Source organism: Coregonus lavaretus (genome assembly GCF_964263955.1).
Source record: "Coregonus lavaretus genome assembly, contig: HAP1_SCAFFOLD_4386, whole genome shotgun sequence".
Lineage (NCBI taxonomy): Eukaryota > Metazoa > Chordata > Actinopteri > Salmoniformes > Salmonidae > Coregonus > Coregonus lavaretus.
In genome coordinates this window covers 1-50936 of record NW_028166053.1, presented here as the reverse complement: position 1 = coordinate 50936, position 50936 = coordinate 1, and the positions used below count along the sequence as shown (strand labels likewise).

At 44.1% G+C, this 50936-nt stretch overlaps 1 protein-coding gene across 1 annotated transcript; it reads left to right on the top strand.

Annotated features, from left to right (window-relative positions):
* Positions 1-4125: 4125 nt before the first annotated feature.
* On the top strand, positions 4126-50829 carry LOC311115167 (arf-GAP with SH3 domain, ANK repeat and PH domain-containing protein 3-like). The gene is made up of 18 exons (XM_084190370.1): positions 4126-4421; positions 13428-13500; positions 18631-18776; positions 24721-24795; positions 25807-25856; positions 26601-26724; positions 32117-32202; positions 32708-32783; positions 34242-34328; positions 34629-34738; positions 35774-35843; positions 40470-40557; positions 40885-40933; positions 46911-47077; positions 47473-47606; positions 47958-48049; positions 48311-48506; positions 50368-50829. Exons 1-18 carry the CDS (start codon positions 4296-4298, stop codon positions 50455-50457), a joined length of 1839 nt encoding a protein of 612 aa, XP_084046496.1. The 5' UTR covers positions 4126-4295; the 3' UTR covers positions 50458-50829.
* Positions 50830-50936: the final 107 nt, after the last annotated feature.

Here is a 50936-nt window from a genome sequence, read left to right as displayed (position 1 = left end):
ACTTTAGCTACTCCATGCTGTCCTACTTTAGCTACTCCATGCTGTCCTACTTTAGCTACTCCATGCTGTCCCACTTTAGCTACTCCATGCTGTCCCACTTTAGCTACTCCATGCTGTCCTACTTTAGCTACTCCATGCTGTCCTACTTTAGCTACTCCATGCTGTCCTACTTTAGCTACTCCATGCTGTCCTACTTTAGCTACTCCATGCTGTCCTACTTTAGCTACTCCATGCTGTCCCACTTTAGCTACTCCATGCTGTCCTACTTTAGCTACTCCATGCTGTCCTACTTTAGCTACTCCATGCTGTCCTACTTTAGCTACTCCATGCTGTCCTACTTTAGCTACTCCATGCTGTCCTACTTTAGCTACTCCATGCTGTCCTACTTTAGCTACTCCATGCTGTCCTACTTTAGCTACTCCATGCTGTCCTACTTTAGCTACTCCATGCTGTCCCACTTTAGCTACTCCATGCTGTCCTACTTTAGCTACTCCATGCTGTCCTACTTTAGCTACTCCATGCTGTCCTACTTTAGCTACTCCATGCTGTCCCACTTTAGCTACTCCATGCTGTCCTACTTTAGCTACTCCATGCTGTCCTACTTTAGCTACTCCATGCTGTCCTACTTTAGCTACTCCATGCTGTCCTACTTTAGTTACTCCATGCTGTCCTACTTTAGCAATGGTTGGTAATACGGGACAACAACAAAACATGACATACATGTACATAACAGTGCTATGAAAAAGTATTTGCCCCCTTTCATAATGGGACCTATCTCGTCCAAAAAGTTGACTCAAGTTTGCCAAAAAGCACCTGGATGATCATCAAGACTCTTGGAAGAACGTTCTATGGACAGATGATTCAAAAGTATAACTTTTTGGACGACATGGTCCCAGTAATGCATGGCGAAAACCAAACTCTGCATTCCACAGTAAGAACATCATACCAAAGGTCAAGCATGGTGGTGGTGGTGTGATGGTTTGGGGATGCTTTGCTGCCTCAGGACCTGGACGACTTGCCTTAATAGAAGGAACCATGAATTCTGCTCAGTATTAGAGAATTCTACAGGACAATGTCAGACCATCCGTCTGTGAGCTGAAGCTGAAGCGCAGCTGGGTCATGCAGCAAGACAATGATCCAAAACGCACAATCAAGTCTACATGAAAATTGCTAAAAAGCAACAAATTGGAAGTTTTGGAATGGCCTAGTCAAAGTCCAGACCTAATCCCAATTAAGATGTTGGGCAGGACTTGAAACGAGCAGTTCATGCTTGAAAACCCACACGTCACTGAGTTAAAGCAGTTCTGCATGGAAGAGTGGGCCAAAATTCCTCCACAGCGACGTGAGAGACTGATCAACAACTACAGGAAGCATTTGGTTGGAGTCATTGCAGCTAAAGGTGGCACAACCAGTTATTGAGTGTAAGGGGGCAATTACTTTTTTACACAGGGGAATTGGGTGTTGCATAACTTTGTTTATGAAATAAATTAAATAAATATGTAATTGTTGTGTTATTTGTTCACTTATCTTCCCTTTATCTAATATTAGGTTTTGGTTGAAGATCTGATAACATTCAGTATCACAAATATGCAAAAGTAGAGAAAATTAGAAAGGGGGCAAATACTTTTTCATAGCACTGTAATATTGTCAACTTTGTTATTTATTTGGATGCACTAGTACATATTATGCACATATACATCACAATTTAGCACAGTGAATTATTTATGACAGTTTTATCATCTTTACATCAAAACAGAAAAATATCAATGTCACTGATCTTACGGTGTGCTTGGGGGATGAGCTTCCTGTTAGAAGCTTGCACTGACCCCCCTCTATGACGTCACACCAATGAAGTGATGTGATTTTGATCATGTGGTTTCTCTGCAATGGCTTAGTAACAATAGTTTTGATTTTCAATTGTCAGACCAAGAAATACTAACGTCAGGATTAAGCTGTCCCAGTTTATATGATGTCCCACTTTTTCTGAATTCACCCTACATGAAAGAGTTATCAAGTAAGGGTTGGAGTTAGAGATTGAGGCTGCTATTACAATAACACTGTACTACTACTGCAAAAGTCTGGCAGTGACTGTGGTATTCCTTCAGGACTGTTCAGGAAATAACCTTGAGTTTGTTTGCGTTTACTGTCACAATGACGCATGTAAAAGTTTCCCCATTTGACCTTTCGCTAAGAACCGCCCCCCTTGGTTACTGTAGCAACTTCTGACAACATTTTCCTGCGAAGCCCATTTCCCCAAATATACTACTGGCAAAATCCCCTCACAATGACCTCAAACTGTGTTTTTAATACAAAATTAAATTAAACACAGAAAACCCCTTGCTTATTAGGAAACTATCTATGCTGTAGTGTGACTAGCCACGATGGCTCTGAATACTCTGTCAGTCTGCAGTCAAAGTTACTAACCACTTTTGGAGCTAACTAGTGCTCTCAAATCGTATCCTGATGTCGACAGCAGATGGGAGTTGTATTCATAACATGGCTAACTTAGCTAGCTAACGTTTCTAAAAAAAAACATTTATATTAACTGGTTAACTAGCGTTAGCAACGTTGGGTGGTCAATAAGACTGAGAGTTAGCTAACCAGCTGAGCTAGCAAACTATGATAACAAAAGTATAATTTCAGATTCGAAAAAATACTCCATCGACAGGCTTTGCTTTTCAGGAATCAGAGTAACAAGTACCCCTGGTGCATTGTTCAATTATTTAGCCATTGAAACCATTTGTTTTTGGATGAAAACTCTCAGTTTTTTAAAATGGCTTCCATGCGTTTAAAACGTGAGCTTGTCCAAGGTGTTGGACGAATGGGGCCAGGGTTCCGTTCTAGAAGGACGGTTTCAACTGCTCCTACAATTTTGCTTCGGTACTGCAGTTTAACTGACGCCCGGCCCAGAAAAACAATTTCCATATACGGCCACACAGAGAAGTCAAATTTGAAAATTGCTAATAACAAACTTTAGTCATCACCTTTGTGAACAAAACATTCATTATTCAAATAATTGTCTCTGAGGCCGATTTTTTTCCTATTACTCACTGCCAAAGATATGAACATTTTATATGTATCCAATGTCTCCCATGTTTTTGGATGATGTGATGGCTTTGTCGCTGTTCCCTGTGCGCACTGAGTGCTAGTGCGCATTTGATGTTGATCAATATAAACCGGATATATCGGAGTATGCGACCATGAGTAGGTTACCTTGAAAACAACTGGCGGACATCTTGGACGCAGTCTCCAGTTCTTATTATACCTCAGTGTGTCAGACTTGACAACAGTTGCTATGCATTGGAGCGCTGCGATAGGTTGCACCTAATTCTGGGGCGGGGCTTAGTGAAGGGTCAATTGGTTATATCCTTTAAGCAGGTAAATATGTGGTTTTGTGGTCAGATCAAGAAGTCCCCCCCCCCCCATACTCAACATGGTTGCTTGGAAAACACAGTCAAACCTGGAGTACATTGCACCCAAAGCTTTTCAGTCTAAAACTTAACTTCCCTCAGGCAAAGTACTCTGATATCCTTCCTTTCATGTGTTGGCAGATTGTATAATAGCAGGAATGAGGAGTCGGGTATCCCAAAACACACCTGTAAGGTGAAACCGTAATGTCAAGGGCAGGTATATAGGGGTTTGCTACAAATGTGTTACCTGCACTGGAGCCCAACAGAGTCAGACTATCTATACCCTGCAGGGAATCAGAGGCTGAGATAAAGGTTTTTCAAGTGAAGAGACATGGTTTGCCATAGAATGACAGCTACATAATTTGGCTAAACTGGTGAAATACACCAATGGAAGGCATTGAGTGTTGGGTTAGTTTAGCCTAGTTTAAAATGTAGAATATTTCAGTGCTTTCACATGGTGGATCTTGCCCCATTTCCTCATAGCACCCTGACCCTTTTCATTGCATTCTAAAGGGATTTTTATGGTGTGTGACACCCTATTAATCTGTGTAGTTCACTGTTTCACTACACGCTAGTGTTTGAATGGAGGGGAAATTAGATGGCAAAAGACTGCGGGTCAATTCTTCACGCGCCCAATTCAGTATGCCAGAAAGCAGAAACATTCCACGTGATGATGGAATGACTCCCTCCCTAACCGCACGCACAGAGCCAGCATTGGAGCAGTAGCGCTCACTCATCAACCGCACCGCAGTGAGACATTTTACCTTTTGTTTTAGCCTTTTCCACAACAGCGAACAAGTGCACTTTCCGCGGAAACATGCGTGTTTGACACTTTTAATAACTTTTTTTATATCTTCATTTGGACCCTTTTACCTTGAGAGAAACATGCCGGAGCGTATCAGCATTTCGGAGTTTGTTGCTCTGACAAACGAGGACTTAGCTTCACCGGCTACCTCGAGTTTTCAGTCCAAAATGAGTGATTGTCGGAACACCGTTTCCGCAGTCGAAGAGGTAAGTTCGGCTAGTGCAGCGCGGCGAGAGAGTGGTGAACGCGCAGTACGTACTAATATTGTATACCTGTCCGCATCAGGTAGCCAAAGTTGTTATTGACAGTGGTGGGAGGTGAACTAATAGGTAAACCCCAAGTTTAGCCTTTTCACTGGCCAAGCGAAACAAGTTTGCCAAGGTCACTTTGATGTCATTTATAAACGTAGGCTATTTATAAATATTGCCGTGATATTTCACAAGTGTTTTATGACGTTGTTGTAGGACAGTGGATAGTGCAATGCTGAGGGTTGGGACTGTTGATAGATAGGCGAGGTGTGTATTTTAAGAATTATTACAAATAAGCATGTACAAATATGTAATTTGCCTGTATGAGGGTTAAGCTAAGTGACTGGGACACTGAAAACTTTCCCGGATAACCTAAGCTACAGTACAGTTATGACCTTTTTCATGCAGTAACAGGATATTGCATAGTTTCACCTGAATACAATTCCTCCCATAACAGAGAAAGTGCCCATGGGTTCAAGTTTAGCCTGTTAGGACTGAATTCCCGGCAAAGTGTTTTGACATTTCCAGCAGGTGAAAGTGGTCTCTACTGTCTACTTTGAATTACATCACCACACACAGAGAGTCCTGGACAGTTGGTCATGGACATCTGTTTTAGAGCTCTGACGAAAACAGTTTTGTACAGGATGAGACATAGCTGTCTCAGACTTACAGTTTGTAGAAACCAGTATCACTACTGGATGTTTGAAACCAGCAACATCAGAATACTGGTTGTTAGTTTTGTTCAAAATAATAGTGTAGGACTCATTGACCACTATCCCCACAGCCTGATTCCAACTCCCTCATCCCCACTGTATCCGTACCCATTGGATGCAGTGATCACAATATAGCAGCTATATCTAGGAGAACCAAGGTTCCAAAAGCTGGGCCTAAAATAGTGTATAAGTTTTGCTGTGACTCTTATGTGGATTATGTAAAATATATTTGTTGGTCTGATGAATTTCTGAAATTGCTTCTTACATTTATATTTACGTCATTTAGCAGACGCTCTTATCCAGAGCGACTTCCAATTATTGATAAACATGCACCTGTTAAGAAACTGACTGTCAGAACTGTTAAGGCTCCATGGATTGATGAGGAATTGAACAACTGTATGGTTGAAAGAGATGGGGCAAAAGGAGTGGCTAATAAGTCTGGCTGCACATCTGGCTGGCTGACTTACTGTAAATTGAGAAATTATGTGACTAAACTTAATGATTACGTCATTGGCAAAGTGGGAAAACTTAAGCAGGAAATGGCAACAACGAACAGTGAGCCATCGTATTCATGCATAAAAAAAAAAAATAACGAAGGAAAAGCATTTTAGTTAGAATTTTGGAAGTTTAGTGTGGGACAGGTGGAAAAAGTATTGTTAATGACAAACCTCCTGGCATTGACAACTTAGATGGAAGGCTATTGAGGATGGTAGCTGACTCTATGGCTACTCCTACAGTGCATTCGGAAAGTATTCAGACCCCTTGACTTTTTCCACATTTTGTTATGTTACAGCCTTATTCTGAAATTGATTAAATAGTTTTTTTCCATCATCAATCTACACACAATACCCCATAATGACACAGCAAAAACAGGTTTTTATAAATGTTTGCAATTTTTTTGCAAAAATATTGAAATATCACATTTACATAAGTATTCAGACCCTTTACTCAGTACTTTGTTGAAGCACCTTTGTCAGCGATTACAGCCTCAAGTCTTCTTGGGTATGTCACTACAAGCTTGGCACACCTGTATTTGGAGAGTTTCTCCCATTCTTCTCTGCAGATCCTCTCAAGCTCTGTCAGGTTGGATGGGGAGCGTCGCTGCACAGCTATTTTCAGGTCTCTCCAGAGACGTTAGATCGGGTTCAAGTCCGGGCTCTGGCTGGGCCACTCAAGGATATTCAGAGACTTGTCCCGAAGCCACTCCTGCATTGTCTTGGCTGTGTGCTTAGGGTCGTTGTCCTGTTGGAAGGTGAACCTTCACCCCAGTCTGAGGTCCTGAGCGCTCTGGAGCAAGTTTTCATCAATCTCTCTGTACTTTGCTCCGTTAATCTTTCCCTCGATCCTGACTAGTCTCCCAGTCCCTGCCGCTGACAAACATCCCCACAGCATGATGCTACCATCACCATGCTTCACATTAGGGATGGTGCCAGGTTTCCTCCAGACGTGACGCTTAGCATTCAGGCCAAAGAGTTCAATCTTGGTTTCATCAGACCAGAGAATCTTGTTTCTCATGGTCTGAGAATCCTTTAGGTGCCTTTTTAGCAAACTCCAAGCGGGCTCTCATGTGCCTTTTACTCAGGAATGGCTTCCGTCTGGCCACTCTACCATTAAGGCCTGATTGGTGGAGAGCTGCTGAGATGGTTTTCCTTCTGAAAGGTTCTCCCATCTCCACAGAGGAACTATGGAGCTCTGTCAGAGTGACCATCGGGTTCTTGGTCACCTCCCTGACCAAGGCCCTTCTCCCCCGATTGCTCAGTTTGGCTGGGCGGCCAGCTCTAGGAAGAGTCTTGCTGGTTCCAAACTTCTTCCATTTAAGAATGATGGACGCCAGTGTGTTCTTCGGGACCTTCAATGCTGCAGAAATGTTTTAGTACCCTTCCACAGATCGGTGCCTCGACACAATCCTGTCTCGGAGCTCTACGGACAATTCCTTCGACCTCATGGCTTGGTTTTTGCTCTGACATGCACTGTCAACCATGGGACCTTATATAGACAGGTGTGTGCCTTTCCAAATCATGTACAATCAATTGAATTTATCACAGGTGGACTCCAATCAAGTTGTAGAAACATCTCAAGGATGATCAATGGAAACAGGATTCACCTGAGCTCAATTTCGATTCTCATAGCAAAGGGTCTGAATACTTATGTAAATAAGGTTTTTTATTTTTTATTTCTAAAAAACAGTTTTTGCTTTGTCGTTATGGGTTATTGTGTGTAGATTGATGAGGGAAAACTTAATTTAATCAATTTTAGAACAAGGCTGTAACATAACAACATGTGGAAAAAGGGAAGAGGTCTGAATACTTTCCAAATGCACTGTATCTGTCATATATTTCATCTGAGTCTAGAGGAAGGTGTTTGTCCTCAGGCCTGGAGGGAAGCCAAAGTAATTCCGCTACCCAAGAGTGGTAAAGCGGCCTTTACTGGTTCTAACAGCAGACCAATCAGCTTGCTGCCAGCTCTTAGCAAACTGTTTGACCAAATACAATGCAATTTCTCTGTAAAACAAATTGACAACAGACTTTCAGGATGCTTATAGAGAAGGGCACTCAACATTTACTGCACTGACACAAATGACTGATGATTGGTTGAAAGAAATTGACTGTAAGAAGATTGTGGGAGCTGTACTGTTAGATTTCAGTGCAGCCTTTGATATTATTGACCATAAGCTGTTGTTGAGAAAACATATGTATTATGGCTTTTCAACCTCTGCCATATTGTGGATTCAGAGCTATATATCTACTATAACTCAGGGGGTTTTCTTTACCAATGACACGCCACTGGCATTAAACAAAACCTGTGTGTCCATGTATGCTGATGATTCAACCATATACATGTCAGCAACCACAGCTAATGAAGTCACTGAAACCCTTACCAAAGAGTTGCAGTCAGTTTTGGAATGGGTGGCCAGTAATAAACTGGTCCTGAACATCTCTAAAACTAAGAGCATTGGATTTGGTACAAATCATTCCCTAAGCACTAGACCTCAGCTGAATCTGGTAATGAATGGTGTGCCTGTTGAACAAGTTGAGGACACTAAATTACTTGGTGTTACCTTAGATTGTAAACTGTAATGGTCAAAATATATAGATTAAATGGTTGTGAAGATGGGGAGAGGTCTGTCCGTAATAAAGAGATGCTCTGCTTTTTTGACACCACACTCCACAAAGCAAGTCCTGCAGACTCTAGTTTAGTCTTATCTTGATTATTGTCCAGTCGTAGGTTGTCTTAGGTCAAGTGCTGCTAAGAAATACCTAGTTAAGCTGCAGCTAACCCAGAACAGAGCGGCACGTCTTGCTCTTCATTGTAATCAGAGGGCTGATATAAATACTATGCATGCCAGTCTCTCTTGGCTAAGAGTCGAGGAGAGACTGACTGCATCACTTCTTCTTTTTCTAAGAAACATTAATGTGTTGAAAATTCCAAACTGTTTGCATGGACAACTTACGCACAGCTCTGACCATCACACTTACCCCACCAGACATGCCACCAGAGGTCTTTTCACAGTCCCCAAATCCAGAACAAATTCAAGAAAGCGTACAGTATTATATAAAGCCATTATTGCATGGAACTCCCATCTCATATTGCTCAAATGAACAGCAAACCTGGTTTCAGAAAACAGATAAAGCAACACCTCACGGCACAACGCCGCTCCCCTATTTGACCTAGATATTTTGTGTGTATGTATTGATATGTAGGCTAAGTATGCTATTTTTAAATTGATGTAGTTCTGTCCTTGAGAAGTTCTTGTCTATTAATGTTCTGTATTATGTCATATTTCATGATCTGTGTGGACCCCAGGAAGAGTAGCTGCGGCTTTTGCAACAGCTAATGGGGATTCTAATAAAATACCAGTACCATACCCACTGAGACATTGACTACTGAGGAATAGTCTCTCATGGTCTCTGTCATGAACTGTTTGAGAGACCATTGTGGAACAGATGTTCAGATGGGCAATAATCGTCCGAGCCTTCGTCAAAATCTTGAGCTATGAATGGCAACAGCTGAAGATGCAAAGCTTTGATCTCTATTGGCTGGTCTTGATGACCGAATTTTACTGAACTTCGATGTCAACGTGAGATTAGGAGTGAGTAGGCTCTCCTCAAGGCAGTTCTTAGTTAGGGAGATCTTAGCTGTTATAGGAGAAGGGAGTGATTATGATGGTTAGGATCGTCTAGCAATGCATGGAACTGTGAAAAATGACACAGGGAAACGTCAGAGTTGACTCGCTATTGGAGAAAGCTGTAGCACAGAGGACACACAGCTCTTGAAATCTGGTTGTTATTGGAAACTTGTCAGCTAGAAGAGTTGATGGCCTCTATAATTGGATAGGCTGAACTGAAGGGTAGGGGATGAAATAAAATGTCTGTTTCTGCTTTCAGCCATTCACATGAAATGACATGAAATGTCTGTTCCTCATCAGTTACATAATCAGGATGGATAAAACTCCTGGCAATAGAAGCACAACGCAATCCTGGCTGCAACACGTTTGACTAATGCTCTTCAGACTTGGCATGGCAGACCTGCCAGACTGAATGAATCCAAAGCCAAACATTACCACAACTTTCTCACAACCTTCTCCAAACGTTGATTTTGTCACAGCAAGGCTAGGAGAATGACATTCTCCATAGACTGAATCCCAACCCCAAAACAACCTTTCCACAACCTTCCTCAAATGTTGACTCAGCATAATCCCATGGCTGGTTTCCTCACAGCAGGGCTAGGCTAAAAGTGCCAATCAGCCCCACTAGAAGCCCTTGGCTGCACAGCACATCTCTGGCAGGGCTTCCTGAAGGGATTATGGCAGAGCCTCTTTAATTAGCTCAGTTCCTGAGGGCTCTGACTGGGGCTCTATGGGGTTCTGGACTGGGATGACCCGGCTGAGCTTATAGCAGGACCACCGGAAAACAAACACAGCAGGCCAGCCAGACGGCACTCGTTTGGAGTGTGGACGGCTAGGAAGGATTGGTGTGTGTGTGTGTGTGTGTGTGTGGGTGGGGGGCGGGTGGGTGGGGGGTGAAGGACAGTGGGTTTGGTGGAAGGAACACAGCCTCAAGGCCTGTTTGGGTTAATGTGTGTGTTAATGTTTGTTTGAATCCAGTTATCCTCCGACTGTGGTTTCAAGGCTTCTCAAATTGTGGATGAATCAGCGAGAGAAGCTGGCTGCTGACTGTGACCACACACACACACACACACACACACACACACACACACACACACACACACACTCTAAGCTTTGTTCATGAATATATCTCTATGATCCAAATAAACCTCAGTGGTCTGAAATGCCCCAGTGAAAGTCCAAAGAAAGAAAATATGGGGGAAAAAAATAAACAACTATATATATATAACCTCACACACACTTCAGTTGTGTAGTCATGATATGATATATGACACATTTTAAATTGCCAATCCGCAGTTTAAATGATAACAAAGCAGTCACCCCGTCTCTGTTCAGATTTTCTTTAAGCTGGGGGATGGGCCTGGAGAAATGTAACCAGTCTCAAATTCATAGACAGAGCTATGGATGCAAGGACTGATCATCCATGATATCAACATGATAGTTTTAACCATGTTTTGAGGTTTACATTGTTTACAAACATTGGAGTAAAACAAGCTTATATTTTGGGTTCTGATGGGGTAGGACAGTTGAACTAAGCTCTTGAGGCATTATAAGTTAAATTCTTCAAGATTCTATGGGTTTATTGTTCATTTATAAGTCCAACAATGGATGTAACAACTACAGATTGCCCCTTTAAGATGATATGACACATCACTGGGCTCCTGGCCATCTCTCCAAACTGAACAGTACTGCTGGACGCTAAAGTCTGTTTGTGTATCTCTGTCAGTATGTTTAGGTTAAGGGCTGTTGGATGGACACACACACACATCACCACACACACACACGCACACATGCACACGCACTGTGTATGGCATTTCTCCCACTGCCTGATAACCATCACAAAAGAGAGGGAAGCCAGAGAGATACCCTGGGGTTAGACGCGCCAGTCCAACCATTTCTCTATATGACAAATGTCATTATTTATAGTTCCGACAGTCTGGAAACATAGCTGGGAGAGGCCGTTTTGGAATCCGACTCCCACACCAGACCTGGGTTCAAATACTATTTGAAATTATTTCAAATACTTTAGCTGGGCTTGATTGAGCTTGCCTGGTGCAATGGAATCAATAGGAAAGTCCCAAAAGTGCCCGCCACTCTATGCAGGCTAAAGCTAATTAATATTAGGATTTGAACCCATTGCAGGGCAGCTATGGAGAGAATCCATTTTAATGCAACGTGATCAGGGCCATTTACGAATATGTACTGTAGGCATAGTGTGTTCCCCATTGGCTGGGTATCAAGGGCGGAGTGATCCCACTATTAGGCCATGGTGTTTTGGAGGAGGCTGGGTGTTATGGCTATAGTGGTTGGGCTGGCTGTGGCATCCTACTGCTGCTTGTTACCCTTGATGTGAGTGTGAGTGAGAGAGAGAGAGAGAGAGAGAGACCAAGGGCTTGTGGTTCTTCAACAAATCTGTCCTCATGCCAGCAGCAGGTTAATAGGATCAGATATCCCTGAAGACAGGAATTCCTGCTGTGCTGCCTGACCATGGGTTGACAGTGACACACACACAATCAAGGACACACACACCAACATTCCCTAGACTCTTGAGAGAAGAGCAAAACAGTTACACCCATAAATAAATCTGTTACCATTGAGACAGACTGGGTGTATGCTCCACAGACAATGGCATCTTTCCTCTACTGTCTGTTTCTCTATTATTACAGCAGCTCTGGCTTCTGTGTGTGTAAGACAGAGTGTCAGCAGACAGGACACAGCAGGGATGAACCACAAGGTCCTCAGGATCTCAGACGGGACACAGCAGGGATGAACCACAAGGTCCTCAGGATCTCAGACGGGACACAGCTGGGGTGAACCACAACGTTTGGTCCTCAGGACCTTAGGTTTTATGCTAAATGCATGCTGGGGGGGGGGGGGGGGTTTAGAAACTGTTAGGAAATGTAACATACCTTTTGATTTACCGTAACAGGGTGTGTTGTAACTGTTCTACAGTCTACTGCACCATGGTGGTCTGGCCTGTACTTGGACTCTGTGTACAAGGAGAGGTTTTAAAAAGGTTATCCCTTTGTTAAATGGCGACATTACCTCTTTCAACCATAAATACGTATTGTCAATGTCTTTTGCTCATAGGAAACATCATATTGGACACATCACCTTCACCCAGACTGTCTCATAGACTTAAGTAAACACATTTATGACATTGAAGCATAAGAGTTTCAGACATTACCTTTTCCCTTTGACCACAATGTCTTGCCCTGACTCCTACATGGCCCAGCTCAGTGGTGGACTGTGAAACAGTGGAAAATAAGGCCATTTTCCAAGTCTTTCCATACAGTTTAAAGTCCCATGCCCTTTTAAATTTGACAAATAAAACATGGGAAGTCCCCCGCAAGGGCTGTTGTTATGCTACATGAACACTAACCACCACTGGTCGAGTAACTGTAACTTTAATAATCCTTATAAAAACTATTTTGTAGCTAGCAAATCTGGACCTCGAAGCCAGTTCCACTGCTTTTTTAATTTTCATTCTTCCTTCTAATCAGGGACTGATTTAGACCTGGCACACCAGCTTGGTGCAATTAATTATCAGGTAGAACAGAAAACCAGCAGTAGTCCGGACCTCGTGGGTAAGATTTGAATATCAATGTTCTAAAGCAAACAGAGCAGAGCAAAGTTTCAACATGTCAAAGCGAGGTGAACCTGAAATAACGACAGGTGAGGTCGGTGGTTGGTGTATGAGTGACATCATCAGCCCAATGATGGCAAATGTGACGGTGCTAGACGGACTAACTGCTGATTCACCTGTTCACTTAACATTAGTCATGGCGTGGGAACTTTACCGTCGTCATGACCGCTGCTAGAAAGTCAATGAAAGTGTGTTTTCCCTAGAGACTGTTCGACAGGTTACATTTTTTTTCACCGTTGCTGTTTCTCAGTCCTACTAGGTGAAATCCTAACTTGAGGTCTGTGGTGTAATATTAGATTTTCTCCCATTGACATCGTCAATACATGATTTACATCAAAGTCAGAGTTACATGGACAGACCGATCTGAAGTTAGGATTTACCTCATAGGGAAAGATCTGCCTTCCTGAAACCCTATACTGCTCAATACATGTGAAGTATATGTTTCCTTAAGTCTCTTCTCCTCTCTTTCTGTGTTGCAGTCCTTAGAGGTGGACCAGAGCACCTTACAGAGGATGAAGAAGATGGTCAAGGCCATCCACAGCTCTGGACTAAGTAAGTGGCCATACACACACTGCATTATAAGCCTTTTTATAATACATTATAAAGGCTCATACATCTTTATAAGAAGTTATAACGCATTATACCGACAGGCTTTAAGTAAAGTGTTGATCAGCAGTATTTTCAAAATGGCTGCCAATTCCCTTATAAATGACATCACGTGGCTTGTGTGGGCATTGTTTTTTTGTTAGGCTCCTTTGATAGTCATGTGACTAGGGCGTGGGATGAGGGCTCATTATGGCTAAGGTGTGTTTGTGGATGGTGTCGTTGTATTGGTTCTATGTGATGTGTTGGCTGAGCCGCTCCACCCTCTGTCTGTCTGTCTGTCTGTCTGTCTGTCTGTCTGTCTGTCTGTCTGGGGTGTAAAGGTTCATCAAACGCACGGTTCGGTATGTATTGCGGTTTTGGGGTCACGTTTCGGTAGAGTAGGAAAATTAATTGCCAACAGTTACTGTAGTTAATTTTGGTTTATTTAAGAAATCCAAAGTGTTGGTATTCCTGACTCCATATATGATCATGAGTCATATAATGTCTGATGAGAGCACCAACAGGAGTACCAACACTTGGTATTTTCTTAAATGAAAACACACGATTACTCAACAACACTAAAATAAAGTGCAATATGCATGTGAAATCAATATGTAAACACGGCTCAGACATTGTATAGGTCTATGCTATAATGTTTTCTTACAGAGAGAAAAATATGCGCACTGAGTCTCATAAAGGGGCGCGGTCTGTAGCGCGGTACTTCTCATTTCCCGCTCCGGGGTCATGTGATGGGCTGTCACTATTAAGTAGCGCTCTGTAGCCCTGGAGGGCCATCCGTCTGTAGTAAGCGCTACACTGGGTGCATCGGCCAATTCACTGACAACTTCGGCTTTAGCCTGCTTATATAGAGGGGGTACTACCCGTTTGCTGAAATGGGTGCGCGAGGGCGAAGTTCGTAACGTGGCTCGAGCACTTTCACGAGGTGCTGAAACCTGGGGAATACTGGGGTGATGTCGACGTAAATGTGTCAACATGTTTGAGGTGTTGGCAGCTGCATAGGCTATTCTCGTTGAGCAGTGGCGACATACTCTCTCTGTCCATCGCCGTTGTAATCTACTGGGAAGCCAAAATGTTCCCAAACTGGAGATTTAAACGATGGCTGCGCCTCACAAAAGGACAGTTTGAAATGCTCCAATTAAAGAGTTGAATTTTGATAACAAAGTTGTTTGTTTTACAACTAGTTGTTTTAACAGAATAGCCTGAAATGTTTTTTTTCAGCTCAGTTTTACTCAAGAGGCATAACCTATAGGTCTAGTGTTTTTATTTGTTATATATTTTTTAAACGTATTCTTTCAGGTTCACAGTGGTGACCGAACCGAGGTCTCCGTACTGAACGGCCTGTCTGACAGTGTATGTGTGTGTGTGTGTGACAATGTCCTCTCAGTGTTGGCTGTTTAGACTGGCGTGGTTCATTTCAGACACCAACGCACCAAACTTCAGTGGTCAAGGAGGCCGAAGGAAGGTGTGTGTGCGTGCGGAGGCGCGCGCGTGTGTGTGTGTGGCAGGTAGCTTAGTGGGTAAGAGCTTTGTGCCAGTAACCGAAAGGTTGCTGATTCTAATCCCCGAGCCGACTAGGTGAAAAATCTGTCGATGTGCCCTTAAGCAAGGCACTTAACCCTAATTGCGTCTGCTAAATGATTGAAATGTAAAATGAAATGTGTGTCTAGAATGTAGATGCATAGGAGCGTGTGCCCACTGTCCACCTACATACCACACACTGTGGCTTTGTTGGCAGGATGGTTGGAATGATCAACATGTTGATGTTGACTGAGTCCAACTGTAAAGTAGCTCATACAGTATTCTATCAGATTTTGGACAAACGAGGACAGTTGACTTTCTTTATTATGTAGATTCAGAATCTGGGGACTTTGAGTACTACTACTACTACTACTACTACATTTTAGTCATTTAGCAGACGCTCTTATCCAGAGCGACTTACAGTTAGTGAGTGCATACATTATTTTTTGTATTTTTCATACTGGCCCCCCGTGGGAATCAAACCCACAACCCTGGCGTTGCAAACGCCATGCTCTACCAACTGAGCTACATCCCTACAACCACTACTACTACCACCACTACTACTACTACCACTAGTACTATTACTACTACTACCACTAGTACTATTACTACTACCACTACTACTACTACTACCACTAGTTCTAATACTACTACTACTACTACCACTAGTACTATTACTACTACCACTACTACTACTACTACTACCACTAGTTCTACTACTACTACTACCACTAGTACTACTTCATACTGATGTGACCAAGCAACTACTCACCAGATTCACAATGCTAACAACATACAGCAAACATGGATGAACACATTCAAAAATAAGTTATTTTTCATCTTACTGAACTGTGAAATAGTCTGTTTTCTATTTGCGGGGTTTAACTGTCAGATTTAAGTCGGAGAGAAACAGAGTTAGGAAATTATGTTTGTGTCAGTCAGTACAGAGATACCCCAACCCCACTTCTCTCCACACAGCCCCCATCCCCCCTCTAAACCCCCACTTTCTCTATCCCTCTTAACTGGAATCATATGGGGCCGTTCCATTCCAGTAAGGCTAAGGGGGGCCCCTCTTTTCCTGTTCGTTGTTAGTGGCTGGCTGATTCAGAACCCCTCAATCAGCCGTGAGTGATACAGTATGTGGTTGGTTGGTTGGCTCACCATCCCTTTCTTTCTCTCTCTCTCTCTCTCTCTCTCTCTCTCTCTCTCTCTCTCTCTCTCTCTCTCTCTCTCTCTGTCTCTGTCTCTGTCTCTGTCTCTGTCTCTGTCTCTCTCTCTCTCTTTCTTTCTTTCTTTCTTTCGCTTCCTCTCTACAGGGGGACATTAATGATCTTCCTCAGAGATGTTAGTCAGCGTTGTGCTGCTCGTCAGGTTTTTGTTGCTGTGAACACAACTGCGGTTAGCATGCAGCCGCACACACACACACACACACACACACACAACATTAAAGACTGAGAGAGACCATTTTGAACAAAAGCAGACTATTATCTGAGGTAAGCCATCATGATGGCATAATGTACATTTTGTAACAGTTACTTGAAAAACTGTAGGCTTGGTGCCAGGCGGTTACTGCTCCCACTGTCGTTACCATGCTGTAGGCTAGGTGCCAGGCTGTTACTGCTCCCACTGTCGTTACCATGCTGTAGGCTAGGTGCCAGGCTGTTACTGCTCCCACTGTCGTTACCATGCTGTAGGCTAGGTGCCAGGCTGTTACTGCTCCCACTGTCGTTAACATGCTGTAGGCTAGGTGCCAGGCTGTTACTGCTCCCACTGTCGTTACCATGCTGTAGGCTAGGTGCCAGGCGGTTACTGCTCCCACTGTCGTTACCATGCTGTAGGCTAGGTGCCAGGCGGTTACTGCTCCCACTGTCGTTACCATGCTGTAGGCTAGGTGCCAGGCGGTTACTGCTCCCACTGTCGTTACCATGCTGTAGGCTAGGTGCCAGGCTGTTACTGCTCCCACTGTCGTTACCATGCTGTAGGCTAGGTGCCAGGCTGTTACTGCTCCCACTGTCGTTACCATGCTGTAGGCTAGGTGCTAGGCTGTTACTGCTCCCACTGTCGTTACCATGCTGTAGGCTAGGTGCTAGGCTGTTACTGCTCCCACTGTCGTTACCATGCTGTAGGCTAGGTGCCAGGCTGTTACTGCTCCCACTGTCGTTACCATGCTGTAGGCTAGGTGCCAGGCTGTTACTGCTCCCACTGTCGTTACCATGCTGTAGGCTAGGTGCCAGGCTGTTACTGCTCCCACTGTCGTTACCATGCTGTAGGCTAGGTGCCAGGCTGTTACTGCTCCCACTGTCGTTACCATGCTGTAGGCTAGGTGCTAGGCTGTTACTGCTCCCACTGTCGTTACCATGCTGTAGGCTAGGTGCCAGGCTGTTACTGCTCCCACTGTCGTTACCATGCTGTAGGCTAGGTGCCAGGCGGTTACTGCTCCCACTGTCGTTACCATGCTGTAGGCTAGGTGCCAGGCTGTTACTGCTCCCACTGTCGTTACCATGCTGTAGGCTAGGTGCCAGGCTGTTACTGCTCCCACTGTCGTTACCATGCTGTAGGCTAGGTGCCAGGCTGTTACTGCTCCCACTGTCGTTACCATGCTGTAGGCTAGGTGCCAGGCTGTTACTGCTCCCACTGTCGTTACCATGCTGTAGGCTAGGTGCCAGGCGGTTACTGCTCCCACTGTCGTTACCATGCTGTAGGCTAGGTGCCAGGCTGTTACTGCTCCCACTGTCGTTACCATGCTGTAGGCTAGGTGCCAGGCTGTTACTGCTCCCACTGTCGTTACCATGCTGTAGGCTAGGTGCCAGGCTGTTACTGCTCCCACTGTCGTTACCATGCTGTAGGCTAGGTGCCAGGCTGTTACTGCTCCCACTGTCGTTACCATGCTGTAGGCTAGGTGCCAGGCTGTTACTGCTCCCACTGTCGTTACCATGCTGTAGGCTAGGTGCCAGGCTGTTACTGCTCCCACTGTCGTTACCATGCTGTAGGCTAGGTGCCAGGCTGTTACTGCTCCCACTGTCGTTACCATGCTGTAGGCTAGGTGCCAGGCTGTTACTGCTCCCACTGTCGTTACCATGCTGTAGGCTAGGTGCCAGGCGGTTACTGCTCCCACTGTCGTTACCATGCTGTAGGCTAGGTGCCAGGCGGTTACTGCTCCCACTGTCGTTACCATGCTGTAGGCTAGGTGCTAGGCTGTTACTGCTCCCACTGTCGTTACCATGCCAGACCTTTGACAAAGGACCTGGCTAAAGCACAAACAGACTGGCACCCGTGCTAGAAAGATGGAGACGGGTACTCAAAAATACTTTAATCCCTAAACTATTACAGCTGGTAAAGCTCTGCTCAGTAGTGTGAAAAGGGTATATGAAAGGGTATATGAAAGGGTATATGAAAGGGTATATGTGGTCACTTTCTCTTGGGTCATGACCTAATAACCTCTTGTTTTGTTTATGTTGACAGGCTGTAGTCAAGAGAGCAGTGGCACCGCTGGGAGAGAGAGGGAGAGAGAGCTCTCAAAAGACGGCAACAACAATGAAGTGTGTTTTGTGGTTCTAGGTCACACGGAGAACAAGGAGCAGTACATTGAGGTGCTGGAGAATCTGGGGAACAGTCACCTGACCCAGGACAACAACGAGGTGTCCACAGGGTTCCTCAACATGGCCGTCTTCACCAGGGAGGTCACCGCACTCTTCAAGAACCTGGTGAGGGGAGGGGGAGACTTTGGAGGAGGCTGGGAGTCGGGTGAAGAAGGGGGAGGAGGGGTAATAGAGAGAAGTGGGAAGGTCCACACAATAGTTATTTCATTTTACAGGACAAACATTTCACTCATCTGGGCTTCATCAGTGTCATAGGGGTAGGAAGGGTAAGACACATTTGGAGAGGGGAGGGTGGGATCACTTTCAGGGGTTGGGGGAAGGGCGTAAGACTTCGTAGGGAGGGAGGGTGGAGGAAGAGCTTTGGGAAGTGGGGGAGAGGACAAGAGGCAATGGGGTGCAAGACCTGTTCTCAACTGGTTTACCTGGTTAAATAAAGGTGAAATAAAAAAATAAATTAAAAAAAAGACTTGGGGGAAGATTTGTGAATGAGGGGTGTTGATGTACTGCAGTGACGGTGATGAGAGGTGTTGAGATGGTGTTGATGTACTGCAGTAACAGTGATGAGGTGTTGAGATGGTGTTGATGTACTGCAGTGATGGTGCTGAGAGGTGTTGAGATGGTGTTGATGTACTGCAGTGATGGTGCTGAGAGGTGTTGATATACTGCAGTGATGGTGCTGAGAGGTGTTGAGATGGTGTTGATGTACTGCAGTAACAGTGATGAGGTGTTGAGATGGTGTTGATGTACTGCAGTAACAGTGATGAGGTGTTGAGATGGTGTTGATGTACTGCAGTGACAGTGATGAGAGGTGTTGAGATGGTGTTGATGTACTGCAGTGACGGTGATGAGAGGTGTTGAGATGGTGTTGATGTACTGCAGTGATGAGAGGTGTTGAGATGGTGTTGATGTACTGCAGTGATGAGAGGTGTTGAGATGGTGTTGATGTACTGCAGTAACAGTGATGAGGTGTTGAGATGGTGTTGATGTACTGCAGTGACAGTGATGAGAGGTGTTGAGATGGTGTTGATGTACTGCAGTGATGAGAGGTGTTGAGATGGTGTTGATGTACTGCAGTGACAGTGATGAGAGGTGTTGAGATGGTGTTGATGTACTGCAGTGATGGTGATGAGAGGTGTTGAGATGGTGTTGATGTACTGCAGTGATGAGAGGTGTTGAGATGGTGTTGATGTACTGCAGTGACAGTGATGAGAGGTGTTGATGTTGATGTACTGCAGTGACGGTGATGAGAGGTGTTGATGTTGATGTACTGCAGTGATGGTGCTGAGAGGTGTTGATGTACTGCAGTGACGGTGATGAGAGGTGTTGATGTACTGCAGTAACGGTGATGAGAGGAGGAAGAGGGAAGGTTACGGTTCAGAGGGAAACGGGGCAGACAGACAGTGATCTGATTGTTATTGTGTAGGTGGTGACAGAACAGAATGCTAGCTGGCTGGTGTGACTACTAGGGTAGATAATAAAATAAAATGGTATTTGTTACATGCTTCATAAACAACTGTCAGTGAAATGCTTACACATTTAAAAAATAATAACAGGAGGAATAAATACACAATGAGTAACGATAACTAGGCTATATACACGAGGTACCAGCACCGAGTCGATGTGCAGGGGTACAAGGTCATTGAGGTAGATATGTACATAAAGGTAGGGGGTAAGGGACAGTTCTAAATTTACTGGGGTGTAAGCCAAATTTCCTCATCTGCTTGCATGCACCTCCCCTATTTTTGGTACATCCCTTATGCATTAACACTTTTACTATACCACAGGTCAATATAGTGTACCAGTCTAGCTGTCTGTCCTGCCCTCTATCCACCATTCATAGTGACAATCGTGGTAGGGTTAACTAGCAATCATACCACACATAAAAGCATTCAAAGCAATTTTCTATATGAATCCACAAGATAGAGGAATAGCTGATAGGCAGCTGACCAGGTACATCATTGCACATGAAAGAACAGTGAAGACGTGACACGCAGCTCAAAAAGCTCCCCCTATTGGTCTTGTTTAGGGACAATGCAATTATCCAAACTAAACTAGCCTACAACACTACAATGCAATGAATAATTGCATTATTGTTTTCAAGTGAGTACAGAATTCTACTCTAGGCTGCAGTGAAAATGTCGTTTGAATAACAGCGCCAAAGCCCTTGTGATTTTGAATGTTTCATTCCATTTGGATCAGTTGTGGGTCCTACTCTGGACAGTTTATAAGGTCTAGAAGGGCACAGTAGCAGGCCAGTCTGACTGTATTTTTACTTCTGATACTGAGATACGCTGTCTGTTGCAGATCATCATTCTCCCAAGTCCTCCTATAATAATGTGGCCATATATACTCCCGGCAGGCCCATTTATTCAGGAAAGTTTTAACGCACGCCTCCTCTCCAATCCGAGCGGCTATTCCTCACGCACCCTAGAACCTTTAATATAGCCTAAATAATGTAACTTTTAACATTTATTACCTTTCATATGAGGCATAAACACAACCAGTCACAACCAGTCACAATTTTGCACGTTCGTCCAAAATATAATTCCAGCATCCTAAAAATGGCCTTTCCATCCATCCTTTTTATGCCAGTAAAGTACATGTCGGATAAAAAATGGAGACCAAAATGTCGACAAAACTAAATACGCTATAGACAAAGTGGGATATTTTTGTATCAGTACAATTAATGCCAAGAGTGTGCAAAGCTGTCATAAAGGCAAAGGGTGGCTATTTGAAGAATCTCAAATATAAAATATATTTTGATTTGTTTAACACTTTTTTTGGTTAATACATGATTCCATATGTGTTATTTCATAGTTTTGATGTCTTCACTATTATTCTTCAATGTAGAAAATAGTAAAAATAAAGAAAAACCCTGGAATGAGTAGGTGTGTCCAAACTTTTGACTGGTACTGTAGCCTCCTGTAGCTCAGTTGGTAGAGCATGGCGCTTGCAACGCCAGGGTTGTGGGTTCGATTCCCATGGGGGGCCAGTATGAAAAATGTATGCACTCACTAACTGTAAGTTGCTCTGGATAAGAGCGTCTGCTAAATGACTAAAATGTACTGTGTATTTTTATTTTTTTACTGACAAATAAAATCAATCAATCCAAACTGTGCAGCGGCCATTTGATGAATGGAAAGACAAGTCTGTTACAAAAGAGTTAGCGCAAAAGGGTGTTAATGCCGATAGTCCGGGTAGCTTAGTGGGTAAGAGCGTTGTGCCAGTAACCGAAAGGTCGCTGGTTCTAATCCCCGAGCCGACTAGGTGAAAAATCTGTCGATGTGCCCTTAAGCAAGGCACTTAACCCTAATTGCTCATGTAAGTCGCTCTGGATAAGAGCGTCTGCTAAATGACTAAAATGTAAAATGTAGCTATTTGGTTAACGATTTAGCAGTCATATGGCTTGGGGGTAGAAACTGTTCTGTTTGTTGCAGACTTGGTGCATCGGTACCGTTTGCCGTGCGGTAGTAGAGAAAACGGTCTTTGACTTGGGTGCCTGGAGTCTTTTACAATTTTTAGGGCCTTCCTCTGACCGCTTGGTATAGAGGTCATGGATGGCAGGGAGCTCGGCCCCAGTGATGTAGTGGGCCGTACGCAGTACCCTCTAGTGCCTTGTGGTCAGATGCCAAGCAGTTACCATACCAGGCGGTGATTCAGTCAGTCAAGATCTGAGGGCCCATGCGTTGCTGTGCCTCCTTCATGACTGTGTTGATCTGTGTGGATCATGTTCATTCCTTAGTGATGTGGACACCGAGGAACTTGAAGCTCTCTAAGGAACTTCAAGCTAGAGGTGTAAAGGGGGTGTTACTCTATGAAACACCAGGGTCCTATTTAGTAGGGCACACTGTAGCAAAACGTTTTACAACAAAAAACTAAGTTCAGGACAGGTAGGCGCTCTGTTTCAGTCCATTTCCTTTATTTCTAGCCTAATGAACATGACCCAGGGCGGTATTTAAATCCATAAACGTGGAGTTGAGCTCCATCAATGAAATCATTATCCGGTTATGTAAACATGAAATTATCTGCTCCATAACCAACATCTAGTCCATGATGTATGCAACTCTCTGAAATGTGATGACTGCACATGATTAAAGTGTGGTCCTAGAAGCATTACTCAACTTGCTCCACAATGCCAACGTTAAGATGCAAGTTAACCAAGCCATGAGCTCAATAACCCCTGCTGTGTTTGTGTGTGTGTGTGTGTGTGTGTGTGTGCTGTCAGAGGGGTTATTTATGAATGAGTTGCAGTTTGGTCACAGCTGGAGGGTCAAAGGGCCCCCGTTTAGGGAGAGGAAGGGTGAGGGGAGACCCCAAACTTGTCTCAGGTATGTATGTATGTATGTGTGTGTGTGTGTGTGTGTGCCTGCGTGTGCATATATGCTTGCAGGAGTGTGTGTCATTGTGTTGGAGGGATACAACAGCTGCAGGAGTGCAGTCAAGAGCCCCTCCGAAAACTGGAGCAAGCCGAAACCCTCCCACTGATAGTCTCCATGGCGATGATAATTCATCCCAGACCTCTGTGTGTTGGGAGTGGACAAGGTCCCTCCCCCCAGCTGTCAATCAAAGTTTCCCTAGCAGACTCTAGAGGAAGTGCTAGAGGGAACTGGGGAAACAAATCCAAGTCACTACCGCTGTTTGATTTAGGGGCTTTTAGAGTAAACTTTGTGTGTGGTTTGGCAGGGGGCGTGTGTGTGTGCGTGTGTGTGTGTGTGCGTGTGTGTGTGCGTGCGTGTGTGTGTGCGTGTGTGTGTGATGTCACTGTTAGGCCTACACAACACAAGGTTTTTTCCATTTGCTCAGTTATTGGAAGTCAATCAAAACAAACAAAGCTTTGGATCAATTTCTCAAGGTTAACCCGAGTATGAACTCAGAAGAGGGAAGTGGTTGACTTGTATTTACCTACAAAGCTGCTTCAGTACAGGACATGTTTTTGCACTGAACAGTCAGTCAGTATATTGTTAATCAATAGGATCTACAAAAGACCTTCAGATGTTTTCCCAGTGAGCACAAGCACATTGTCTTAAGGCTTCAGGGGCACATGTAGGTTTGGATGAAGAGTTCTTTTCAACGTTGTTTGAGTGTCTGACAATTATATTTGAGAATGGTTGTTTCCATTGAGTGATATCACTTCATCCATCACGTTAGGTAAATAGAAACGGCAGAACATACAGATAGGTATTTGTTTTACATCCAACATATATTTTTACATCCAACATATATGTAAGAACTGTATATGCACTCTTGTCTACATAATTTTCCCCCTGTGGGAAAAAAATGAAGTATCCTGAATTGAATGAACAGGCTTAAACCAATGTAGATGTTCCCCATGTGACATGCTGTTGTACGGAACGGAGGAAAACGGCGGACATGTTTACGTCGACGTACTGTCTATGAATGAGAATAAACCTGCATAGACGCTACCCAACACGTGGAGCTATTCAGTAGGTCACCTCCCTGCCTTGAGATAAGAGAGAGGGAGGGGATGGCAGGGTGCCAAGTCCTTGTTCCAGGGTGTTAGGGTTTATATGATGCATTAGCCCTGTAAGATCTGAGTTGGAGGAGGACTTGACTAACTTTATTGCACCAAGCTTTCATATTAATGGACATGTCTTGTGGATGTCCTAAAATGTGCACCGTACATCTGTAGTCCAACTGACTGCATAACAGGATGTATCTCAGCATGAGTAACTAGAATACAGGGATACACTCATTCCATCTGAATCTCATTTGATTTGGTTAATGCACATATTCTGAGCCCACAAATGAAATCATACACATTGTGGTGCACTGGGATGTATGGATTGAATCACAAGTTGATCATATCCATCCCATGGAATGTGAATCACTGGGAAACTGGAACAACATTATAGGATTGAAAGGAACCAATACAGGTTTTTGTTGTTTCATCGTTGTAAATTGGAATGTGTGGTTGTCTGTGTGTAGCTATGTGACTCATTGCCTCCCTCTCTCTCCCTCTCTCCCTCCCTCTCTCCCTCTCTCCCTCTCTCTCTCCCCCTCCCTCCCTCTCTCCCTTCCTGTCTTCCAGGTCCAGAATCTGAACAACATAATCTCCTTCCCCTTGGAGAACGTCCTGAAGAGTGAGCTTAGAGACAGCAGACTGGTGAGTAACCCTACTGTAGTGTACACTACATAGTCCCCTGTAGCTCAGTTGGTAGAGCATGGCGCTTGCAACGCCAGGGTTGTGGGTTCGTTTCCCACGGGGGGCCAGTATGAAAATTAATTCACTAACTGTAAGTCGCTCTGGATAAGAGCGTCTGCTAAATGACTAAAATTTTAAATAGTGGAACACTTCTGTCTCCCCTACTGTGGAACCTACTGTGGAACCTACTGTGGAACCTACTGTGTCTGTAAAGTCACCTAGACAATAAGATATACTCCTAGACAATACGATATACTCCTAGACAATAAGATATACTCCTAGACAATACGATATACTCCTAGACAATAAGATATACTCCTAGACAATACGAGATACTCCTAGACAATAAGATATACTCCTAGACAATACGAGATACTCCTAGACAATAAGATATACTCCTAGACAATACGAGATACTCCTAGACAATAAGATATACTCCTAGACAATACGAGATACTCCTAGACAATAAGATATACTCCTAGACAATAAGATATACTCCTAGACAATACGAGATACTCCTAGACAATAAGATATACATTTCGTCTAATGACTAAGGCACAAACCTGGAAAACATCAGCTCTATGTACTCAGCCCTCCTCTGAGACGCTTAATGAATATGGGACCAAGGTTTTTTTCAGACAAGGAAAAACTCTGGGCCACAGTCAAAGGCTACAGGTACTAGGGCCTGGAGTTTCACCAGGCCAGGCTTCGTTGTCCTACTTAATGAGAGGTCATTCACCGGCAATAGGTTTTGTTATTGTACCGTAAACCCCATTGTTGAAGTGTCATATGAGGTGAATGGTGGGGCCAGAGCCTTCTATTCACAGTCAAATGTAATCTAAAGTTGGGGCCCCTGTGCAGTGTCCTGTGACTGTCCACACTTCAGATAATATAGAGGCAGTGTTTATTTGGCTTGTCTGGAGCGCAGCCCAACTGAACCAATCTGTTCTTCTTCTGTCTTCTCTTCTTTAGGAGCTGAAGAAACAGTTGGAGAAGAGCTGGAAGGACTATGACATCAAAGTGTGAGTTGATATCACTCTATCAAAGTGATTATGACGGAAGTAGTCTTCCACATGGTTTGTGGTGCCTCTCTCAGAAAGATGAAAAGAGAGTTTTACTGTACACCCATCCAATCACGGTCTGGTTGTAAGTCAATGTAATATAAGAATGGGGTTTCATCTCCACTCTCCACTCTCCACTCTCCCTTATCCTTTCTCCTACTTCCTCACGTGAACTACTTGGAAAGAGGGAGTGTGTTACAGCAATAGGATGTGAAATAGGGCAATGATTAGGGTAGTAAATAACTGTAAATCCACCCATATCTCTCTTTTTCTCATTCACACACTCTCTCACAGACATGCACACATAAGTACACTCGCACCTCATCGACACTCGCACCTCATCCACACTCGCACCCCATCCACACTCGCACCTCATCCACACTCACACCTCAGCCCAAGACAATTCTACAGATATCTAATGCACTGTCCCTTCTCTCTTCAACATCTGTGTCTACGAATGTTGACGTTTAGTCTGCCATCCATTTAACAATGCTCTTTTGTTTTCATTGAATGGTATCAATAAAGATGCTTTACAGTCTAAAGTCTCTCTCTCTCTCTCTCTCTCTCTCTCTCTCTCTCTCTCTCTCTCTCTCTCTCTCTCTCTCTCTCTCTCTCTCTCTCTCTCTCTCTCTCTCTCTCTCTCTCTCTCTCTCTCTCTCTCTCTCTCTCTCTCTCTCTCTCTCTCTCTCTCTCTCTCTCTCTCAGTGGGAAGCTGGAGAAGGAGAGGCGGGAGAAGAGGCGTCAGCCGGGCCTGATCAGGATGGAGGGATACGACGTGACGGAGGACATGGAGCGAGAGAGGAGGACCTTCCAGCTGCAGATGTGTGAGGTGGGGACACATAGCTAGGACAAACACACACACACAGGTAGCAGTTACCCATGGACATTGATCTAAAGTCTGTTTCTCATTCCCCACTACTACCACTACTATCACTAATACCACTACTACCACTAATACCACTACTACCACTAATACCACTACCACCACTAATACCACTACTACCACCACTAATACCACTACCACCAATACTACCACCACTAATACCACTACTACCACTACCACCAATACTACCACCACTAATACCACTACCACCAATACTACCACCACTAATACCACTAATACCACTACTACCACTACCACCACTAATACCACTACCACTAATACTACTACCACAACTACTACCACTAATACCACTACCACCACTACTACCACTACCACAACTACTACCACTAATACCACTACCACCACTACTACCACTAATACCACTACCACCAATACTACCACCACTACCACAACTACTACCACTAATACCACTACTACAACTACTACCACTAATACCACTACCACCACTACTACCACTAATACCACTACTACCACTACCACCAATACTACCACCACTAATACCACAACTACTACCACTACTACTACTACCACTAATACCACTACTACCACTACCACCAATACTACCACCACTAATACCACTACCACCACTACTACTACCACTACTACCACCACTAATACCACTACCACCAATAATACCACTACCAACACTACCACCACTACCACCACTAATACCACTACTACCACCACTTATACCACTACTACCACTAATGCTACTACCACCACTAATACAACTACCACCACCACCATTACTAATACCACTACCACCACTACCACCACTAATACAACTACCACCACTAATACCACTACCACCACCACTACTACCACTACTACCACTGCTACCACTACCACCACTAATACAACTACCACCACTAATACCACTACTACCACTACCACCACTGCTACTAATACCACTACTACCACCACTAATACCACTACCACCACTACTACCACTACCACCACTGCTACCACTCCCACCACTACTACCACTACAACTACCACTGCTAATACAGCTAATACCACTACCACCACTTCTACTACTACCACTGCTAATACCACTAATACCACTACTACCACTATTACCACTAACACCGCTAATACCACTAATTCCACTAATGCCGCTAATGCTTACGGGTAGGATTGGGGGAGGGCAATTTCTCCCCTGAATGGTACAGATCGTGTCAAGGTGGGGGAGGGAGCCAGACCCAGACTAGACTGTGAAATGTAAAATGTGCAGCACAGATTGGAAATGGCACTGAAACCAATGCTAAGCTCAGTTAAAGTTCTAGTCCACGCAAGCGTAGGGGAATTTGCTCTTTAGTTGCGCTCTCTCTGTGAGGCCAGCTGCTGAGATAGATGGAGGAATGCCCCCTCCTCCAAGGCCCTTGTCTGTGTCATGTTCGTTATGGCACACAACAGAAAACGTTTGAAAACATGCAACTGAAAACGAAAATGAGTGTTTCTTATTGGATAAATTACTACCACTAATATCACTACTACAACTACTACCACTACCACCAATACCACCACTACTACCACTACCACCACTACTACCACTACTACCACTACCACCAGTAATACCACTACCACCACTAATACCACTACCACCGCTATTACCACCACTACCACCACTAATACCATTCCCACCACTACTTCCACTAATACCACTCCCACCACTAATACCACTACCACCACTACTTCCACTAATACCACTCCCACCACTAATACCACTACCACCACTACTACCACCACTAATACCACTCCCACCACTAATACCACCACTAATACCACTACCACCACTACTACCACCACTAATACCACTCCCACCACTAATACTACCACTAATACCACTACCACCACTAATACCACTACTACTGCTAATACCGCTAATACCACTACCACCACTACTACTGCTAATACCGCTAATACCACTACCACCACTACTACTACCACTACCACCACTAATACCACTACCACCAATAATACCACTAATACCACTACCAACACTACCACCACTACCACCACTACCACCACTAATACCACTACTACAACCACTTATACCACTACTACCACTAATGCTACTACCACCACTAATACAACTACCACCACTAATACCACTACCACCATTACTAATACCACTACCACCACTACCACCACTAATACAACTAATACCACTACCACCACTACTACCACTGCTACCACTACCACCACTAATACAACTACCACCACTAATACCACTACCACCACTACTACCACTACTACCACTACCACCACTAATACAACTACCACCACTAATACCACTACCACTAACACCATTACTAATACCACTACCACCACTACCACCACTGCTACTAACACCACTAATACCACTACCACCACTAATACCACCACCACCACTACTACCACTACAACTACCACTGCTAATACAGCTAATACCACTACCACTACCACCACTACTACCACTACCACCACTGCTACCACTCCCACCACTAATACCACCACCACCACCACTACTACCACTACAACTACCACTGCTAATACCACTAATACCACTACCACCACTACTACCACCACTACCACCACTACCACTCCCACCACTAATACCACTACCACCACCACTACCACCACTAATACGACTACTACTGCAAATACCGCTAATACCACTACCACTACTACTACCACTGCTAATACCGCTAATACCACTAACACCACTACTACCACTACTACCACTAACGGCGCTAATACCACTAATTCCACTAATTCCGCTAATGCTTACGGGTAGGATTGGGGGAGGGCAAGTTCTCCCCTGAATGGTACAGATCGTGTCAAGGTGGGGGAGGGAGCCAGACCCAGACTAGACTGTGAAATGTAAAATGTGCAGCACAGATTGGAAATGGCACTGAAACCAATGCTAAGCTCAGTTAAAGTTCTAGTCCACAGTTACACTTTACGAGCGTAGGGGAATTTGCTCTTTAGTTGCGCTCTCTCTGTGAGGCCAGCTGCTGAGATGGATGGAGGAATTCCCCCTCCTCCAAGGCCCTTGTCTGGGTCATGTTCGTTATGGCACACAACAGAAAACGTTTGAAAACATGCAACTGAAAACGAAAATGAGTGTTTCTTATTGGATAATTTAATACCACTAATATCACTACTACCACTACCACCACTACCACCACCACTACCACCAATACCACTACTACCACTACCACCAATACCACTACGACCACTGCTACTACTAATTCCACTACCACCACTAATACCACTACCACCAATACCACTACTAACACTAATACCACTACCACCACCACTACCACTACTACCACTACCACCACCAATACCACTACCACCACTGCTACTACTACCACCACTACTACTACTACTACTACTACCACCACCACCACTACCACCAATACCACTACCACCACTACTACCACTACTACCACCACTGCTACCACTAATTCCACTACCACCACTAATACCACTACCACCACTACTACCACCACTTCTACCACTACCACCACTAATACCACTACCACCACTAATTCCACTACCACCACTACTACCACCACTTCTACCACTAATATCACTACTACCACTACAACCACTAATACCACTACCACCACTACTACTACTACTACCACTACCACCACTACCAGCTGGCCCCTCTGTGAGTCCAGCTGCTGAGATGGATGGAGGAATGCCCCCTCCTCCAAGGCCCTTGTCTGGGTCATGTTCGTTATGGCACACAACAGAAAACGTTTGAAAACATGCAACTGAAAACGAAAATGAGTGTTTCTTATTGGATAATTTACTACCACCAATACCACCACTGCTACCACTACTACCACTACCACCAATACCACTACCACCACTGCTACCACTAATTCCACTACCACCACTAATACCACTACCACCACTAATACCACTACCACCACTAATTCCACTACCACCACTACTACCACCACTACTACAACTACCACCACCACTGCTACCACTACCACCACCACTGCTACCACTAATTCCACTACCACCACTACCACCACTACTACCACCACTAATTCCACTACCACCACCACTACCACCACTGCTACCACTAATTTTACTACCACCACTGCTACTACTAATTCCACTACCACCACTAATTCCACTACCACCACTACTACTACTACTACCACCACTACCACTATCACCAATACCACCACTGCTACCACTACCACCACCACTACCACCACTGCTACCACTAATTCCACTACCACCACTAATACCACTACCACCACTACCACCACGACTACCATCAATACCACTACCACCACTGCTACCACTACCACCACTACTACTACTACCACTACCACCACTACTACTACTACCACCATGAATACCACTACTACTACTACTACTACTACCACTACCACCACTACCAGCTGGCCTCTCTAATAATTAATAATAATAATTTGAAGTCCTTCCACTGGGCACAAACGTCAGTTCAACATCTAGTTTTGATTTACATTTGGTTGAGTTGTCACCTAACGTAAAATCAACAAAAATATTCACCATGTCATTGGATTTAGGTTAAAAGTTGGGTGAAAAACACACGAAATGCCTTTACGTTGATAATTTTTTGCAAATCCAATCTATTTTCAACGTTGACTCAACGTCATCACACTGATTTGTTTTTGTTGAAATGATGTGGAAACAATGTTGATTCAACCAGTTTTTGCCCAGTGGGCTGTTTCAGTCCATTTTGTCCCATTTGATGGAAAATGAACATGACCCAGCGTAGCCGCAGACAGACGGCTTTAAACAAGGCTTTATGGAGCAGAGACGCAGCAGACTGCAGTCATTCCTTCCACAAGCAGCAGAGAGCTCCTACAGCTGGCTCTCACCAAGGCATTTTCCTTTTAAAGCAACATTTGAAACACTTCAAACAGTTAAAAAATGGATCAGGGAAAAAACACACCCTGAAACTGTTCTGTGCTATTTCATGTTTAGGCTACGTCCTGAGAACCATACTGTCTATGGCAGAAGAGACTTGTTCATATGAAAGTCTATCATTTTTCCTGCCCATGTGTCCTGACCGGGAAAAACTCTGGGCCCAAGTTACAGACTACAACTAAGAACAGGAGTTTTACCTGGGTCAGAACACGAGGGCAGGGGCATACAGTACATTTATCTTACCATGATTAATGAGTGACTGGTTGAATCAGTGAAATGATACACAACTTCTTAATAACGGTCTGTAACCAGTATGACCGTTTCTGAACCTAAACCAGCTCTGTAACCATGGTTACTAATCTAGCACTGCGTCCTCTGGTTTGTCCAGTACCTCCTGAAGATCCAGGAGCTGAGGGTACGTCAGGGTCCGGACCTGCTCCAGAGTCTTATCAAGTACTTCCAAGCCCAGCTCAAGTAAGTTCTCCTTCTATGCTTTCATGCCCTTTTCAAACTACTGAGCCAAGCAGAGCTGTACTGCACTGGCCTGGTTATAGTCTGAAATAAAACATTTAAGACCATTTTTATATCCAAGGCAGTACGGTTCTGGTTGGCCCTATAGTTTGAATTGAAAGAGTCCTCGCTGAACTCATTTGGCCTTATGGAAAGCGTATGGCTTTCATTTGTAGCCTACTGCTGTATCTCCCAGCTACTTACTACACGTCATAAGGTTTTACCTCAGGAATGTTACTGTGGCTTCTGGTGTCATGTTGTGGCTGTTTTGGTTTTGTCTTCCTTTTACTACAGTAGCTATCGCCACGCTACTTAACTATTCGGTTGCATATGTTATATGTGTTCTACGTGTGTTTGTGGAGCGTGTGTGTGTGTGTGCGCGCGCTCCTGTGTGTCTCTCTCTCTCTGTGTGTGTGTGTTTGGGGTTGTGTACCTGAGTGTATGACTCAGTGTTATTGTGTCATCTCAGTTTTTTCCAGGACGGCTTGAAAGCTGCCGAAAACCTTAGTCCCTTTGTGGAGAAGCTGGCTACGTCGGTGCACATGGTAATAACAACTGTTTCTGTTTGTTTTGTCTGTCTGTCTACCTGTCTGTCTGTCTGTCACACACACACACACACACACACACACACACACACTAACTACCAACTCCAACTGGACATTAGTCATCACCTGCTATGGAAGCCCAGTACAGACAGAATAACAGATTATGCATCGCAGCAGACAACTCCACTGTAAGTCTCATAGACAGACAACTCCACTGTAAGTCTCATAGACAGACAACTCCACTGTAAGTCTCATAGACAGACAACGGTTGAGTAAGTAAGCTACAGTCAAATTCCTAAGCCTCAACCTCCTCTCTCCTCCCAGACTTTCCCAACCCACAAGCTGTCTGCTATTTGATGCAATTCCCAATTTCATTGGAAGTACGGGCCCCTTATGCTATAATCGCCCAGACAGGTTTTCCAAACCAGGCAAAGCTTACATTTTCCTACCCATATCCCCCCAACTGCCAAACCAGGAGACTATCGTAAGGTACCGGTTATGGTTGTCAAGGTTACAGGGCAGTGGTGTTGAAGTGTAGTCTTAAATGACATGGTTATACAGCCTGGTCCACCTTAAATGGCATGGTGTGGTGGGTATACAGCCTGGTCCACCTTAAATGGCATGGTGTGGTGGTTATACAGCCTGGTCCACCTTAAATGGCATAGTGTGGTGGTTATACTAAGCCTGGTCCACATTGTGGTTTACTGACCTAACGTCGGGTTGCACTCTCTCTCTCTCTCTGTCTCTCTGTCTCTCTCTCTCTCTCTGACATCAGGCACAGTGTTAGTAACGGACACTTGAGTTTAATGAGAGTGTCGTCGGTTCTTCTTGCTCTGCATGGTCGGAAAAGGGGCAAGCTCGTGCACGCTGTTTCTCAGGTTCAAGGGAGTTTTATGGAAAAGAAACCTGTTGGGACTTTTTCACGGTTCACCTAAACGTTGTTTTGTTGTCATCCTGTTTGATTGGTTGTTGTTTCATCAGACCCAGACCATTCTAATGCAACAGGCAGATAGGGGTTGTGCTAGCCTGGCGCTTTGTGCTGTCTAGGATTTGGCAAGACAGCACAAACTGATCTGGAGGGGAAAGAGGTACGGTTTCCACCCAGAAACCAAAGACTGTTCTAGAATGCTCTGTTACACTTTATTTTGCAACGTTATGCAAAGCTTGGTTTAACAGCTGTCCACACCCATTGATTGGGGACATTTCAGCAAAGCTTCCCATCCCAAATCCATTGTTTTTGGAAGACGGTTGGTGTTGTCAAAAGCTAGTGCACGCCACGTACACCAGCTACTCCCTCCAAATGCTCCCAAAATATCAGCCAAATCACTGTATGTTTAGATATTAGCTACAGTAGATGGCGTTCAGCTAGAAAGCTGATCTGTCCTGTGTCTGTGTGTGTGTGTGTGTGTGTGTGTGTGTGTGTGTGTCTGTGTGTGTCTGTGTGTGTGTTTACTGTAGGTGCGTCAGGGCCAGGATGAAGAGGTGAGACAGCTCTCTCAGCTACGAGACTCCCTGAGACTGCTGCTACAGGTGGAGGGGAAAGAGGTACGGTTTCCACCACCACAGAACTCAAACACCCACTATAAACTATACTAGATCGCTTTCCAGGGTCTTGTTCATTAGCCACCAAACGGTAGAAAACTGACTGAAACAGAGGGGGACTACCTGGGCTTGTCCAATAAGAAGTGTTCATTTTCCTTTGGCAAATGTTTTGAAACGTTTTCCATTGCTTGCCCTAATGAACACGATCATGGTGGGTGGGTATAAAAAGAAAACAGGTATCTTTTCAATTACTCATAGTCAATCTATATTTTAATAAAGGATTTTTCTCCCGTTTTGTCCTAGGAATACCTGACCGGAAAGAACTCTGGTAACGGCTACAGCATCCACCAGCCTCAAGGCAACAAGAAGTATGGTACGGAAAAGTCAGGCTTCCTACAGAAGAGGAGTGACGGGTGAGTCTGTCTGGAGAATGTGAAAATACTGATAAATATACTGACCATGTACTGAAAACACACAAGGCTCCACTTCCACCATTAAACCCCAATACGAGGATTCCACTAGCCTGTGTAACTGAGATTAGAACGTGCTGTGAACTCACTTCACAGCTAGCTCGAAATGGTGCTATTGAATTGCATCCTTTTCTATAGCTCAACTGGTTTGTATTTTGTCAAGCGGGCGGTCACGTGTTGGTGAGGCCCAGTCAGAGGCAAGTTTAGGGAGGCAGCTCGATATGCTAAGATAGCACACATAGGATTTGGCAAGACAGCATAAACCGATCCGGGTCTAGGCTAGGATGTCACAGGCTGTTTTATGGTTGTGACTAGACGGAGTACAGCTGCGGACGACATTTACAATTGAACTACCGCAAGAGTTTGGACTTGATGATGAGTCGGAGTCAGATATCACAGAGGTTGCTCAAAGTAAAAATATATAGCCAGTGCACAGATACAATATAACCTAGCCAACTGCCAATGCAGCCTAAATATGGATGCAGTGCTTTGTCAGCCCCAGCTGGTCTTCATTATTCTGGGGGTTTGGATCCAGGCGGTGAGGCCTGGCGTGAGTGAGTGAGTGAGTGAGTGAGTGAGTGAGTGAGTGAGTGAGTGAGAGAGAGAGAGAGAGAGAGAGAGAGAGAGAGAGAGAGAGAGAGAGAGAGAGAGAGAGAGAGAGAGAGAGAGAGAGAGAGAGAGAGAGAGAGAGAGAGAGAGAGAGAGAGAGAGAGAGAGAGAGAGAGAGAGAGAGAGAGAGAGAGAGAGAGAGAGAGAGAGAGAGAGAGAGAGAGAGAGACCATTCTAGCTCCCCTCATTCTCAGAGCGTTAGATTACAGTGTGATAACATGGGGGGAAGTGAGTCAGTTGGGGAAACGAACTTGTATTCCTGGAAATGATGTGTAAACTTGATGGTACTGTAGATATACAGTAAGTTATACCTGACTCAGACTGTGGTCTGTGTCTCTCTGTCTCCCCTCTCTCTTTCACTCCCTCCAGGATTAGGAAGGTGTGGCAGAAGAGGAAGTGTGGTGTCAAGTACGGCTGTCTGACCATCTCCCACAGCACGGTGAGACTCACCATGTCATGTGGCCTTTTAGCTGACATTTCATTCACCTCTCATTTCCTGTACCCCAATACAGGATGTAAACCATACAGTAAAGCTCACTGCCAAAAGTCATCCTCAATACAATATACCTGACTACCTGTAACTTTAAATCAGTCGCCAGTAGGGCTGACCCCATTTAGTCGACTGGTCGATTGTTTGGTCGACCGAGATTTCTTTAGTCGAGCAGTAGCAAAAAAAACATTATAATAATAACAAATCCATGGTGTACAAGACACCTGTCTGATTGGCTCCTGTCTGAGTGGACTGATCCATTGTGGAGGCCGTGGGGATGGTACAGACTATCAGTCTAAGACGTGCTACTGAAATTGTATATGGTTATATTATGTAAGAACAAAGGTGCAACACAAATCAAAATAATATTATTTTATAACAAATATGCTTTCTCTCGCGTTGGATAGTGCACTGTTGAATTGGTGCCTTTTCCTAGACCATGTTGCTATGTGCATAATAGCAAAGTTAACCAGCATATTGGTGTTGAGAACAATGTGGCGGAGGCAGCAGCAGAGTTAGGAGACGAGAAAATAGCCCTTGCCTTAATTGTCTAAGAAGTGAGGAGAGAGGAAACCCCAACTTAATTAGGTCTATGATTAACAGCCTAACTGTTAAATGTGCCTGGCTTTATACAGTGGGGGAAAAAAGTATTTAGTCAGCCACCAATTGTGCAAGTTCTCCCACTTAAAAAGATGAGAGAGGCCTGTAATTTTCATCATAGGTACACGTCAACTATGACAGACAAAATGAGAAAAAAAAATCCAGAAAATCACATTGTAGGATTTTTTATGAATTTATTTGCAAATTATGGTGGAAAATAAGTATTTGGTCAATAACAAAAGTTTCTCAATACTTTGTTATATACCCTTTGTTGGCAATGACACAGGTCAAATGTTTTCTGTAAGTCTTCACAAGGTTTTCACACACTGTTGCTGGTATTTTGGCCCATTCCTCCATGCAGATCTACTCTAGAGCAGTGATGTTTTGGGGCTGTCGCTGGGCAACACAGACTTTCAACTCCCTCCAAAGATCTTCTATGGGGTTGAGATCTGGAGACTGGCTAGGCCACTCCAGGACCTTGAAATGCTTCTTACGAAGCCACTCCTTCGTTGCCCGGGCGGTGTGTTTGGGATCATTGTCATGCTGAAAGACCCAGCCACGTTTCATCTTCAATGCCCTTGCTGATGGGAGGAGGTTTTCACTCAAAATCTCACGATACATGGCCCCATTCATTCTTTCCTTTACACGGATCAGTCGTCCTGGTCCCTTTGCAGAAAAACAGCCCCAAAGCATGATGTTTCCACCCCCATGCTTCACAGTAGGTATGGTGTTCTTTGGATGCAACTCAGCGTTCTTTGTCCTCCAAACACGACGAGTTGAGTTTTTACCAAAACATTTATATTTTGGTTTCATCTGACCATATGACATTCTCCCAATCCTCTTCTGGATCATCCAAATGCACTCTAGCAAACTTCAGACGGGCCTGGACATGTACTGGCTTAAGCAGGGGGACACGTCTGGCACTGCAGGATTTGAGTCCCTGGCGGCGTAGTGTGTTACTGATGGTAGGCTTTGTTACTTTGGTCCCAGCTCTCTGCAGGTCATTCACTAGGTCCCCCCGTGTGGTTCTGGGATTTTTGCTCACCGTTCTTGTGATCATTTTGACCCCACGGGGTGAGATCTTGCGTGGAGCCCCAGATCGAGGGAGATTATCAGTGGTCTTGTATGTCTTCCATTTCCTAATAATTGCTCCCACAGTTGATTTCTTCAAACCAAGCTGCTTACCTATTGCAGATTCAGTCTTCCCAGCCTGGTGCAGGTCTACAATTTTGTTTCTGGTGTCCTTTGACTGCTCTTTGGTCTTGGCCATAGTGGAGTTTGGAGTGTGACTGTTTGAGGTTGTGGAAAGGTGTCTTTTATACTGATAACAAGTTCAAACAGGTGCCATTAATACAGGTAACGAGTGGAGGACAGAGGAGCCTCTTAAAGAAGAAGTTACAGGTCTGTGAGAGCCAGAAATCTTGCTTGTTTGTAGGTGACCAAATACTTATTTTCCACCATAATTTAATTGATTCATAAAAATAAAATCATAAAAAATCCTACAATGTGATTTTCTGGATTTTTTTTTCTCAATTTGTCTGTCATAGTTGACGTGTACCTATGATGAAAATTACAGGCCTCTCTCATCTTTTTAAGTGGGAGAACTTGCACAATTGGTGGCTGACTAAATACTTTTTTCCCCACTGTAAATCATCCATCTATATCTACAGAAATAAGACAGATCCTGCTTCTGTTGCCTGTTTGACTGTTTGTTTAATAGCCTACTGATTCCATAAGCACCAAGCTTATTCCGCTGTTTTTTATCTTTGCTATCCTTTAATAAAGGCTTTACACTTGTTTTCGTTAGACCAGCCTCTCTGGTATTATTTATAATTTATTTAGTGTTGTTTACACTGTTTCAAATTGTCCAATTTTTATTTTATTTATAATAATAATAATAATAATAATAATAATAACCCTCCTTTTTCCTTGATCTCCTTATTGTTATTGTTATTACTATTATTATTATTATTTATTATTATGATGATCATTATAATAATAAGTAATGTCATTATCATTCGTAGGCTTACTATAGCAGCCTTGTATAACCACCATCAAGCTGTAGGCCTGAGAACACATCCTGTTTAGTCTTAATACCATAACTTACTTAAGCCTATATTTCAATCAGTCGATTGGTCGATAGAACAGACGACTCTTGGTCGACCAATAATTGTTTTAGTTGTGGACAGCCCTAGTCGTCAGGTTGCTGATACCATAGTTAAGCTTAACAGGCTGGCCTAGTAGTGCATACAGTGCCTTCGGAAAGTTTTCAGACCTCTTCCCTTTTTCCACATGTTGTTACGTTACAGCCTTATTCTAAAATTGATTAAATTAAGTTTTCCCTCATCAATCTACACACAATAACCCATAACGACAAAGCAAAAACTGTTTTTTATAAATAAAAAATAAAAAACCTTATTTACATAAGTATTCAGACCCTTTGCTATGAGAATCGAAATTGAGCTCAGGTGAATCCTGTTTCCATTGATCATCCTTGAGATGTTTCTACAACTTGATTGGAGTCCACTTGTGGTTAATTCAATTGATTGGTCATGGATTTGGAAAGGCACACACCTGTCTATATAAGGTCCCACAGTTGACAGTGCATGTCAGAGCAAAAACCAAGCCATGAGGTCGAAGGAATTGTCCGTAGAGCTCCGAGACAGGATTGTGTCGAGGCACAGATCTGGGGAAGGGTACCAAAAAATGTCTGCATCATTGTAGTTCCCCAAGAACACAGTGGCCTCCATCATTCTTAAATGGAAGAAGTTTGGAACCACCAAGACTCTTCCTAGAGCTGGCCGCCTGGCCAAATTGAGCAATCGGGGGAGAAGGGCCTTGGTCAGGGAGGTGACCAAGAACCCGATGGTCACTCTGACAGAGCTCCAGAGTTCCTCTGTTGAGATGGGAGAACCTTCCAGAAGGACAACCATCTCTGCAGCACTCCACCTATCAGACCTTTATGGGAGAGTGGCCAGACGGAAGCCACTCCTCAGTAAAAGGCACATGACAGCCTGCTTGGAGTTTGCCAAAAGGCACCTAAAGGACTCTCAGACCATGAGAAACAAGATTCTCTGGTCTGATGAAACCAAGATTGAACTCTTTGGCCTGAATGCCAAGTGTCACGTCTGGAGGAAACCAGGCACCGCTCATCACCTGGCCAATACCATCCTACATTGAAGCATGGGGGTGGCCACATCATGCTGTGGGGATGTTTTTCAGTGGCAGGGACTGGGAGACTAGTCAGGATCGAGGGAAAGATGAACGGAGCAAAGTACAGATGAAAACCTGCTCCAGAGCGCTCAGGACCTCAGACTGGGGCGAAGGTTCACCTTCCAACAGGACAACGACCCTAAGCACACAGCGAAGACAACGCAGGAGTGTCTTTGGGACAAGTCTCTGAATGTCCTTGAGTGGCCCAGCCAGAGCCCGGACTTGAACCCGATCTAACACCTCTGGAGAGACCTGAAAATAGCTGTGACGGTCCCCATCCAACCTGACAGAGCTTGAGAGGATCTGCAGGGAAGAATGGGAGAAATTCCCCAAATACAGGTGTGCCAAGCTTGTAGTGTCATACCCAAGAAGACTCAAGGCTGTAATCGCTGCCAAAGGTGCTTCAACAAAGTATTGAGTAAAGGGTCTGAATACTTGTGTAAATGATTTTTATTTTATTTTATTTTATTTGTAATACATTTGCTTAAATTTCTAAAAACCAGTTTTTGCTTTGTCATTATGGGTTATTGTGTGTAGATTGAGGAGGGAAAAAATATATTTGATCAATTTTAGAATAAGGCTGTAACGTAACAAAATGTGGAAAAAGCGAAGGGATCTGAATACTTTCTGAAGACACTGTATACCATAGTTGTTGGGACCATTCCGGAAAAGACGATGTGAAAAGATAGGATCTGAGCCAGCATAGTGGGGTTTGGGTCAGCCCTAGAGTGGGAATTGACCCCAGTGTCATTGGTTCCACAGATAAACCGACCACCGGCAAAGCTCAACCTCCTGACCTGTCAGGTGCGCCCCAACCCCGATGAGAGGAGGACCTTTGACCTGGTCACACGTAGGTTCACCTCTCCCTGACCTCTCACCCTTGACCTCTCACCCCTCACCTCTCCACATACCTATGGTCTGAGCTGTGTGCAAGTGCATTTGTGTGTCTATATGCGTGTGTATTTGTCTGAGCCTGTGTGTATGTAATGGAAAGCAGGTGCAGAGAGGCTAGTCTCCCTCAACCGATCCTCTCTCTGTGTCTGTGGATCAGGTTTTCCCCCTGTATGTATCCCTTGGAATGTAGCCTACTGCACTCTCTCTGTCATCCTCCTCTCTCTCTCCTCTCCTGTCCTGTCCCTCTAAATTCACACCTATCTTTCCTCTCTCTCCTCTCCAGATAATCGGACGTACCATTTCCAAGCCGAGGACGAGCAGGAATGCGTTATGTAAGCACAGCACTGGAATCCCCCCTTGTTTTTATACAAGTATTGTTCCAAATACACTGGAATCCCTCCTCGTTTCTATACAAGTATTGTTCCAAATACACTGGAATCCCTCCTCGTTTCTATACAAGTATTGTTCCAAATACACTGGAATCCCTCCTAGTTTCTATACAAGTATTGTTCCAAATACACTGGAATCCCTCCTCATTTCTATACAAGCATTGTTCCAAATACACTGGAATTCCTCCTAGTTTCTATACAAGTATTGTTCCAAATACGCTGGAATCCCTCCTAGTTTCTATACAAGTATTGTTCCAAATACGCTGGAATCCCTCCTAGTTTCTATACAAGTATTGTTCCAAATACGCTGGAATCCCTCCTCGTTTCTATACAAGTATTGTTCCAAATACACTGGAATCCCTCCTCGTTTCTATACAAGTATTGTTCCAAATACACTGGAATCCCTCCTCGTTTCTATACAAGTATTGTTCCAAATACACTGGAATCCCTCCTTGTTTCTATACAAGTATTGTTCCAAATACACTGGAATCCTTCATAGATTGTATACAAGCATTGTTCCCATAGAAATAGAATGAATAGAACGGGCATCCCCGTTCAAGTCAATGGTGACATAATGATGGGACTGGCGGCCATTGCTAGTGTACCCATAGCAAAGCAGGAAGTAAAAGCAGGAAGTGTACCCATCAATCTGTGCTGTGATTTGTTGAATCACCTCAACTGACATTACAAAAATACTTTCCATTGCATGAGCCACATCAATTAACATAATTTGGATGAACATTCTACATTACCATGGAAGTTGTTGCATCACAATACCAGGCATCTATTGCGAGTGTACCCATGAGTTTACCTGTCAAATTGCCAGGGTTAGAGGTTCCAAGCCCATTCTATTCATTCGATTTCTATGATTGTTCCAAATACACTGACATCCCTCCTAGATTCTATACAAGCATTGTTCCAGATCCACTGAGGTGTATATAAGGGCAGTGACTGAGCCATTCAGAAAGAGAAAGAGAGAGAAATTCCATTCAGAAAGAGGAAACGATTACAATATATTATTTATTTCAGAGAGGAACAGATACAAAGTAGATCTTCTTTCAGAAAGAGAAATAGAAAATGATACTGAGATACATAGAAAGAAAGAAAGAAAGAAAGAAAACGGAGTGAAGTTACAGAAAGCAGAAAAGGGATACATTCAGAAAAAAGAGATACAATGTATTTCAAGACACAGAGACACACAGACTCCGATTTAGCTTTTGACTCAATTTGGCATGAGGGTCTGCTATACAAATTGATGGAAAGCGGTGTTTGGGGGACAACATACGATGTTATAAAATCTATGTACACAAACAAGTGCAGTTAAAATAGGCAATAAACACACAGATGTCTTTCCTCGGGCCGTGGGGTGAGACAGGGATGCAGCTTGAGCCCCACCCTCTTTAACATACAATGCCTATAGAAAGTCTACACCCCTGTGAACTTTTTTCACATTTTGTTGTCATTGCCTCAGTTTCATGCATTTAAATAAAAATGTTTTCCCACTTATCTACACACTTTTAAGGAGATGTTTTTGGGGGGTGAAAAAATGACATACTGTATTAAAAATACAAAATTGAAATATCATAATTGGATAAATCTCCACCCACCTGAGTTAATACTTGGTGGAAACACCTTTAGCAGCCATTACAGCTGTGAGTCTGTTGGGATAGGTCTCTACCAACTTTGCACACCTAGATTTGGCAATATTTGACCATTCTTCTTCACAAAACTGTTCAAGCTCTTTCAAGTTCTTTGGACAGCAATCTTCAAGTCATGCCACATATTTTGGATTGGATTTAGGTCAGAGCTCTGACTGGGCCACTCAAGGACATTTACCTATTTATTCCTTAGCCACTTTGGCTGTGTGCTTCGGGTCGTTGTCATGCTGAAAGGTGAACTTCCATCCCAGTTTCAGCTTTCTTGCGGAGGGCAGCAGGTTTGCTTCAAGGACTTTTCTGTACATTTCTCCATTCATCTTCCCTTCTATCCTGATAAGTGCCCCAGTCTCTGACGATGAGAAACATCCCCATAACATGATGCTGCCACCACCATGCTTCACAGTAGGGATGTGTTCTTTGGGTGATGTGCCGTGTTGGGTTTGCACCAAACGTAACTCTTTGCATCTACAGTTGAAGTCGGAAGTTTACATACACCTTAGCCAAATACATTTAAACTCAGTTTTTCACAATTCCTGACATTTAATCCTAGTAAAAATTCCCTGTCTTAGGTCAGTTAGGATCATCACTTTATTTTAAGTATGTGAAATGTCAAAATAATAGTAGAGAGTGATTTATTTCAGCTTTTATTTCTTTCATCACATTCCCAGTGGGTCAGAAGTTTACATGCACTCAATTAGTATTTGGTAGCACTGCCTTTAAATTGTTTAACTTGGGTCAAACGTTTCGGGTAGCCTTCCACAAGCTTCCCACAATAAGTTGGGTGAATTTTCGCCCATTCCTCCTGACAGAGCTGGTGTAACTGACTCAGGTTTGTAGGCCTCCTTGCTCGCACACGCTTTTTCTGTTCTGCCCACAGATTTTCTATAGGATTGAGATCAGGGCTTTGTGATGGCCACTCCAATACCTTGACTTTGTTGTCCTTAAGCCATTTTGACACAACTTTGGAAGTATGCTTGCGGTCATTGTCCATTTGGAAGATCCATTTGCCACCAAGCTTTAACTTCCTGACTGACGTCTTGAGATGTTGCTTTAATATATCCACATCATTTTCCTTTCTCATGATGCCATCTATTTTGTGAAGTGCACCAGTCCCTCCTGCAGCAAAGCACCCCCACAGCATGATGCTGCCACCCCCGTGCTTCACGGTTGGGATGGTGTTGTTCGGCTTGCAAGCCACCCCCTTTTTCCTCCAAACATAACGATGGTCATTATGGCCAAACAGTTCTATTTTTGTTTCATCAGACCAGAGGACATTTCTCCAAAAAGTACGATCTTTGTCCCCATGTGCAGTTGCAAACCTTAGTCTGGCTTTTTTATGGCGGTTTTGGAGCAGTGGCTTCTTGCTTGCTGAGCGGCCTTTCAGGTTATGTCGATATAGGACTCGTTTTACTGTGGATATAGATACTTTTGTACCTGTTTCCTCCAGCATCTTCACAAGGTCCTTTGCTGTTGTTCTGGAATTGATTTTCACTTTTCGCACCAAAGTACGTTCATCTCTAGGAGACAGAACGCGTCTCCTTCCTGAGCGGTATGACGGCTGTGTGGTCCCATGGTGTTTATACTTGCCTACTATTGTTTGTACAGATGAACGTGGTACCTTCAGGCGTTTGGAAATTGCTCCCAAGGATGAACCAGACTTGTGGAGGTCTACACATTTTTTTCTGAGGTCTTGGCTGATTTCTTTTGATTTTCCCATGATGTCAAGCAAAGAGGCACTGAGTTTGAAGGTAGGCCTTGAAATACATCCACAGGTACACCTCCAATTGACTCAGATGATGTCAATTAGCCTATCAGAAGCTTATAAAGCCATGATATCATTTTCTGGAATTTTCCAAGCTGTTTAAAGGCACAGTCAACTTAGTGTATGTAAACTTCTGACCCACTGGAATTGTGATACAGTGAAATAATCTGTCTGTAAACAAGTGTTGGAAAAGTAGATGTCCTAACCAATTTGCCAAAACTATAGTTTGTTAACAAGAAATTTGTGGAGTGGTTGGAAAACGAGTTTTAATGACTCCAACCTAAGTGTATGTAAACTTCCGACTTCAACTGTAGGCCAAAAAGTTCAATTTTAGTTTAGTCAGACCACAAAACGTTTTGCCACATGGCTACAGAATCTCCAGAGTGTTTTTGTGCATACTTCAAATGGGATTCAAGGTGGGCTTTCTTGAGTAATGGCTTCGTTCTGGCCACCCTACAGTACATGGCCGATTTGTGGTGTTTGGGATATCGTTGTCACATGCACACTTGGACCAGTCTTGTCCATAAAAGCCTGTATATGTTTTTCACTTCGAAGTTGTGGCGTAGGATGTTTAGATCAATGGGGGAAAAACCAGTTTAATCCATTTTAATTCAAGGCTATTTGAAGATTTTGAAAGGGGGGTAGACTTTCTATAGGCACTGTATATATCAATGAATTGGCGAGGGCACTAGAACAATCTGCAGCACCTGGTCTCACCCTACTAGACTCTGAAGTCAAATGTTTACTGTTTGCAGATGATCTGGTGCTTCTGTCCCCAACCAAGGAGGGCCTACAGCAGCACCTAGATCTTCTGCACAGATTATGTCAGACCTGGGCCCTGACAGTAAATCTCAGTAAGACAAAAATAATGGTGTTTCAAAAAAGGTCCAGTTGCCAGGAAAACAAATACGAATTCTATCTAGAAACTGTTGCCCTAGAGCACACAAATAACTATATCTACCTCAGCCTAAACATTTTTTTTTTTTTTTTTTTTTTTTTTTTTTTTTTTTTTTTTTTTTGTCATTTAGCAGACGCTCTTATCCAGAGCGACTTACAGGAGCAATTAGGGTTAAGTGCCTTGCTCAAGGGCACAACGACAGATTTTTCACCTAGTCGGCTCGGGGATTAGAACCAGCGACCTTCCGGTTACTGGCACAACCCTCTTAACTACTAAGCTACAGGTAATTTCCACAAGTTACAATGATCTAAGTTACAACAATCTAAGAGACAATGCAAGAAGGGCTTTCTATGCCATCAAAAGGAACATAAAACTAGACATCCCAACTAGGATCTGGCTAAAAATACTCCAATCAGTTCTAGAACCCATTGCTCTCTATGGTTGTGAGGTCTGGGGTGCTTTCACCAACCAAGAATTCACAAAATGGGACAAACACCCAATTGAGACTCTGCATGCAGAATTCTGCAAAAATATCCTTTACTGTATGTACAATGCAAAACCCCAAACAATGCATGCAGAGCAGAATGAAGACTATACCCGCTAATTATCAATATCCAGAAAAGAGCTGTTAAATTCTACAACCACTTAAAAGGAAGCGAAGCCCACATATTCCACCACAAAGCCCTCACCTACAGAGAGATCAACCTAGAGAAGAGTCCCCTCAGGCAGTTGGTTCTGGGGCTCTGTTCACAAACACAAACAGAGCCCCAGGACAGCAACACAATTAGACCCAACCAAATTATGAGAAAACAAAAAAGAAAGAAAGAATCAACCAAAAAACAGAGCAAACTGGAATGTTATCTGGCCCTAAACATAGTGGCAGAATACCTGACCACTGTAACTGACCCAAAACAAAGAAAATCCTTGACTATGTACAGACTCAGTGAGCATAGCCTTGCTATTGAGAGAGGCCGCCGTAGGCAGACCTTGCTCTCAAGAGAAGAAGGGCTATGTGCACACTGCCCACAAAATGAGGTGGAAACTGAGCTGCACGAGAGAGTGAGCGAGAGAGGGTAGCTGGTGTGGGATGGGACCTCTCTCTGGGGCACACAGAGCTGGTGTGGGATGGGACCTCTCTCTGGGGCACACAGAGCTGAGTAGTTTCTCTCCTCCCTTCCTCCTCGGGATCAAGCCTTTGGATGTCGTCTGTGGAGAGGTGAGAAGAAGAAGGAAGGAGGCTCAGCTGAAACAAAAGCAACAAAAAGAAAGAAAGATTGAGAGAGGGGTATGAGAATGAGAAAGTGTAAATGTGCCAAGCTCCCAGTGGTGGTACATTAACCCAAGTATATAACTATAAAGACACAGGACTATCATGTGGGCAGTCTGTGCTTTTGAAGAGCAGAAGGTAGACCTCCATAGTAGTCCCATTAAAAAAAAAAACATTTGAAATGTACCGGTAAAAATCAGTAAGACATTTCCAGAATGAATGACTTGTAAGACATTACATACCTGTATAAACACTATATTGTATTGTTTAATCTCTCTCTCTCTCTCTTCACCCCCCCTCCCCTCCCCTCCCCTCCCTCCTCTCCCCTCCCCTAGTTGGGTGTCGGTGCTGCAGAACAGTAAGGAGGAAGCCCTGAACACGGTGTTGGGAGGGGACCAGTCGCAGTTCCAAGACTCCGGGCTGCAGGAGCTGGCCAGGGCTGTCATCACCGAGCTCAGACACATGCCCGGCAACGAGTCCTGCGCCGACTGTGGAGCCCACGGTGAGACTGGTGGACAGGAGATAGTCAGTGGGAGGATTCATTGAGAGGCTTTAGGCTGTGCTCTTGTCCTGTCTCCACACTTAAAGAGACGTGTGGAGAATCAGGACACAGCCAGTAGGGATGGAATGTAAGTCCCAATTTATAAACTGGGTGGTTCGAGCCCTGAATGCTGAATGGCTGACAGCCGTGGTATATTACACCATTTACCATGTGTATGACAAAACATTTTTATTTTTACTGCTCTAATTACGTTGCGTCGTGCCTAAGAACAGCCCTTAGCCCAGGTATATTGGACATATACTAAACGCCCTCGAGGCCTTATTGCTTAAGTATAAATCCCAGTGTTGAACTGCGCTAACTCTACTCCTCATGCTCTGTCCCTGTGTTGTCAACAGATCCCACGTGGCTCTCCACTAACCTGGGCATCCTGACGTGTATAGAGTGTTCTGGGATCCACAGGGAACTGGGAGTCCACTACTCCAGGATCCAGTCCCTCACACTGGACATGCTTAGCACCTCCGAACTACTAGTAATGTTGACCCCATCTTAGTCCCAACACACCCACACACACACACACACTGATCTATACACACACACACTGATCTATACACACACACACACACACACACACACACACACACACTGATCTATACACACATACACACACACATACACACCTCCATTTCTAAACAAGCGTTAATTTGCTGAGCTCTGCCTTGGCTTTAGCTCAGCATGCTAACTTGGTTTATAGTTGTGACAATGGCATGGGTTAGATATGTAGTATTTCATTCATATTCATGATGCACTGAAAGTTTAGTCCCTATACAGCTGTACTCACATACCTTGTATCCTAACGCCTCCACTGTCTGTCTGTCCACAGCTGGCAGTCAGTATAGGCAACACCCGCTTCAATGATATCATGGAGGCCAATCTTCCCAATGATTCCATCAAACCCCTCCCCCAGAGTGACATGTAAGTCCATTATAAGCCTCATACTTCAATCATGTTCTCATTGGTGGGGCAATCTTGGTTTGAAACAACACATTTTGACGGAAGCCAAATTGGCACAAAAAAATCCAAAACGATATCAACCAGGGTTGGGGTCATTCCATTTAAATTCAGTTCTTGAATCGACTGAATTGAAATGGAATTGAACCCAACCCTGGTGCAAACATGGAGGATATAGTTAACCAGTTGCTGCATACCTATGGCTCTGTCCGGTTGTGAAACCAGGAACGCCAGGAAGGAGTACATCGTGGCCAAGTACGCGGAGCGGCGCTACGTGTTGCGCAGGGACCGGGACGGGGAGGACGGTGAGCCGTGGCGTGTGTACGATGCCGTGAGGAGCCGGGACCTGACCGCCCTGCTGCAGCTGTACGCCCAGGGAGAGGACCTGGCCAAGCCGCTAGCACTGCCTGAGGGGGGACAGGTACTAGACATAAGGCTGTGACGGTCATGGAATTATGGATGACGGTTATGGTCAGCCAAATGACCGTGGTCACCGTTATAATCGTTCAAATTTGTAAAGAGTCCATGTTACCGCAGAAACGAACTCAACCGCACAAATGCCCGGCTGTCCCGTCTTTAGTCAGCCGTTCGTTCTACAAAAATTTTAAATTAAAATAAGACGTTTAAGACGTCTTCTTTTATTTTCACGACGGTCTTCATCCATAATCGTCGGTAACTGTGCCAGCCCTAGTACTAGATAGCAGAGAGATACACCCATTTAGATACACACACACACACACACACACACACACACACACACACACACACAGCAGACGGACACAGTACTGGGACAGGTACTGGATAGGACACGCACAAGCATACATGCGCACACCACACACACAAATACACACACCAACACACACAAATACACACACCACACACACAAATACACACACCACACACACAAATACACACACCAACACACACAAATACACACACCACACACACAAATACACACACCAACACACACACCACACACACAAATACACACACCAACACACACACCAACACACACAAATACACACACCAACACACACAAATACACACACCAACACACACAAATACACACACCAACACACACAAATACACACACCACACACACAAATACACACACCAACACACACAAATACACACACCACACACACAAATACACACACCAACACACACAAATACACACACCACACACACAAATACACACACCAACACACACAAATACACACACCACACACACAAATACACACACCAACACACACAAATACACACACCAACACACACAAATACACACACCATACACAAGCACACAGCATAAACATGAACATGGTCATATTACATGTAGGATCGAGTATGAAATTCCCAAGATAACTTCCCAGTGGAAGCTTTGAAGTGTGTGCCCCTCCAAGATATCATTAGGATGCTGTTTCTAATGTTACGAGCTGTGAAATTATTCAAACACAAGGCAGCGGGTCGGCCCCATATGATTTAATTAGCTAGCTAATGCCGGAAGGCTCCATTTAAAATTACATTCTGGGATTTGAAGAACAAAACAAATAAAATATGAAAATGATCGTCGAACAAATTGCCAGATCCCAGACTGTGACTTTTAACATGCCTCTATGGGCTTGATTCATCTGGCTGTGGCTGGCCTCTCCTCTCAGAAGACTGCTTTGATTCATCTGGCTGTGGCTGGCCTCTCCTTTCAGAAGACTGCTGTGGTTGTAGTATCTCAAAATAAACCGCTACAACTGTTGTACATTGTAATGTTGTAAACATCGCCGTTTGTGTTTGTGTGTGTTCGCAATGAAATGTGTGTGAAGTGTGAGTGTGTAGTTAGTCAGAAGGCTCAGAACTGTAGTTAGTAACCACTCCCTTCTCTCTCTGTAATTACACTCAATCTATCCCTCTCTCATTTTACACCCTTATATCTCCTCTCCTCTCTTGTTTCCTCTCTCTCCCTCTCTTTTCATTTCTTTGATCAAATTCACCCTCTGTTGCTTCCTAAGGGTGTGTAATAGTACTGTCATGCACACATTTTCATCTGCGTGTGTGGCATGTGTGTGTGTGTGTGTATGTATGTGTGTGTGTGTGTGTGTTGTGTGTGTGTGTGTGGCGTGTGTGTGTTGTGTGTTGGCAGGGTCTCATTTATTATTTCAGCTTTCTGGGTCAGAGCTCATGTCTCTAGAGAGCTGAGGGGAGCAGTTCATTGTATTACTCATTCATCACACACACACACACACACACACACACACAGTGGGTGTACCTAATGAGTTTCTTCTGTCTTCTAGCATCTGAGAGAGACAGCTCTTCACTTGGCTGTGAGACTGGAGGAGAGGAGCTCTCTATCCCTGGTGGACTTCCTCATACAGAACAGGTGAGAGCCCCCTAACGGCAGACCCCTAAACAACACCAGACCCCTCAATAACACCAGACCCCTCAATAACACCAGAACATGATTACACAAGGGCTGTGTCAGAAAACTCACCGTATAATCTGTGCTTCCTCCGTTTCCCCCTCTTAGTGGGCCCTATGCAGACCTGAGATAAGTAGACTCAACATTTTGATTTCAGTCAACAAATGTTGATTGTTATCTCAACTTATCTCCAGTCTGAATCGGGCCCAAATTGCATTGGGGGAGAGGATCCAAGGTCCCTCCCTCAGACCTCCTCCACCAATGGCTTTGAAGGGAGTTTAGGGAACAAGGAGGCAAGTATTTGACTGCTAGTAACAACTTCAGACACAGCCCAGGGGTGTGTACTCAGTAAGGCGAAACGTTTAGAGTGGTGCAGATAGAAACACATGACGTACATCAGATATGATCACATTTCACGCTCCTGAACAGACCCCAGCACTCCTT

Excerpts from the sequence above, each read along its gene's own strand:
- LOC311115167 (XM_084190370.1), top strand. The coding sequence starts at position 4,296 with ATGCCGGAGCGTATCAGCATTTCGGAGTTTGTTGCTCTGACAAACGAG. Across the intron at positions 25,857-26,600 it reads AAGGACTATGACATCAAAGT|TGGGAAGCTGGAGAAGGAGA; the intron begins GTGAGTTGATAT and ends TCTCTCTCTCAG. Across the intron at positions 40,934-46,910 it reads GACGAGCAGGAATGCGTTAT|TTGGGTGTCGGTGCTGCAGA; the intron begins GTAAGCACAGCA and ends CCCCTCCCCTAG.